The sequence below is a fragment of the Macrotis lagotis genome, chromosome 2 (genome assembly GCF_037893015.1).
Source record: "Macrotis lagotis isolate mMagLag1 chromosome 2, bilby.v1.9.chrom.fasta, whole genome shotgun sequence".
Classification (NCBI taxonomy): Eukaryota; Metazoa; Chordata; class Mammalia; order Peramelemorphia; family Peramelidae; genus Macrotis; species Macrotis lagotis.
The window spans coordinates 220,770,639-220,831,586 of record NC_133659.1 but is presented as its reverse complement, the minus strand read 5'-3'; the positions used below and the strand labels follow the sequence as shown (position 1 = coordinate 220,831,586).

At 43.9% G+C, this 60,948-nt stretch overlaps 3 protein-coding genes across 10 annotated transcripts; all 3 read right to left on the bottom strand.

The window, feature by feature from the left end:
* Nucleotides 1-5,152: 5,152 nt before the first annotated feature.
* PCYT2 (phosphate cytidylyltransferase 2, ethanolamine) lies at nucleotides 5,153-17,188 on the bottom strand. 3 transcript variants are annotated; one of them, XM_074224871.1, is made up of 14 exons: nucleotides 16,974-17,188; nucleotides 14,012-14,100; nucleotides 13,366-13,527; nucleotides 13,004-13,070; nucleotides 10,746-10,830; nucleotides 10,324-10,368; nucleotides 9,761-9,814; nucleotides 8,935-9,073; nucleotides 8,484-8,566; nucleotides 8,130-8,207; nucleotides 7,191-7,256; nucleotides 6,859-6,924; nucleotides 6,399-6,487; nucleotides 5,153-6,204 (listed from the first exon to the last, which is right to left on the bottom strand). In XM_074224871.1, exons 1-14 carry the CDS (start codon nucleotides 17,060-17,062, stop codon nucleotides 6,117-6,119), a joined length of 1,200 nt encoding a protein of 399 aa, XP_074080972.1. In that variant the 5' UTR covers nucleotides 17,063-17,188; the 3' UTR covers nucleotides 5,153-6,116. The 3 variants fall into 3 exon arrangements, with proteins under 3 accessions (XP_074080972.1, XP_074080973.1, XP_074080974.1); XM_074224872.1 differs by lacking the exon at nucleotides 9,761-9,814 and having other exon boundaries at nucleotides 16,974-17,187; XM_074224873.1 differs by lacking the exon at nucleotides 14,012-14,100 and having other exon boundaries at nucleotides 16,974-17,047.
* Nucleotides 17,189-17,583: 395 nt separating this feature from the next.
* SIRT7 (sirtuin 7) lies at nucleotides 17,584-27,597 on the bottom strand. 2 transcript variants are annotated; one of them, XM_074224865.1, is made up of 11 exons: nucleotides 27,479-27,597; nucleotides 27,257-27,394; nucleotides 26,354-26,458; nucleotides 24,038-24,108; nucleotides 23,806-23,878; nucleotides 22,754-22,852; nucleotides 22,435-22,671; nucleotides 22,232-22,312; nucleotides 21,451-21,557; nucleotides 21,087-21,139; nucleotides 18,462-18,548 (listed from the first exon to the last, which is right to left on the bottom strand). In XM_074224865.1, exons 1-10 carry the CDS (start codon nucleotides 27,569-27,571, stop codon nucleotides 21,106-21,108), a joined length of 1,038 nt encoding a protein of 345 aa, XP_074080966.1. In that variant the 5' UTR covers nucleotides 27,572-27,597; the 3' UTR covers nucleotides 18,462-18,548; nucleotides 21,087-21,105. The 2 variants fall into 2 exon arrangements, with proteins under 2 accessions (XP_074080965.1, XP_074080966.1); XM_074224864.1 differs by lacking the exon at nucleotides 21,087-21,139 and having other exon boundaries at nucleotides 17,584-18,548.
* Nucleotides 27,598-28,549: 952 nt separating this feature from the next.
* On the bottom strand, nucleotides 28,550-39,144 carry MAFG (MAF bZIP transcription factor G). Of its 5 annotated transcripts, none has more exons than XM_074224869.1 (3): nucleotides 39,057-39,144; nucleotides 33,366-33,427; nucleotides 28,550-33,245 (listed from the first exon to the last, which is right to left on the bottom strand). In XM_074224869.1, the coding sequence occupies exons 2-3, from the start codon at nucleotides 33,399-33,401 to the stop codon at nucleotides 32,793-32,795; spliced, it is 489 nt and encodes a 162-aa protein (XP_074080970.1). In that variant the 5' UTR covers nucleotides 33,402-33,427; nucleotides 39,057-39,144; the 3' UTR covers nucleotides 28,550-32,792. The 5 variants fall into 5 exon arrangements, with proteins under 5 accessions (XP_074080970.1, XP_074080967.1, XP_074080971.1 ...); XM_074224866.1 differs by lacking the exon at nucleotides 39,057-39,144 and adding an exon at nucleotides 37,940-38,573; XM_074224870.1 differs by lacking the exon at nucleotides 39,057-39,144 and adding an exon at nucleotides 37,980-38,049.
* Between the last annotated feature and the right edge of the window lie 21,804 nt (nucleotides 39,145-60,948).

Here is a 60,948-nt window from a genome sequence, read left to right as displayed (position 1 = left end):
TCCCCATCATCTTCAGGATTAAAGAGAAAATCCTTTGTTTCACATTCAAAGACCTTTCAAGTCTTCTTACAAATCTTTCCCCTTTCTCCAACCTTCACAAATAGTGACACTGGTTTTTTTACAGTTCTTCAAATAAGAGTCCATCTTCCAACTCTTATAATTTCTTTTTTTAATATGGTATTTTATTTTTCCCAATAACAAATCATGAAAATTTTAGCATTCATTTTTATAAGATTTTGAGTTCCAAATTTTCTCCCTTATTCCTCCCTCTCTCCTTTTCTGAAATTGGTAGATAAGTTTGATATAGATTACATATGTACTATCATGTAAAACATTTCTACATTATCTCAGTTATGGAAGGAGAAACAGATTAAAAGATAAAAAACAATCACAAGAAAGAATAAATTTTAAATTCTTAAATAATTCAATTGAATAATTCAATTGAATTGAAATAATTCAGTAATTGAATAATTGAAAAAAATATGCATCGATATGCCATTCAGAGACCATCAATTCTTTATGGATTGATTTTTCCTTTGTGAGTACTTTGTAAGTAATTGTCTTGGATCATTGTGTTACTGGATAATTCACAGCTGATCATCACACATTGTTGCTGTTACTGTTACTGTGTATATTGTTTTTCTGGTTCTGCTCATTTCATTTTTCATAAGTTCATACAAGTCTTTCTAAGTTTTTCTGAAATCTACTGGTTCATTAATTCTTATTGTAAAATAGTATTCCATCACGTTCTTATACTACACGTTCAGCTATTTCCCAATTGATGGGCATTCCCTCAGTTTCCAATATTTTGCCACCATGAAAAGGGCTGCTATAAATATTTTTTGTACATTGGGTCTTTTCTCTCTCTTTTTTTTAATGGTCTCTGGTATACAGACCTAAGTAGTGGAATTGCTGGGACAGTTTAGTTCCCTTTGGGCATAGTTCCAAAATTGCTCTCCAGAATGGTTGGATCAATTCACAACTCCCCCAATAGTACATTAGTGTTCCAATTTTCCCACATCCCTTTCAACAATTATCATTTTGGGGGGCGGCTAGGTGGTGCAGTGGATAAAGCACAGCCCTTGGAGTCAGGAGTACCTGGGTTCAAATCTGGTCTCAGACACTTAAAAATTACCTAGCTGTGTGGCCTTGGGCAAAGCAACTTAACCCCATTTGCCTTGCAAAAAAAAAGCAAACTAAAAACAAACAAAAAAAATTTATCATTTTCCTCTTTTGTAATATCGATCAATCTGATAGGTGTGAGATGATATCACAAAATTATTTTAATTTATATTTCTCTGATCAAAAGTGATTTGGTGGGGTGCAGCTAGTTGGTACAATGGATAGAGCACTGGCCCTGGAGTTAGGAGTACTTGAGTTCAAATGTGATCTCAGATACAATAATTACCTAGCTGTGTGACCTTGGATAAGTCACTTAGCCCCATTGTCTTGCAAAAAATGTGATTGTTGAACACTTCTTCTTATGACAAGTTTTGATTTCTTCATCTGAAAATTCATATCCTTTGACTCCTGCCAAGAAAATGGGAATGGCTCCATACCATTGGACCTGGAATTTTTCCCTCCTCTACCCTATCTCTTGACCTCCCTGGGATTTCTTCAAGTCCCAGCTGTACTAGACAGAGTGGTGAAGTCAGGAAGACCTGAGTTCAAGCAATGCCTATGATACCCACTTCCTGTGTGACTCAGTTCTTCCATAAACCAGGACTGGCTCAGGTGTAATCTTGTACTTGTGGACCCGCCCTAACAAGGAGAAATGATCTCACCCTCCTTAAATACCTCCTAACTCTTTGATAGGATTCTGCCCTGTGTCACAGGATGGACATAAATTGTTCTTGAGAGGCAACAAGGCATTGCAGTCTGAAAGACCCAGATTCAAGTTCCTCTTTTGACACATGAATTATTTAACCCTGGGCAAGTCATTTATTCCCCTAGGCAGTTCTCTAAGATTACAAATTTCAGAGTACTTATATAATGCTTCAAGATCAGCAAATTTTTTTCACATATTATTTCATCTTCTTGATGGAGGGAATGTCCTCACTGGGAATAGTTTTTACTAGTATTAATTGATAGATTTCGTGTATAGGTAGTTCATATATTTTCTTTAATAGTCTGCAAATTCTTTGAGGACTGTCTTATTCATCCTTTTAATCCAGGAGCAGGGAATTTCCAGCCCACAGGTCATATAAGCCCTGAGAAATCATTTGATCTGGCACTTTTTGCCATGGCAACTGCAGGTGAGACTCAAAATTCAATAAATCTAGGAACTTTGTAGGCTTTTTTAGGCTTTTTAAGTTGATAATTTTGTATGACCTGCAAACGATTGTTATAAATATCCAAATTGCCTCTGGCAGAAAAAAGGTTTTCCACCCTTATTATAATTTCTCCTAGTGCCTACTAGTTTCTTATCTACAAGATGATACTGTTTGTTGAATAAATGGATGTAAATCTGGTACACTTTAGGTGTTAGGAGTCCAGCATCCATGCCTCAAACCCAGCTCTAGATCTATATTCAAGAGTTTTGCCGTAACAAAAGGTTTTTTTCCCCCATTCGTGAATATTCTTGGTTGAAAAGGCATATAAATATTAACCAGGAAGAAAGTGGTGAGTAAACTGGTCTTGCTCTAGGCTCAAGGATAATAATGATCATGTTTGTTCTTCATTCTCAAAGTCCATGACATCGGGAAGGTGATGCCAAGACAAGCGGGTGAATCAGATTTGAGTGAAGGGATGCTAGCCTAAGTCACCAGCCTCACTTTCTCCTCCAGAGCCATCAGGATGACTGGAGATGACCCTGGATGTAAAGCCATCAGGATTAAATGACTTGTGCAAGGTCACACAGCTAGCGTCAAGTATCTAAGGTCAAATTTGAACTCAGGTCCTCCTGACTCCAGGGCTGGCACTCTGTCCACTACTACAAGGATAGCCTCATCTTTAACTCCTAGCTTAGCCAACTCAGTTATTGCAGGTGACTGAAATAGGTTTGCTTCCCTTGAATCCACTGCACTGGACTCTGGATTTAAGATCCCTTCCCCAGGTTTACTGGGGGCGGCTTCATATACTCTTCCAATTCCTTCAATAAGCCCAGATCAAGTTCTGTCTGTGACTTCTGGACAACTGGTTCTTCAATTCAGGCTCTTCTGCTCTGAGTCTCTCCACTATCCATTGAGGCAAAGGGATATATACAGCCGATCCTACAGGACTCCTGCTAGACCCCAGGTTAAGGATTTTTTGGGGGGGAGGTGGGAAGTTGACCCACAGAGATTGGCAACAGGATCAGAATTGAGCCTTATCTAGGAAATTGAAAGACCTGGATTCTGGTGTCAACTATGCATATTGTACTTTGAACTTATTGCCCTGTCTGATAAGGTCCAATAAATAACCCTTGTACCCACTAAAATCCCCTGACTAGATCTTGGAGTTGGAATTTCATCATATCAAGAGATAATTGATCGGGGGGGAAAGCCTGTAGGCATGTTGTGAGGTGGTATGATATTAGTTTTTTATATGGGGGAGTGCTGAGAACACTTTGCCTGCAGCAGAAGCTGTTAATTCATTTAGCTTGTTTGATTTATGAACAGAAATTTCCATCTTTACCAGTTTACACAGCTCTGGAAGTCTCCTACCCTCATCTTTGTTTTATTGCCTCTTTACCTTGGGGCACGAGGGCACAGGATGTCCCTGGTTTACCTAATGAATTGGTTTTGGCTCTATTCCATGGGGAGAGAAAGAAGACTTTTAATTCTAAGCTTATCACTTTCTGGGGAAGTGCAATCTGGAGCCCCTTCACCTTTCATTTGATAAACAAATCCACCATATAGATGCACACATACACTGAAGTAGCTCCTTCTCATCCTTTCTTTCATCCAGTGTACCTTCTCCATACCATGCCAATGACAGTAAATAGAATAGGATTTTCTTAAGTTTTTTGGTGAGCTGGGCCCCTTTGGCAACAGTCTGGTGCAGTCTATGGACCCCACTGTGTCTCTGATTGAGCCCTTCTGATTCACCAATCCAAAGGTTACCCACACTGCTAAAATTGCTTAGAGGTCCTGCCTGGAGATCTCTGCTCCTAGGGACATATATTTTTATATTTATATTATTTAGTCAACGGCTAAGTAGGCACAGAATTGTTTGAACAATGCTGAGCCCTTGTCCAGAAACTGGTCAGCCCCTGGAGGCTAGGATGAATATCCTGGTTGGAATCACAAACAAGTGAAGATAGCCACTTTTGAACCAACCATGCCGGTTTCTTTGGCCATAGCCACTAAAGCTTAGCTCTAGTGTTTGTCCAATACCATCTCCTTGTTCCAGTTCCTTCCTCACCAGGACAGTTCACTGCACAAGACCATAGATTTGGATGAATATTCCACACCCTTGACTCTCACTGTAAGGGGCTAGTTGGCCTATGACACCAGAAGACCCTATGAAAGCTAAGGTAGTTTACTAAGGTGGTTTACTATGGCACCTGCTGGAATTACTATACTGAAAGAGATATGGAAATGCCTGAGACTTCAGAGGGAGTCATAGAAAATCATGGGTTGGCTACAGTAGATAAAAAGGAATAGTTCAGTGCTAAAATACTTGGAACTAATTTCTTGCCAAGAAAACCAAAATCAGATCTCAGGCCCACCAGCCCTAGAGCTTTCTTTCAGGAAGGGGGCTAGAGAGTTGGGAACAGTTGAGCACAAGGAGGGATGTCTCAGGAAGACAAACAGGACTCTAAACTCCGACCCTGGAACTCTGCATTACTCATCTGTATAGAATGACATTTTAATCTTCCACTTATCAGACAACTGGTGAGCTAAGAGGAGTCAGTTTTTTGATTCCCCTGGTTCCCTGAAGGGGAGGTGGGAAATTCAGGTGGGCTTAATCAGGTTTGGTGTCTGGAGAGCACAAGCTCACTTGTACTCTCTGCTCCTGTGTATTAATCAGACACTGTTGGGGGAGTGACACAAAGGCTGGGGGAGACTGGTATTTTGGTGTGGTTAACTAGGAAGTTGTCATCAAGGGTGTATATGCAGCAACCCAGGACAGAGAGCTCTTTCCTCTAAGCTGGCAGATAAAGAGGCACATCTCCAGAACCATATCCTTTCCTAGTTTCTCTTCAAGGCTTGAAGAGGGACTAATAACTGAGAGAGAAAGTTGGGTGGATTATATATATCCTCACTATATTTTATTAAGTTCCACTGACAAAGAAATTTACAACAGTCAGTATGATACAAAAATCAGAATACAAAGTCTGTACAGGGAGCAGCAGGAAGGATTTGGGGAGGACTCTGGGGCCCCAGGCAGCAAAGCTGCAGGTGAAAGTCAAAGGTCCTGGAGCTCGGGCTGCCCAGGAAGCCAGGGAATAAAATGTACTACCCTAAGGAGAATGAAGGGATGAATGGGGAGGTGTGAGCCCCCTCCTGAGGGGTTAAGGGAGGTCACCATTTGGATCATTCCCCTCCTGGAACGGCTGAGTCTCCTTCCCCCAGCAGCAGCAAGGCTAAATGGGGGGCTAGGCAGAGGCAGCCCAATCTCTCAGGGGACAGTGGCAGACAGTGCTTCATGAACCCATCAGGACTGTGCTTAAAAGGTCATGAGAGCCACAAAGCAGCTGGGACCCATCTTCTCCTCTCATCCCACAAGTGTGTCATCTAGCTTCGCTAGAATTGGGCAGTGCCAACAAAGGGGAAGCTAGGACTAAGAACAGCCAGAGCCTGCTCATGGCTCGGCCAGGCAACTGACGATCCCAGACACAACATGGGTCTTCCTGTTGTCCTATAAAGTCAGATCTGTAGAGCCAAGGCAGAAAAGGGTTCCTAAGGAATACAAAACACCAAGATTTCTTCCTGCCAGCACTGGTCAACTCCATGCTGGTCTAGCTCTGCATGTTCTAACAGTTAAGCCTAAGTTAAAAAGGAGCTTCAGCTTCATTAAAATGGTAGTTATGACAAATTCTAAAATCAGAAGGGCAAGAGAAGAGGAGAGCAAAAGAGAGGGCAGGCGCTTGGGCAGTCAGTCCCCTGGCTGAGGACGAAGGCAGGGGGGGACCTGGGGAAGGAGGGGACGGGCATGCTGCTCGAGCCGGTACAGGTTTGTGATGAAGTCTCCTAGGAACTCGCTTCCCGTTTTTTTATGGCCTCCAGCACAGCAAGTTCTCGAGCTTCTTTCTTTTGATTTCTTGCTTCATACTCTAATCTGTTAAGAAAAATCCAGCAGTATTGAGGCCTGAGATCACAAAGTCCACTCCTACAATTGGATTTCCTGGGACAGATGGGCCTTACAAAGCTCTCCTTTTGCTAATTTTCACTGCACCCCTGAGGCCTAAAGCAACTAAGCAGAAAGATTCCTGTGAACCACTTCCTGGAGCATGGTAAATAGAGGAAACTCACCTGTTTTTAATAATTCTCTGTACAATGAGGTCTGTGGTGAGGTCATTGCCACTATTGATCTGACGAAAGATACCCCGTTTCTTGGGTTCCTGTGGATAGAGAGGGAAGCCACCAGTGGGTTATAGGCTGCTGATGGCTAGGCTCCTCTCCCCTCTCTTCTTGCAGTAAGGGAATGTTCAAAAAGAGTAAAGAGGTGGGGGGCGGGTAGGAAGGGGAGAGAGAGAGAGAGAGAGAGAGGAAAGGAAATCCATTACTCCCCCTGAGGAAGGAGATTAAGTTTTTTGCTACCCCAATAAGGGACAGAAATGTGTGCCCATGAAGCCCTACCCATCCATGCACTAGGAAAGTGATTCATAGGAGTGGTCAGAGGACAAGGAGAAGAACAGAGGAGGAAACTTATCTGGGAGGTGGAGGTTGGTGTGGGGAAAAAGACAAAGGTGGAGAACTAGCAAACGCTCACCTTATATGGATCTGAACCGTCCTTATCAGGCATCACTTCAGTCTTCCCATGACACACTAGGTCTACCTGAGAAGAGGAGCTGTGGGGGTCAGAAACTGCCTAGAAACGGCAGGGGTTCTTAGAGCAACCCTAACTGGTTTGATTGGCCAGTATGTTGTGCTGCCCCTGCTCTGCTGAGGATGGGCTGCCATTGGGCAGGCAGAGAAGGGGATGATGTGACAGACACTCAGAGTGAACTCAGTCACCCTTGGATGCTTTTTCTCCTCCAACTCAAATGAAGGCTCCCCAAGCCTCCCTTTGGACCCAGGGCTTGAGTGGCCAGGATGACTCACCTTGAAGTGATCAAGGAGTTCAGCTGTGACAGCGTATGGAGCTCCAATCACCACCTCAGCTACGTACTGGGGAGACAAGAGAGAGCAATGACCTAGCTTTCCCCTTCCTCGTCCTAGTCCCAAGCTAAGTTGCCAGGGTGGAAACTCAGAAATTTGGTTCTGAAGACCAGAAAGTCCCACATTAGCCACTTTACAGAGCAGGAAAGGAGCTGGGATATTTACAGACTTTTCCACAGATACCTCCTCTCTTCAAGTTAGGAGTCCTTTTTGCAACTTTCAAGTGACAAAGCTGGGCCTTGAACCAAGATCCTCCAAATCCAAGTCTAAAGTTCACAGATAGTTTAGAAAGAGCCACTGATAAACCTGATAAGGATTTTAGCTGAGAAAGCCATTCTAAACTTCCTCTCCAATCACTCAGAAAAGAATGGAGCTTTATTTAGGGGCTAGGACAGGAAAAAAAAGAAATGGTTCATAGGAGACACTGTTGGAGAGATACGGAGAAGTTTTGGGACAGCCAAATGAACTGAAGATTTTCTGAAGGCAGAGAATGTCTACTAGTTCTGAATTCTTCCTATCACAGCCCCTAAAATGGACTCTGTAAAACATCTCTGTGTTACCAAACATGGAGAACCAGCAAGCTAGACTACTGGAATTAGAAGTTGGGAAGTCACTGTAGAAATAGTTTAACATGGCTAACATAATAATTAACATCTGCACTAACAGATGAGAAAACAGAGGTTGGTGAAGTGAAAAGAAGCTTTCCTGGCTAGGGAGCTAGTGCCACAACTGACCCCCGATTTGTTCTAGGGAGTAGGGATGACCCTCAGAGATTGTGTTTCTCTCTGCCCCACCTCTCGGTGGGCCTAAGTGATTCAAAGGGCAAGGGAGAGACAGCCCTTCTGATACAATCCCCCGAAGCCTGACGTAGTCCTGACTCACCCTGCAGGCCAGCACACTTAGTGTTCTCTCATGCACATTCATGATGGGGTAGTTCTTTCCCTTGTAGTGATTCACTTCCTAGAAGGAGAACATGATGTAGTCATTCAGAGCCACACTGACCCATAGAGGGTGTAGTTTAAGTCATCTGGCCACTCATAGTCACTTACTGAGGGAAGGCCCACCCCCGCCCAACTCTTGATGCTTAGCTGAAAAAGGCCATTTTTTGAAACAGTTATCCTCCTAGAAGAGGGAAGAAGACCACAGCATGCATTGAGATGCAGCTAAAGAGGAGCTAAGGGGGTAGGGGCGGAGGTTCTTGTTACTTTTCATATTGGATCACTCAGTGGTTCATACCTGGTCAAAATGTAAGCCTACAATGATGTAGGGTCGCTCTGCAAGCTGGTAAACCTTCTCCAAAAAAGCCACATGCCCAATATCTGTGTCCAGGTTAAGAGAATAACAGGGAAAGAATAGGGTATCTGTCTCTATTGGGCAAGGCCTCAAGCATTCTTAGTGGAAGATGGGTAAGAGAGCAGTGATAAATAAACCCAAGACTTGCAGCAGAAAGGGGTCCCTTTACTTCCTTTTCCAAGGTCCATTCTAACCATTCATTCTAGCCTACTCTTGATACAAACTTCCCCCCACTTTTTCCCACAGTTCGATAAAACCTTGCTGAGAGTGACAACCTAGTCCCTTGGGCCCTAAGGTTTCCTGCAATCTTTCCAAAGAGGATTGTGAATAGAGAAACTGCTTCTAGGACAGATCCTTCACTCTTCCCTGGGAAGGCAAAAAAGCAGAAAGATACGGAACAGATCAAAGGCCCCAGCTACATAGATGATGGTATCTCCTGGCTCTGGTTCCTTCCCAGAAGCAAACTGGATGATCTTTTGGGATGTCTGCAAAAACTGTGACACTCCAGTCCAGGGGCTGTGGCTTCGTGGGCACTGGGGACCAAGCAGGAAGAACTGGTTAGAAGCTTCCAATATTAGACACTCAGTGAGCTCACCCTTCTAGCCACCACCAGGATCCCCAGGGGCAGGAGATTTTGCTTGTCCTTTCCTCCCAGTCTTTCTGAGCTGCTGGCTCCCTACAAACTCCCATCTCCACCTCCCTCATTGTGAGCGAGTTCTGGCTTCTTTTGGCCCGGGAAGTCTACACGCCACTGCAGGGAAGGTTCTGTGGTCTGGGCAAGGGTGAAGAAGAGGCTGCCAAATTTACAGCACTGGTGGGCACTTATCCTGAGGCTTGTTTTCTCAGCCCTTGAAGGCAGGGAAAAGAAATGGGTTGGGGCAGGGGCAAGTGGGAGAAACCAATGAAGAGTGAAAACTCTTTCTTTGCTGTAACTAGGCAGGCTGGGGGGGTGTTTGGGGAGAAGAGGGAATGGGGGACAGTGACACCTGATGGAGGGAAACTATGTGTGAGGAATGAAAACTAGCTTTAGCTCAGGAAAGCTTTAATTTGGTAAGAAAGGAAGAGCAGATAACAAAAGTCAGAAGTGTTTTCAACATGGCCACTGAGTAAATGAAACACCAGCATCTTGGCTTCCACCAAAGAGCCCCAGATGGACAGAGAAGAAGCAGACAGCAAAGCCCGACATATTCAATAGGATCCAGAGGCCACTGTCTTGTCACCTGGGTGAAGCCTTCTGGGCAAATACCTGCTCCAGCAGGTACTAGGTGAAGGGGCTACAAAGGGAGAGAGGGGCCAAACTACTGTTAGAAACTTCAAAGACTGATGGTCTTACACGGCAGTGTCTACTAACACCCAAGGACTGGCATGGTTAGGCTCAATCAGGGAGTGTCTGGGGGGTTATGGTACCCGTCTGGTCCTCTCAGCCCTAAAATGAATCTGAGAATCACTGGGGAAAGTTCTAGAAACTTTGCCTAATACTACTGTGTTCCTGTGAGGGAAGGTATTTTCTTTAGCTCGCCCAGATGAGGGCCTGGGAAATGCAAGGAAGCCCACAACAAGCTGGTTGAGTGAAGTCAAATCAGGATTAAATCCTGGGGTGGGAGGGAAGTCTGCAGAGGAGCAGAAAACAAAAGGATGGAGGTAAGGGCCAGCAACTGAGCTTTTCCCTAACCTCACTCCATTTAAGGGAGAAATATCAGCTCCCTCACTTGGTTGCTAGTTCCTAGACATGCTCCAGCCTGTGCACTTGGGGCTAGCCACAGAGGCTTTCCCAAACACTCACCTTGCCAAAGCTGTCAGTGTACTCCCGGTATTCTGAGGACAATTCCTGCACAGAAAAGTGGAGTCAGGCCCCCAGGGTCAGCATGGCACCAGAATTCCAGAAGCATTCCTTTCCATGGCCCACTGAGGGGGCTTTCCTCACTGATCTGGAGATGTCCCTGTTGAGAAGCAGGAACCCTGCTGCTCCCTACATGCTGACCAGTCTCAGAAAAGGTGAGTGAAAGACTTATTTCTCATGGCCAACAAACATTCCAACAGTAATAATTGGAAAGAAATATTCACTCCCTCCCAACCAGGTCCTGGCTTTCAGGAGGCAGCTATCTCCTGAACCCTGGTCCCAGGGGCAAGGAAGAAAAAAAGCCAGGACAGTTAATTCATCACATTCCCAGAAGACCCCTGCCCTCCAGGTCACTGTGAATTTACCCGGTTGCTGTGATGAGCCTTGGTCATGAGCAGCATTCGACCAACAAGGTCCGTGGTAGAAACTCCCTGGGTGCGTTTGCATTCTCTGTGGGATCAGAGAAGAAATGGTTCAGCTCTTCTGGTGAGCAGTACCACTGCTGAAGACCTATGACACCAGGGTGGGGGTTTTCCTGGGGGGAAGGTCTAGGTATCCAGCCTCCTCTAGGGAGAAGGAAAGACAAAGAGCAGTTTGTTCTGCAGCAGACTTTTCTGATTTCCACTGTAAGATGGGTGCAGCGAGGTGCCACTCATTTTGGGGTAAGAAAGGACACCTAGCTTTATGTTCTCTAAAGAAGAATTATCCAAACAGGAGATTTCCAAGAGCGTGACAATCCCAGGGACGGAGTGGCCTCATCCACATCTATTAATGCTCAGATCTTCGGTTTGTCCCCTCCACTCAATACCATTTAAGGTAAGAACAATCAGCTCCCATTGGTGGCTGAAAAGTCCACAATTTCAATATCCAACCAGAGAGACAGACCTGACAAACATTAGCTAACAAGGGTCCTGATTTAGATCTTATCTTGTGGAGTGACCAATAGATGTCTGCTTCCTGCTCTATATCTCAACTGAACACTACTTCCTAAGAAAGACAGAGAAGTTACACATTGTAAGTGATGATTTCTGATCTCTGGGAATTGTTGTGTATCCATATGGGCCAACAGGTATTTTGGTTCTGATTGTTATTTTATGTCACTGTTTTTCCAATGCATGTAGATACTGATGTGATTAATAAAGTAAAAATATATTCTTTTAAATTTTTTTTATTTAAGGTAATGGACTTAAGTGACTTGCCCAAGGTCACACAGCTACGCCATTATTAAGTGTCTAAGGTCATATTTGAACTCAGGTCCTCCTGAGTCCAAGGCCAGTGCTCTATCCACTGCGCCACCTAGCTGCCTCTAAAAATGTATTCTAAAGTACTACTGGAATCCCAGTAACTTTTTATCTCTGCGTTTTCTTAGTCAATAACAACTTCCATTTATACAGCATTTTAAATTTTACAAAGAGATTCACAACTCCATTTTATAGAGGAATAACTATTATACCAAAAGTACAGTACTAAGGCTATTACTATACTAATAATAAAAATATTGTTGTGGGGGCAGCTAGGTGGCGCAGTGGGTAAAGCACCGGCCCTGGAGTCAGGAGGACCTAGGTTCAAATCTGGGCTCAGACACTTGATAATTACCTAGCTGTGTGGCCTTGGGCAAGCCACTTAACTCCATTTGCCTTGCAAAATCCTAAAAAAAAAAAGTATTGTTGTGTAGAGTCTGCTAAATTTTTGACAATGAAAAGAAGTCCTTCCCAAGATCAACCTTGGAGAAGAGTTGAGAAAATACCTTTCTCTCTCATCTTTTTTGCTGGTAGGAGGTTTACGGGAGGGAATACTGCATATGCTGCCAGACACATGCTGACTAGGTTTTAATTTTTGTCCCCCTATATTTTTTAACTTTTGTTACAAGGAATGGTACAACAGGAAGAGAGGAGAGGGGCCAGGGAAATACCTGGAAATGAGGGTTATATAAGAACAAAAACATCAATAAAAATAAGATTGTTAAAACAGATGTTCACTAGTAGAGTGGATGAGACAGCATGGGTGCTATGCTAGCTTTGTGTGTCTTTGGGCAAGTCACTTGACCTCTGAGAACCCTCTAAAACTAGAGACTTGGACTAAATGGTTCTTAAGCTGATCGTGCAGTGGTACAATGGGATAGGCACTGAACCTGCAGTCAGAAGATCACCTGCTGCCCAGGTCTCTGGGCCTTGATTTTCACCTATATAAAATGAAGAGGTCAGATAACATAACCCATAAAGCCCTTTCCATTTATGTGGTCCTCTTCCACCAAAATATTCCACAAATCTATGAAATGTTTTTCTAAGTGTGAAGCCTGCAGCACGACCTAGTGGTCACAACCCAGAAAAATCTTTCTCCAGCTTATCCTACTTGGTGGCTGGGGCAAATTCTAGCCACTAAAAGGAAAAGGAATGTAGAGCCATGCCCTTAGAAGCCTAATTTGAGAATTCTCTCTCAGTGGCTACCAGAAATCAGAGTATAAAGTACTATATACACAGGATTTTTTTTGAAAATGTCAAGAACAATTATTTCTCCTCTCTTGATTCAATTCAACAAACAGGTATTAAAGTACTCACTGGGCAAAGCATTTCTCCTTACAATGGCCTCCCCCCATCCCCTTGGCTGGGCAGAGGGGCCTCACCTGTATCTCCCGGCCTTCTTCACTTCTTCATAGGTGTCCCGACCATCCACAGTTAAGGTGATATCATCTAGGAAGCACACACACACACACACACACACATTAGAGAGTAAGTCCTGCTGAGACACTGCAGGACAGCCTTGGCCAAGAGCCTGAATCTCAGTCTTCATATCCTAAAACTCCAGGGTCAAGGAAAATGCTTCCAGAGTCTCTTAAGACTTCTTGGGTCTGTCTGACACACAATTTTTCTACAATTTAAAAACTGTCATCTCTGTAGAGTCATGTGAGGACTGCCCCCCCTCCCTCTAGTTGCCTCATTGCCACCTTAGGACTTCCAGGATAGGGTGTGCAGCCAGGCCACTTACTGCCATGAACACAGAAATCACAGTTGTATTTGTCCAGGGTCTCCAGGGCAGTGACGTAAGGAGCGCCAGCCACAATCTCATCCACCCACTTGATGGCCTGGACCATTTTGTATCTCTCCTCCTGAGTGAAGACAGGAGGGCCCTTGTGCTTGGCAATCTCCTCTAGGGCAAGGCAAAGAGGAAGAAAGAGTAATGACAACCACTACTGATGATCTCCTGAAGCATCCACAGCAAAGACTCTCATTCAACAACCCAATTTGCTAAGATACTCCAATATCAAACATCTCAGTTCTCTGAGATCTTGGTTTCACTCCTAGACAATGACAAATCTTGAAATGGATCTGGTAGGTCTTCGGGAAGCAGAGTAGTCACTGAGTAAATACTATTATCCTGTCCCACATTTCTTTAGTTTTTCCACCCATCTAGGCCATGAGATTCAAGCAGGGAAAGAGTCTGGGATACAACCTCCTCAATCCTAGTCATCAGATTTTGCTTTCCACATCTCCACTGCCTGCCAAGGACTGTAACTTGTGGGAGAAGGTACCTCCTTAATCCCCTAACTGGCTGAAAACAGCCACCACTGAGTCTTGTGCAATGGGGATGGGGAGGCAAGATCTAGGAGAGGGTCTGGGGCACAGCCTCTTACCATCATTGTGGACCCCTACGACAAGGTAATCTCCCATGGCCCGTGCCTGACGCAGCTGGTTTGAATGCCCATAATGTACCATGTCATAGCTGTGGAAATAAATGGAGGTATCAAGTCTTGAACCTAGTTGACAGGGAGGGATGGGTTTGAGTTAGGGAAGCAGAGTTCTCCTTTTGTAGGTTCTTTCAGTGAACCCCCTATGGAATCTGGAGCCATTACAAATAAATGAAGATAAGTAGTGAGGGTAGCTCAGGGTGTGATGAAGGTTCAGGAAACAAAAGCCAGAAGGCTCCACAGCACAGACACAGGTTTTAGGAGTCATGACAAAGTCACGTGTAGCTAAAGAAACAAGTGTAACAAAGGGCAGGATCCTTATTGTCCAACCTAATACCAATGTGGGAATCCATTACTAGGGTTTGGCCTTGTGACCAAGGAGTGGTGAATAGCACTGTGACTCCTAATCTTTTCTTAGTTGTTAAGACTTCCAAGAAGAACTACATAGTACAGTGATTTCTAAAATTTAAATCTAAATTAATCTTGCAATATTGCATGAGGTTTAGTTTCTTGGGGGTGCTATTATTTTGGAGTCTGGGCTTGGCATAACTCATGCTTACCATGCCCTTCCTTTCTTCACCTAGAACTATCAGACCTCTGCTAAGTTCACAGTCAAAGACCTAGTTCCAGGGAAAGCAGAGTCAAAACCCAAAGAAAACCAATTAAAATGTCCCCATGAAAAGCAAAGAGGACTAAACTGGAGAAGCAGGGGTAAGGAGAAATAGGGTAGAAAGGTAAGGGAAGCTTGGGGAGTATTAAATATACCCAGAGGGGCAAAATCCTCAGTTCCACTGCAAACCTGGGGATTTTGATCAAACAGAGGTCTTTTTTTAAGTAAAGTCAATAGGTTTGTTCCAGAGTCCATGTTACAACAGAAGCAGAATGATAACCTATGTGAAGACTCACTTCTCACTTTCCCTAGCTCAATACGAGTTAATGGTGACACTGGTTTTGCTTAAAGAACTCTGGATTCACAGTGTGGGAGGGCATAGTATAGGAATGTGAAGTATTGATTTGGTTTTATTCTCAGAGTCTCTAAATTTTTATTAGATTTTTTTTTCCATTTTTTTATTACTGCCATTCACTATCCAGAAATTCCAAACACTCCATTTACTAAAACACTAGAAGGGTAACTGTGGAAAGGAAAAAAGAAAATCACCTTCCCTTTAGGACAGAGCACCTATTATTTGGATGGTTTTAATACAGCCTAGTTCAGGGCCCTGGCAGTGTTCCCAGAGTATACTGGGAAGAACAGTATTAGGATTTAAATCTGGGTCTGATAATTCAGCATTTTGGTGCACGAAACTAATGCTCACTGACTACCTCAGAGAGGCAGAATACTTGGATTATAACCCTAGCTATCCTGTTGTCAGTGGTATCTTGTTTCAGCATTTCTTTCTCTACTGAGATATGTGAGTGTACTGAATTATAAAAAGGAAAAAATACAATGTGGGTAACATCTAACTACGAGCAAACCTAATACATGCTAATTGAAATTTTGAGTCTTACAATTTATGACATATTCCACATAATCTCATTTGATCCTCACTGAACCTGTTTGAGACTGGTGGTAGTACAAGGGTTATCTCCATTTTACAGATAAGAAAACTGAGGAGAGATGAAATGAGTTTTCCAGAGTCACAGAGTTGGTCATTATTCCATGTCTAGGCCTCTTTTCACTACTCTAAAGCTTCCTTGGCCTATAAAAACCGAGGTGTGTAAAACTGATGGGGATGAGATTAGCTCCTTTACTGGAGTATGTGATTTCACAGACTCTACATATTGGAGCATAGGGTCTGTATAGCATGTTAGTTTTTTTTTTTTTTTAGGTTTTTGCAAGGCAATGGGTTAAGTGGTTTTGCCCAAGGCCACAAAGTTAGGTAATTATTAAGTGAGGCTGTATTTGAACTCAGGTAGTCCTGACTCCAGGGCCCGTGCTCTATCCACTGCGCCACCTAGCTGCCCCCTGTATAGCATTTTAAATGGGTAAAAGGACACAAATTGGATTCACAAATATATTTTCAGAAACATATACAATTGTACAATATTAAGCATACAAGGAAATACATAATTTTAGCTATTATGTTATCTGAGTCACATGTTGTTTTATATTAGAAGAAAAGCAAATAGAGTTTGTCTGGGCCTTACTGGGGGAAAAAAACCCCACAAAAACCTCTATGTCTAAAGGAAACTATGCGGAGCCGTGAAAAAGCTCCCCCCACAATTTGAACTATTCTTTATCTTTTAATAAATACTGGAATGCTGCTTTTTCCTTACAGTCATCTGATAACAGAGCGCTTAGTGTGCTCATGAAAGAGTCCCGGGACTGGGGCTAAAAGCCAAGAATTCTCAGCTTCTCGCTTTGGGAGGGCAGAAGGCAGTGTCCCGGCCCGGAATGCTTTTCTGTCACCACCAGAATCTGAGCAATAGCCCTTAGGGCGGAGCAGCAACACCTGGCGGCCCCTCGGGTACCGCTCCGGGGCCAGTAAAGCCCCCCGTGCCTCCGGGCCACTGGAGGTCTGCGCAGCCCCGGCCAGACTCCGGAGGCCCCTTCCACCGCCCCGCCAGCCCGGCTCCTCCCCCACAGGACTGGCCCGCAGCGGAACCATCTTTCTCCTCGCCGGAACATTGCTACAAGCCCCAGTTTTTCTGATTTTAAGTAAAGAAAGTTGTTCGTGCAGCGGCTCCGGGCGGAGGCGGCAGGGCCGGCGCTGAGCCTGCCCGCGGAGCTCCGCTGCTCTGCGGGCCCCCGCCCGCCCGCTCCCGCCCGCTCCCCCGCGCTCTGCGGCCCGGCCGGGCCTGGCCCCGGCGGTCTGCGGCTCCCTCGGCTGCGGGGCGGACCGCGGCGTTTAAAGGCCGGAGGCCGGGGAGACGGGCTGGCGGGCAGCCCCCCGGCCCGCGCACTCACCAGCCGTCGCACCAGACCCTCACGGTCCGCTTGGTCCCCGGGCCCGGCTGCTTGGAGGCATGGGCGCTGTCGTGCCCGTTTCGGATCATGTCCGGAGGCGGCTCGGGCTCCGGGCCTCCCGTGTGCGGCGCCGCCAGCGTCCCAAGGTCCGATGGCCGAGGCGGAGCGGCCGCTGCCGGGGTGCCGCGGCTCCGGAGCCGCTGCCCCGCCCCGCGCACGTCACGTGGGGCTCACCCGCCGCGCCGGGCCAATCAGGAAGCGCAGGGCCCCGGCCCCGCCCCCGCCGCGCCGTCACTCCATTCCAGCTCTGCGGCACGGGTTGGCGGGCGCCCCTCGCCCAGCCCCGCCGCCTACCTGCGGCCCGGGAGCTCCCCTCCTCCTAGCGCCCGGGGAGCCGAAGCGGCCCGGCGCCGGGCCCAGGCCCGCCCTGCCCTCGGCCCTCTCGGCCGGGGGAGCCTGGAGGGCGCCACCGGCTCGGGACGCTCCCGGCGCGAGAGCCCACCCAGCCGGGCTGACCCCGGGGGTCAGCACGCCGGGCTGTCTGCGCGTGTGAACCTGGCCCCTGCGCGGCTGACCCCCGCCCCGGCTCGCACCTTCTCACCCGGGGTCCCCCATCTCACGAACACTACTCGAAAGTATTGTGCCATTTCTAAGACGTTTACGTTCCTAGTCCCAAGATTTCTTACTCCATCTATTGCTTTTGTTTTCTATATTATGCTTAACAAGAGGCCAGGGTATATAGGAAGGGACACAACATGTGCGTTAAGGCAGTGGCTCTCTACCTAGTTAAAAGAGAGTAAGACACACAGACATCAAAATAATCAAGGTATTGCAGAGGCATTTAATCCAAAAAATGAAAGGATCTGCTTAGAGCTTTTAGAGAGGTCAAAACCACTCTAATACTGTATACCCAAATATTTAAAAAGATACCTATAGTTAGTAGCAAGTGGTAGAAATACAGTTCAGGGCCCTAAGAGCAGTCTGGTGAACTAAGGTAAAGGCAGCTGTGTATTTCCTCATGGCCAGCCAGATATGAAATATCACCAAGTCCTTTATCTTGCAGAAAATTGTTAGTCTGCTACTTCCTCACTCAGGGACTAGATGAGCCAAAGATGCCATCGGTAGACCCTAATTCATGATTCGGTGCAGTTTGTGGTACAAAGAGCTAGGAGATAGGCTTTCAAGGGGAAAGAAAACCCCAGATAAATTGCTAAAAAATCCCAGTAGAAAAATTTCATCCATTATTCCCCATTATCAGTCAACATGGAGGTTAAATTCATCCTTCATGGTGACTTTTGACCCCTGAATAAAGTTTCCTGAAGTTTTTTAAAAGTGCCAACTGTCTATTCCCTATAGGCATCGGGTTACACCTTTTTTCTCTTTGTGCCCTTGGTGCAACCCCTGCCAAACCAGCCACCTGAGAATGGCACTGAGCTGAGTGGAGCCCCTTGCTCCTTATGATCCCTGGGCTGAGCTGCTTCTGCACTCTGTGGGGGCACCAATGGCTTCCGGCTGTGGGTGCCTTCTTCATCAGCACGGAGAGGAGTTGCCAGAGAGAAGATGGGGTCTTGCCACCTATAAAAAGGAAAAAAGATCCATTAGGTACCACTCAAGGGAGCACTTGAATCAAAATCAGAAACACTCTATTAAACTGTGTGGTTGAAATGGGTTCTCCTGTTACTAAATAATAAACCAGTATCAGAAACAGTAACCTTTCCTCTCACTTTTTTTGTCCACCTTCTCTTACCCCCCAAGCCAAATCTCATTAATTTACCATAATGGAAAGACAAAGCTGTAAATAAAGTTTAATCAATGAAATCTATATTAAAGAAATTAACTCAAACATTAAGCACCTGATCCCAGGTGTTGAAGGAATCACTAAGTTTAAATGAAATATAGCCCCATGCCTTCATAGTTTACAATCTAAGAAAGGTATATTATACAATGCACAAAATTGTATTAGAGTTGCAAAACAGAATGTCATGTGAAGTTCAAGGGTGGAAAGGGCTTCATAGAGTAAATTACATTTGAGGTGGGCTTTAAAGGATGGTCCCACATTATGTTTCCACCGTAAATTAAGATCACATAGAATATGTGTATGGCATGGTGCTGATTGCAACAAGTTCCAGGACATCATAAGGCATCCATTGGATAAGAGCTATAATAACCAAAAGGGCTTCAGCCTAATTATGCACAAAGGAAGAAAACAAGAAGTTGAAGGATGGTAGTTGATGAATGTCTATAGTTAAGGGTAATATATATATATATATATACACACACACACACACACACACACACACACACACACACACACACACACACATATATATGTAGTTGGATGAATAGCTTATAAAAGCTCATCTGTACATACTGAGTATTTACTGAATGATACACATTATAAAATGTACTTATCAGTATGAATGATATATATATATATATATATATTACATATTCTGTACATGCAGATTAGTGCATTCTATAATAACTACCAATCAGTAATGGATTAAATGTATGGTACTATATACCATATATATATCAGTTTAATGACTAATCATACTGATGATTAAATTGCCAATTGGTATGCATTGCTAATACATGAATTCTAATGTCTGGTTGCTTGCATTTAAATGCATATCATAAGTCATATCATAATAGGCATTATTCATCCATTTGCTTTTTCCTTTGTGGATAGTTAGATTGAACTCTTGAGTGGTTATAGCTCTTATTTGGGAGACTCCCTTGTATCATGGGAATAGATACAATACTTCTCTGCTTGTGCTCACTGCAGGAGAGCTAGAGTATCTTAGTTTAGTTAATATTTGTTACAAAATATAATTTATAGCTCATTTACAGACTGGTCTTCTCTCCCATTGTTGTATATTAATAAGGTTTTGCTGTATTCAGTAGTTCTACTTGGTGAGGATATTTATGAGGAAAACGTCAGAAAAGTCATAACTGCCATACACTGATACAGTGGTTTATTACTTCTACTTCTCTGGTAGCAGTTTAGTTTGTTTTGGACGTATACTGGAAGATAAACCTACCATGAATTTGGCTCAGAAATGATAAAAAGAAGGGGGGTAGACTGCTTATGGGAACAATAGTTTTGTTTTTTTTGTTTTTTTAGTGATCTTCACACTTTTCCTTTGATAAAAAAAAATCCCACTATTTCTCTAAATACTGTCTTGAATTATGGGATATCAGTCTCCAAGTATTAAAGTTACAGATTACTCAAAAGGCACTGGTGGATATGAGCAGGTTGCAGTATATTAAAGAAAGAAAGAACTGCATAATAATGAAGATATTGTCACAGAATGTACTACTGGGAAAAAAAGGGGGCTGGATTCCAGAAAGCAGGATAACTAATGAATAGCTTATGTCCTCCACTGGTGCCCAAACAATGTGAAGGATTCAGAGGAAGGCTCTTGGCATATGCTAGGCAGACCAAAAAAAAGCGAGTATAGAGAAAAATATCAAATGTTGAGTATGTGATCCGCACAAATGGAGTCATATACATCAAAGAACTAAAGTTTATAAACTAAGATCTGAATAATTTTAATAAAATGTATTTTTTTTTTTTAGGTTTTTGCAAGGCAATGGGGTTAAGTGGCTTGCCCAAGGCCACACAGCTAGGTAATTAAGTGTCTGAGACCAGATTTGAACCCAGGTACTCCTGACTCCAGGGCCGCTGCTTTATCCACTGCGCCACCTAGCCGCCCCTAAAATGTATTTTTAAAGTAAATTTCACATTACATAATACCTAGCATTACATAACACCATTAACAAATTTTTTACTTAAAAAAACTACTGATTTTGGAATTTCCTTTTCTTGATCAAAAGAAAGAAATTACTAACTACCTAACTAATGTTTTTATAGTAAAACTGGGCTATTTAATTAAGTTGTGCAGAACTATAAGCACATAGTCCTTCCAAAACATTTTTTATTTTTACTTCCCTGAAATAAGTCTTATTTCTATTAGCAGAAGCCATGGAAATATCAGCACATAAAAATTAACAAGAGAATATGTTATCCAAAATTTATCTAAAACTTCAAAGTAGATTTCAATCAAGTACAAATACCCTTTGAAGCAATTCCGTCAGATGCCCTCATACCTTAGCCACTCCTTTAGATTTAAACCAGCTTTACAACTTCATTAATAGCCAGGCTGCAAGGAGAGAACCGGGAGGAGTTTTATAGGGGGTATGTAAACAAGAACAGTTTCGAAACTAACATGATGAATTTAACATATACATGTATTTTATATAGGCAAGTTATTCATAGTATGTATTTAGCTTCTTATATGAGCTATCCCCTTTCTGTTCTCTGTATGAGAAGTGTTCAAGTTAATTGATATTTTAAGTATAGAACAAAAAAATTCAGTCTGCAAGGAAAGGCATCTGCACACAGTAAACAGTCAAAGGAACTGAAGGCTGCCTAGCCTAGGTTAGAGACCTAGATCCAGATTACACCACTCACCTATTGTACTGGGGGATCTCAAGACCTAGTTCATCCATTAGTAGCTGCATGACATCATCACATTTCCCATGAAGTTTCAAGGCAGCCAGGTCATCTTTTGGTGTCCACTGAGAATAAAGGGAAAGAAATATGAACGCATTAAAAATGCTTTTCTAAAAGTATCAAAATATTTGCTTAGCTCAGAACTGATGAGTGATATTTGTTGATTTCTCACAGTGTGCTAAGTCTAGTATTTTGTGGGGAACATGAGGTAGAGCTGGAAGGAATTACTAAAATCAAATCCATCAGTGCTGGGTTAGGGTCACACGCTTTCAATGTCTAGAATGCTGGAATCCTCTCTCCTCCTATACCTCACTCCCCAATATCTGGGTTTTGACAGTTTACTGAGCATTTGAAGCCCAACTCAAAAGCAACTTCCTTCATGAAGCCTGATCCCAACCCCAATCACTAAACTAGAAATGATTTCTCTATCATCTGATCTTTTATATTCTAATTTGTGTATTTATGAACATTTATCTTCCATACCAACATGTGAAACTCTAAGCAGAAGCTATGATATTTGTATGTCTCCTGATGTCTGATACACACTCATAGTGCATTAAATATATTAGGCACTTAATAAGTGGGTTTTTTTTTTTAGTAAATGAAAGGCTATAGTTCTCTTGCTCCCGTACCTATCACTTACTCCCTCCAAATTCCTATTTTATTCAGTATTTCCATTTCCCTAAATATGATACACTAGGTAGGTACTTCAAGACACATTTCAATTTTCTCTAATTACCTGTAAGTTTACTATGTAGAGTTTAGGCCGACGGCTAGGGGGTTTAGTCATACACCAGAGACGTGGATACTTCTTCAGTACCTGTCAGGGTCCAAAGAAACAAAACTATAGAAAGTTGAGATTTGATTGAGCCTAAATGTTGAAGGGAAAGGAGTAATCAAATACCAAAATCGAATCTGCTCATTACTTTTCTCATGTAGTACCTTTAAGCTGGATCCCAAACACAGAATTGTGTCTGCTTTGCTTGCTGCTTCAGTTGCTGCTTCCCAGTTCAGAGGCTGCCCCAAAATCCCCCTCTCACCAAAGTGCACAATGGTGTCTCTTAATTGTGCCCCACACTTATGACAGGTCCGGCCTGTCTGGTGTCTGTGCAGGGCTGTGCGCTCTGTCACATCAAATACCCTCACGTATTCTCGGTTGGGAGTGCAGGAGGTGCAGACCTGAGGAGAGAGGGGACCCGGTGAGCCCAAGTTCAGTGTGTTCTCTCTCAAGACTCCCATGCACCAACTTACAGCTGCTCACCTCAATGTACATGTTTCCATGAAGTTCTGAAATTGCTGAGCGGGGCAATCCACTCCGTAAATGAAGTCCATCACAGTTCTGGGACACTACATGCTGTACCTTTAAGGGAAGAACATGGATGGGAAGACAGCAGGATGTGCTGAGGAATCTTCCCACTTCAGCTCAAGATCGGCATAGCAAAGAGCTCACCACACCAGGACATAAGGCAATATCAATCTTGCAGAAAGTCTCCCGATGTGAAAGGAAGTGTGGCCAAACTACAAGACAGCTAGATGGTCCTAAAGAAGCAGGATTGAGTCCAAGCAGGAATTGGATAAGATACCTAGGCTTGGAGGAATTCTTTGAGTAACACAGTCAGGTCTTTGGGAGGTGACTGCCATATCTCATCTGCGAGTTGAACCAAAACAACTTGCTGCCGTTGTGGTTGTGTGTCTGTGTGTGTGTGTGTGTGTGTGTGTGTTTGTGTGTGTAACCATTAGAGGTATCATTGTATCATGTATTTTCCCCTCATAACCACTGAAGATTCTCAAGCTTTTAGGTTAAGAGTTAGGAGCTACCATACTGTCTTGGGGGGAAGCTATTTTGAATCATTACATCTAATTTCCCTAAATAACCAAATGGACTCACTCCTGTCTTTTTGAAACTGAAGTTGTTGAACAACTCACTTGAGCAAAGTCAAAGAAGCCTCTTCTAGAATTACTGTGGCTCCTGAAATCCACAGGAGAAAAATAAAGAAAAGCTAAAAGCCAAAGGAGGTGCTGTAAGTGCTTAAAATCTTAGTCCTAAGGCTGGCCATCTGAAAGATGTTTCAGAGACTGTAGCAGTAGAAAGGTGGTCTCTAAATTAGCCATTCAGGTCAGGCAACAGAGAGGATTAATTCAGGATGACTGAATCAGCACAAACCTGTAAACTAAACCCATCTAGGAGGGCTTCCTCCAAGGGTGGGGGGGGGGGGCTTCAAGATATTTGGAACAATGGAGGAGAAACAAAAAGGTTAGATCCTCTCCTTTAGGCCCTGGAAAGTAGGCGTGCTAGAGACCCTGGACTCTTACCAGCTTCTGCTCATGTAAGCGGGCGATGCTCATGTGGGTGAGGGTGGGCTCCGCCTCACTCAGATCGGCAGCACTGCCAGATGGAAGGGAAAAAGGGAAAGGTGAGGAGGAGCTGCCAAGTTTAGGTTCACACTACATCTGACATCCCTCCATTTCACAGGGAAGGCCTCTGTAGCCTGCCTAGGAGGTAGAACAGGGGCAAAGAATTAACTTCTAAGTTAAGTTGACTTACCTAATGCTCCTCCCTTTCTGAAGCAGTGTCCACACTCCATTTGGACCCCGGTAATCTGGGATGGAAGCTGCCTGCATGGCCAGGAATCACAGGAAAATACATGAAAAGAAAAGACAAGCATGAGGAAGGGCGTCAACTGTAGCAACTGGCAGAACTCCAAGAAGAGGCAGCAAAAATGATACTGCTGCTACCATAAAGTCATTATACAATTCTATTCACCCACCAGCACTGAGATTAAGGATTATTTTATGCTTTGTATTTTTATCCCCAGTACCTAACACATAGCTGGGACTTGATAAATGCTTGTTGACCGGATGTCTTCAGCTACTAAATGAGAACTTGTGCCTTTTGAATCCCTAAGAGGGGGAAGACTGTCCTGTCCGCATTCTTACAGCCAGATATATGTTCCATGAAGCAGTTTCTATTCCCAGGATTGTTGTAAGAATGAAATGAGATAATATTTGTAAAGCATTTGACAACAATATTTAAAGCATTATATAAACATTAGCAATTATTATTATTATTGTATCTAAACAGATACTTTAGACCCTGTCAAGATGGAATGAAAATTAACTAAAATTTCTGAGTTTCTAATCTAAACAAAACTGTGTATTTTTATCTTAAGGTATGAGATATTGGAAAGTAAACCAGGAAAAGGTAAATCATCTGGCTCTTTAGCTTGATTTCATTTGATCTTTGAGGAAACTACTCATTTGCACAGTGCTGCTATGGCCTGGGGCAGCTGGGTGGCCCAGAATCTGGGTGGGCACAGAGTCATAAAGACCTGAGTTCAAATAGTTATGTGACCATGGCCAAGTCATTTACTCTGTTTATCTCAGTTTCCTCATCTGAAAAATGAACTGGAAAAGGAAATGACAAACCACACTAGTATCTTTGCCAAGAAAATCCCAAATGGGGTCATTAAGAGTCACACACAACTGAAAAACAACAAAGCTATAGCCTAAATAACTTCTGATAGGCTGGGCAGTTCTGGTTCTCTCAGAGTGGAATTTCTAAAGCACCAATACTCCCAAATGCATTCAGCCCTCTCATGTGCCACTTAACAATGCTTCAAAGCCTCTTATTACTGTATTAAATATTAATCTGACTACAGGAAACAACAGTCAGATAATTTTGGTTATCTGTGATAAAAATTGTTTGATTCACAGAATCTTCAGTACTAAGAGCAGCTGGAGAGATGTAAGTTAATAAACATTTCATTATATTTTTTTCCAGTTTTAAAAACAGCAATAATGAAAAATCCAAGATTCATTCTCCATACTTGTGGACAGAATGTGTCAGAGTAACACATATTCTTTCTATTGTATCATACTTGAACAATTCTAGTGATTGGGGATTTGAAAAACTGGGTTCTAGTACTATCAGTATAATCCAGAGTATAATCCTGGTCAAGTCATTTTTGCTTCCCTGAGCCTGCTTCCCCATGAGAAACTGAACTAGATAATGACGTTCTCAATAGTCTATATTGTCACTTTCCTTTTCCCTCCCTTACCCCCAAATTCAATTAACCTTTATTATAGGATTCTAGACTTGTGAACTCCCTTAAAACAAGGAGCTTTGTTTTAACCTTTCTTTGTATTCCCAGAATTTAGCACAGTTCTTGATACCTAGTAGGTGCTTAAGAAATGCAAGTTGGGCAGCTAGGTGGTGCAGTGGATCAAGCACCAGCCCTGGAGTCAGGAGTACCTGAGTTCAAATCCAACCTCAGACACATAATTACCTAGCTATTGTGGCCTTGGGCAAGCTACTTAACCCCATTGCCTTACAAAAAAAACAAAACTAAACTAAAAAAAAGAAATGCAAGTTATCTGATATTTTATATTATTTCATAGTTTAATTTACTAAATCCAATCCATTATATGCAAAGTACTATGCGAAAATGCAAAATTTTCACATTCAATTAAGAGATGAATTCAATATTCTACATTGTTCTATAGCAATACCAAGTTGCTTTTTGACTATGATCTTTAGCTGATTTCCTGAATGTTTAGCTGATTTTACAGTTAAGTTCAATATTCTATATTGTTCTAAAACAATATAACAAGTTGCTTTTTGACTATGATCTTCAGCTGATTTTATGGATAAATGGAGTTTATGGGATCCCCTTAGTTAGAAAAAGTTCCTCCATCTAGGGTAGACCAATGGTCCCCAGGGGGCACCATACACAAATCTAACCATCCCGTTCTAGTGACCCCAAGGAGGTTTCCAGGGCCAATACTATCAGAGCAGCTCTTCCAGAAGGGATTTCTGAGTCAAGCTAAGCCCCAGGAACAACTATGTCATTGCTTTCCCTACCGTGCTAATCCCAGCTCCCGTGTAGATGACCAAGTGTTTGGCATTTTGGACAGCTACAGCCAGCTCCCTGACTTTCCTCCTTAGTTCCCCCGGGTCATCACATACCTGAGGAGACACAAGAAAGGTGGTCAAAACCCCCCCACCCCTCCCAGAAAAAGACACTGAGGGCCAAGGAGCCACGGACGATTTGCAGGCCCCGGGCCCCTTCCGTCCTTTCCGGAGCCACAAGTTTTTCTTTCTCCCTTCCTTTCAGGGCTGGGGACCGTCTTCTCCCCTCTCCCGCCCAGCTCCCGCCTGGCCCGGCCCGCCCGCGGGGCTCCGTTCTGCGCTCCGGGGGCGGCGGGCTCTGGGGCCGGCTCGGAGGGGGCTGAGGGGCCCTGGCCCGGCGGGCTCTGGAGCCGGCTCGGAAGGGGCTGGGGGGCCCTGGCCCGGCGGGCTCTGGAGCCGGCTCGGAAGGGGCTGGGGGGCCCTGGCCCGGCTCGGAAGGGGCTTGGGGGCCCTGGCCCGGCGGGCTCTGGAGGCCGGCTCGGAAGGGGCTGGGGGGCCCTGGCCCGGCTCCGGGGGCGGCGGGCTCTGGGGCCGGCTCGGAGGGGGCTGGGGGGCCCTGGCCCGGCTCCGGGGGCGGCGGGCTCTGGGGCCGGCTCGGAAGGGGGCTGGGGGGCCCTGGCCCGGCTCCGGGGGCGGCGGGCTCTGGGGCCGGCTCGGAGGGGGCTGGGGGGCCCTGGCCCGGCTCGGAAGGGGCTTGGGGGCCCTGGCCCGGCGGGCTCTGGGGCCGGCTCGGAAGGGGCTGGGGGGGCCCTGGCCCGGCTCCGGGGGCGGCGGGCTCTGGGGCCGGCTCGGAGGGGGCTGGGGGGCCCCCGGGCCGCGGCCGCGGCCGCTGCCGGAAGCGGGGCGCGCACTCGCCTCCTGCTGCCGCCTCTTCAGGCCCTCCCGGCGGCGGCTCCGGCCCTGCAGCTCCTGCACCAGCTCCTCGCTCTCGGCCAGCAGCCGGCACTCCTCGGCGCTCCGCTCCGCCGCCGCCTTCTTCAGGATCCGGGACACCTGCGGGGCAGAGGGCGCCGGCGGCCGTGAGCGGGAGCGGGGCCGGGCCGCGCGCCCCCCCGGGCCGCCCCGGGCCCGGCCTACCTGGCGGAGCCGGTCGCGCTGCTGCTCCTCCCGCAGGATCTTGTCTCTCTCGGCCGCTTTCCGCTCGGAGCGGCTCAGGCCGCCGGCGGCCATCGCTCCCCTAGGCAACCGGCCGCGGCCGCTTCCGCCCCAGAAGTGAGCGGCGCGCCTGCGCGGCGGAGCTGCCGCCCCGCCCCCGGCTCCTCCCCGGCCCCCGGCGCTGCCCGCCCGCACCCCAGGAAGGAGGAGGCGGGGGGCTCTTTAAAAGGCTTTTATTGATCATATACAAAATAAAGAAAACCTTATATATCACAAACATACAATATGTACAGCAATAAATACCCGGGGGGCCCGGCCCCGCGCCGCCCCGCCTGGACAATAATTTAGCAATAAATACTGAGCCGGGCTGGGGAGGGAGGCACCCCGGGGGCGACCCCGGCTGCCCCGGGCTCCCCACCCGCACCCAGGACTCAGTCTTGCTCGCTTCCAATCTGTTAAAAACCCCCAAGCGCACCCCGGGTGGCCCGGCCGGCTCCAGGCCCCGGGAGCGGCCTTTGTCCCGCCGGGCGGAGCGCTCCGGAGGCTGCTCGGCCCCCACTCCCACTCGGGAAAGGCTTGAGAGGGCACGGAGGGGGGCGCCCACCGGGGGCAAGGCTTCCCCGGGCACTCCCACCGTCCCCGGCCGCCCCGACCCGGTCTCCCCGGGGCTGGGCTGGCCGCGGCTGCTGCGCAGATGGAGCGGGGATCCAGGGACGGGCACACACGGACGAGCAGGCCCCGGGCGCCGCGCGAGGGAAGGGCAGCTGGAAGGCTTCTCGGGGCCACGAGCCGCCCCCTCCCCACTCGGGCTCTCCTCTGGGCCCCTCTGCGCCGGGTCTCGGCTGTGGCCTCCAGCCCCGGCTCCCAACCCGCTGGAAACTGCCAGGAAGGGAAGGAGAAGCCATAAACCATCATTCGGCGGCTTCTGCGGAGGAAAGTCGTTAATGTGTCAGTTCCCTCCTGCAAACCACAGTCTAAAAGTAACTGCACAAGTCCCGGGGCGGAAGCCGGGCTGGGCCGAGCCCCGGCCCGGCCGCCCCGGGGAGCCCCCGGCCCCCGGCCCCCGGCCCCCCGGGGCCAGCAAACTACACGGCGCAGCATGGGGAAACTTAAGCAAACTACTGACAGACATCCCCGACTCGTGAATGAGGAGTAATGAGAGCTAAACTGAAAACTAACGGTCATGACAATACATTTGGAGGTGAGGGAATGGGAAGAATCTAAGACTCCAGGAAGCACCACACGTCACACGTACAGGTCACATTTCTACACAAATGACAACACATCCCCTGGAATAGCAGCAGCCGGAGGCCCTTGGAGTGTATCTGTTCTGGAGCCAGGGCCCTTCATTCAAGAGTGAACCTATTCTTCATCTCACAGATTAATTCAGAGGCTTGCTTTGAATCCCCTAAAGTGGGCTGAGAAGGGTTTAGAGCAGGGTTAGGACTATTAGAGAAATATACATCATGGCATTAACTTTGCAAGTTTGAGTCTGGAAGAATTGGCCCCAGCAGAAGCCCTTGATTCCTTGTCAAGAAAATTCAAATTAGAAAGAAAAGGAACACAACACTCTCACAGCAAGAAACTTGAACAAATGAAGACCAGGAAAACACAAAACACCTACACATGGACACAATATCTATTCTAGAGAAACCAAGGTAAAGGACGAGGCGCACCCATGAAAACAGGGTGGTGACCCCTCAGGCCTGGTTGGGATGGGAGTAGACAAACTCCCCTCAATCTGGGGAAAAGGTTTCCCCAAATGTGTCAAAAGAAAGGAAGCCTGGATATCTTGATATGTCACAACTTCAGAAACAGCAGCACTAGACAGGAGACAAGGATTCTGGTTTGGGCTTGAACATGCAGAAGAAACCTCTTCTTCCCTCAATGGGGATTAAAAATCCAGTCTTACAGAGCTCAGTTCCTGGTTCTGCACATATCTTTCTCCCTGCCCCATCAGGTCCTTCCTCAGTGCCCAAGCTGAGAGGTCCAGAGAATATTCAGGTACAGCCCTACAGCTGAGGATAAAACTGGCAATGGCAATAAAAAAGGGGTGGGGTGGGGAGTCAATCCCTGCCCTGACCTGGCATAATGTAATGGAAGGAATGCTAGACTTAGAATCAGGAAGACTTGGGTTTAAATCCTGCCCCAGGCACTTACTAGCTGTGTGACCATGGGCAAGTTATTTAACCTCTCTGGAACTCAGTTTCCTCATTTGCAAAATGAGGGAGATTGGATCTGATGACCCCTGAGGTCCTACCCACCTCTAAATCTGGGAGTCTATGCGATTTTCTGCCCTTGTCCCTCTGAGTCAGGTCTACGCCTTGAGTCATTCTTTGACCCTGCTGACAGCAAATGTGAGCTGTTCAATAAGTGTGGAAGAAAGTAGACCATCACAGGTACACTTAGAAGTTACATGGATCAAAGCTGGTGAGTTTTTCCCTAGCCCAGCTAATAATGTGCAAGTTTCTGAGTAAACTTAGCCAAGAGGGCTAATTCAACCCTTCTTTCCCTGCAAGGGGCCCTACCTCCATCTCAAAGAAGTCTAGCCACAACTTTATATAGATATAAAATGCCCTCCCAAGAACCACCTTTCACCCTAAATCTAGTTTAAGTGGCCAATAAAGGCTAGAGGTTTTGCTTTGCACTTTATTTTACTGGTTCTTCCTTTACCTCATTCATTCAAGAGGAACCTAAGGATCTAGCTTAATACTCAGTACTAAGTACTTAGTACTCAAACAACCCAATGGAAAAAGATGCCAGTATTGCCAGAGTTAGAACTAACTGCCCTGAGCAATCCATAGTTACTGCTTAGATACCCTACCCATACTTGGCTATTTTGAGCATATCACTAACAAGAGCTTGCTGAGCCAAGATAGTGGGACAGTTACCTCTGTTGGTGAGGCCAAGATAGGGTATTTGGCTCAATTCCAAGAGGGAGAATTCTCTGAAGAGCTAAACGGCCAATTTCTGGAAGACACATAGATCAAAGAAGGGAAGGGGAAGGATTCAGGTCAAAAAACTGCCAAGATGTTTGAGCACAGTGGCACAGCTTGAGGCTAGTGGATGGAAGGAAGAACTAGACAGAGCACGAAAGATTGTTTGGCATCAGGTGAGACTTCTCACTGGGCCACCTAAAGAAGGCAGAGATCAGGAAAATATATTTTTTCACACACCTCCATACCACAAAATTGGAGGAAATATATACAAATACAACTGATGGTATTTCACCATCACTGATCTTGTTCTGGGATAAATATGGGATAACTTCTTGCCCCAGATTCAAGTTCTGACAGATGTCTGGCCAGAGGGTTTCAGCCTAAAGCTTCATGTTTAGCCCCTTTATCTGAAGTCTAGGAATAAAGTAATGGCCAGATTGGATACCAATTACAATTCTCATCATGTCAGAGAAATAATGAGGAAGACAGCCAGGACAGACAGTTAACCTATACCCCAAACTTATACCTATGGCAACTCCTTGGTCCCTGAAAGTCTACCCCTGCCCCAAAATACAGGGAGGAGAATGTGGAAGCTGAAAGAATGACTGTCTATGCAGACAGCCCCTAAAGTTACCTCTTCTGCCATGGGCCTTCATAGGACCAAGGCATAAAGGAAAAAAGCCAAGGTGTCTATTCATGAGTGATGAGAATGGTCCAGCCCTACATCTCATCAACATGACACATCTCATCCAAAGTCAAAGCCAAATACTTTCCAGCCCTAGAGAGTGTTTATTCTGGCCTTTGGTGTTTTGCCACAGGGGACTCAGGATGGATTGGGAAGGGCAGGAGGCAGAAAGAGGGAAGACTGGGTAAGCACAGATCCTGCATCCTCCATATAAGTGCTGCATTAGAAGCTCTGGACAGCCTGTGCTAGGAATCCAGAAAAAAGCAAAAGCAGAAACAAATCCAAAAAACAAACACGGGAAGAACAGACACAAGAGTGACATCCACATGTCAAAGGTCACCAGAAGCACCAGCACGCTACCGCCGCACAAGACCTCACCAGGCACGGACGACACCACGGCCACCGGCAAAGAGACGGAAGCAGAAAGGGCAAAAGAGTAAGTCACTTTTGGTACAATTGCAAAAGAGATATCAAAGAACGTTAGGACTCGCCTTCTGGTCGGTTTTGTGGTTAGGCTTTTTTTTTCTTTTTTTTTTTAAACTAAGTTTTATAAATAATGTCTGATAACTCTGTGTTTATAAAAACTAAACTTCAACAGCCACAGAGAATTATTCAAAGAAAGGATTTACAACAAAGGATTTTTTCCCCCAAGTTCCTCTCTCTTTTTTAAATTAACAAAGTTTCTAGGATACTTTTTTTTTAAACCTTTTCCATTTCTATGGTCAAATATGCCTCCTATTCTGTTTTTTAAAAAGACAGTTTTATAAATACTCTGCAGCTTTTTCTTCTTTAGTCTTTAAACTTATATAATTTAATAGCTTCTTCAAAGGAACTTTTCTCTTTTTTTTAAATAAAGGACCATTTAACCACACAAATAGGTTGTGTAAACAGTGACACAGGACCCATTGCTAAGACACACTGTACACACCCTTCAAATACGCTCACAACTAGTGATTTTGGTCTTGTTCAGTGCAACGTGTCAGGCACAAAAGCCGTGGCTATTGGCTCCCAGCCACCACATGACACTCCGTCCTCCCCCCCCAGGACCTCCCATCACCTCCCCCACAACCAGGGAAGCACCACTTTACTCTCCCAGTCTCACTAGGACATTCTGCACCTTCCCCTTCAGAACAAGGCCTGTCTGTCCCCACAATGCTGAGCTATTCAACTTGAGTTTGTGTATAACAAACCACTGCAGAGTGAACAGTTCCCAAGGTGGATCCTAGTTCCTGACACTAGGGGTAGTGAGGACAGCATTCTGAGGTCTGGGAGGCAACCTGGGGCTCAAGAAGGGACAGGTCCCATCCTCTCAAACCGGAACCTCCCCTCCCCAGAGACAAAGGCATCCTAGCACACTCTCTCTATGCCAACAGGGGCACAGTGGGACTCCATGTCCACATGGCCTTGGTACCCAGAGGAAGGAAGGGGGCCACCCCATGTCACCGCCGCACCGACCAATCCCAACGCACAAGACACATGACGATAATGATGAAATCAAAGGGGTCTCAGCCCGGCACCCCCGGGGTGGGAGGTTGTGCTTTGCAGGGAAGAGGTGGGAGAAGAGAAGAAGGAAGAGAGGTGGGGACAGGGCTGTTGAAATTGCCTTGTGCCTAACCACCCCACATATACCCGCCGCCACCGGGGGAGCACACACACACACACACACGTGTCACTACGACCGGGCGTCCGTTTTCGACTTCACTATTGTGATGACACTGGTGGCAGCCACTTTGCCAGGGACGAGGGGCCCCATGCTGGCAGTGATGGGGCCCCGGGCTGGGGTCACGGGGCTTCGAGCCACCGTCCTCGCAAAGTTCTGCAGTGCCTCGTACTTGGAGCGGAGGGCGTCCAGCTCCAGCTTCATGCTGGCATTCTCAGAGGCTAGCTTCTCCACCTCTTGCTGCAGCTCTGCCTTTTGCTTCTCCAGCTCTTCCTTCTGGGTTACCCTCTTCACTCGGCAGCTAGCAGCGTAACCTCGGTTTTTAAGTGTGCGCCGACGCTGCTTCAGCTGAATGATCTCCTCCTTTGATAGGCCCCGAAGGTGCTGGTTCAGCTCTCGTACAGACATTGTCACCAGCTCCTCATCTGTCAGGCTGGTGCCATTCTCACCTGGCTCCCTCTTCACCTAGGGGGATAATAAAAAAAAAGTAAAGTCATCATCTTCAGGTACTCTTTCCCCCACCATAAGATATGAAGCACATGCTGTACTCCCTCACATTCTGTTCCTTACCCTTCTACCACTCACCTTCAAGGCCTTATTTCCTTTACTGGGGGTCGTCATAACCTGGGAGCCACAACAGTTGCTCTCTGAAAGGAAGAATAGTTGCAGAGTTAAAGCATAATTCTATGACCCTTCCTTCTACTCAAAAAAGAATAACTGAACTCTCAGTTGAACCCATCAAACCACAGTTGTTCCCCCTTTCCCTGATCCATTTTAGATTTATATAACCATGATTTCTAAGATCTGCTCCATATTTAAAAATTCTTATGCCTACCCCAAAGTTTTCTTTACCTCTAACTGGCTGGGGGTTACTTTCTTTCTACTACTACTCCTACTCCTACTCCTACTCCTACTCCTACTACTTACTCTTACTCCTACTCCTACTACTACTACTCCTACGTCCAGTTTTAAATACACCTGAGCAGGAGATAGTCCCCACACCAGAGCAGACCTGTTTGACTCCTCTAAAATTGTGCTGGTCTCCTACTCCTCCCCTTTGGGAATCAGGGCTGGGGCCAGAAAGGGTTGAAGGTATAGGAGTGAGAAGAGACGGATCAAAAGGAAAACAAGAGAAGTGGAGGTAGAGATTAGAAGGAAAGAGATGGGGAGGGGCCAGCCCAGAAGGAAGCCAGGAGCTTTAAAAATAACTTGGCAGCATCAGAGAACGGCTGTTCCTAGCGAGTCATGCTGACTCAGCACATCACTTTGCTCTCCCTCACCCACTTTGGCAATCCCAAAGCCCAATCAGCCAGCAAGGCCTGAGGCACCCAGTCCATAAGCCTAGGTCCATATGTAAGGAAACAGAACATCAGTCAACAAAAGACATCCTGCCTGACAGCAGAATGAAGGAGTGCACACCTGAATTCTCACCCTAAACACCTTTTCTAATCCATGGAAGGTGAGAAGAAAGGCCTGCCTTTTGAGGCCATGTCAACGGCCCAGAAAAAATTCTGTTAGACTTTCAGGGAAGTAGAAATTGAAAGTTTTATATTTTGGCCTTTGAAGAAGTAAGCTTTGGACAATGTTTGGCTTAAGGATGGCCCCTGACTCCACTGGCATTTGTACAGAAGGTGGACCTCACAAGATCATAGATTCAGAGCTTGCAGGGAACCCAGAGGTCATCTAGTACTTACTCATACATGAGGAAATTGGGACCCAGAGAATTAAAAAGTTGCTTTTGCCTAAGGAGCTGTAGATAGTATATAATTCTGTTCTGTGTCACACTGCCTGCCAGTCTCAGGATACCTTCAAGCAGATCCCTCTTGGCCCATCTGCCAGGCCCTATTTGTTCATGGGGTAATAGGCCCAGCTCCTGTGGCTTTGGATTGCAGAATCTTATAGCTCCCACTTCCCACACACAGTTTCACTGCAACCAGGGTATTTCACAAGGCCCACCTAGCACTAACCACTCAGGGGCCCTGCTTGGACATAAGCTAGCCAAAGACTGAGGTGAGATGGTGCCATTTGGGTCACTATTTACTCTCTGGCATAGTATCTGCTGCACATTTATGCCTGACTTGTGCTGGGAATAAACTTTCTACATGCCAAAGAACACAGCAAATGGATCCCAGGCAGCAGAAGCTTACACCAAAGAGTGCCTGTCGTCTGACAGCCTTTTTCAACATTTTTTCCTCCTAAGAGAGAATCTAGACACTTTTATTTTTACTACCATGCCCCAGCATGCCTTGAGTCTTAACAAACACCTTGCACCTACATCAAGATTTATCCTTTTTAAAGCATTTTCACATTTGTTATATCCCTCTACATTTCTCAGAACATCTCGGACTCCTTTGCAAGTCCTTAGTTCCTTCAAAGTTAAAAGTCTTTACCTACCCTCCTCTTCCCAGCCTTTACATCAATCCCAGCTCTTCTCAGACTTAGCAGAGGAAAGAGGATAAAATAGATAGTCATTTTCATGTGTTTCTTAATTCTAAATTTTAAGGCATAACAGATCAGGCAGGGGAAGCCCTTAAGTCTAAAGAAGGAGTTTTGATTGTAAAGGACTGGGTTATGTGTGCATAGAGAAACAAAAAGAAACTTTAGGAAGAGACTGGAAGCAGGCATTTCTTCTACAATGAAACACTTTGGGGGTCAGAAGAGAACCACTTAACTAGGTCAGGGAGAAAAGCTCTTTGGAGAAAGACACCTGGTTAAGGGCACATTTTTGTCAACCTGACAAAAGCTCCTGGAGTTATACACAGGAAGCCTGCCTCAGGACTGATAGGAGTTGCATAACAAGGTCAAAGGACAGAGAGATGTGGAATCAGGACTCCTAGGCCTATATTGGTGAATTGGTTCTTTAACAGAGACATGAAATATCTTAGGCTCCAAGGAACTTTGGTCCTATAATCAGCACTGGTCTTTTGTGGAAATGCTGGCCCCATGATTGATCCACATAAAGCCTCTGGTTTTTCCCTGCACACAATGAGATTACATTAGTAACTTTACCTGTGATTTGAAAGACAGAACAGAAAAAGAAAAAAAGACTAGTCTGGAAGCTATACCTAAGTGACTACCACAAAAAAGGCCAAAGACAGGTCTCCTCAGACAGCCTTAGCAGTAAAACCCTCTTTCTCTGACCTGCTGACTGCTCAGCACAATGATGACTCCTTGAAGAAAGATCACACTGAAAAATGCCGAGTGTGACGGCTGGAAAGTGCCTCCTCAACAGATTTCACCAGAGCACAGAAGGCCTGAACTCAGCACTAGTACAGCCAATCCTCTTCTAATCAAAGGGGTGTGTGTGTGTGTGTGTGTGTGTGTGTGTGTGTGTGTGTGTGTGTGTGTTGTGTGTCTATAGGAGTGCTGAAGAGTATGCTCAAATTGGAGTTTAATGTACTCAGGACAGAAAAAAAAGCTCCAACCTGCACCACACACACACAAACACACACACATTCATTCTCTCTCTCTCTCTCTCTCTCTCTCTCTCTCTCTCTCTCTCTCTTTCTCTCTCTCTCTCCCCTCTTTAAGAGGACACTGTGCAGGGGTGGGGAGAGAGGCAAAAAGAGAGATTCAGTCCCTTGAGAAGCTCTAAAAAGTCCCCCTGATATTTGTGCAAGGCAAATGATTTCATACATAATTGGGGAAGGTTTAAGGAAGGTTTAAATGATACAGAGCCCTAGTTCCTGGACTGGGAAGAACCCAGATGGTCAATAAATGAAACAGTCGGCATCAGGAAAGAAGCTGCACTATACCTAGTGTCTTCTCTGTCCTTCAAGCAAATCAAGCACCGATTCCCTCATCTTTTCTCCTTGCTGGACTCCTGACCAGAGCTACAAACAGGACCTGGTATACCCTCTTATACTCTAGCAAGAACAAAAACTTCCTTCCTGAAAGGTCAGGGAGGAATGTCATGGTTTCACCAAGATTTTATTTGAGGGTTCATTCTGGGGTTCTATTTTTCAATGTTAGATCGAAGTTTAACTGTTTGCTAAACAGGGTTCATTTCACAATTCCAAAGAGAGCCAACCCTCTAACTCTGGTTCTCCTGGCCTGCACTTGTTCAGCAAATTCAAGGAAAAAACCAACACCAATTTTGTCTGAGGTCCTGCTAAGAATAAAGGAAGAGGCCAAAAGCTAATCTAGAACCTATCAACAGTCCTTCCACCCAGCTGGACCTCAGCTGAAATTAGGTCAGGTAGATTATCAACTCTTTGTCACTCTTAAGGGTCAAAGCTTTGGTCAAGATCTAATTCTTCCTTATTTTCAAAACCATGGGAGCAATATAATCAAGAGAAGTTTGTGAAAACTTTAGTACTCCAGTTCTCTACTTAGGTTTACCTTCCCACACACACACACATACAATCCTACCATTGTCATCTCCTCTGTGCCATTCATTTACACTATATTGAGTTCCCAGAATCCACAAGGGCTTTCTTCCCTGATCAAAACCTAAGCCCAGGGAAGTATCTAAAAAGCTAAGTAGAAGTGGTTGATTAAATTTAAAGTGTTAAATCTCCCAAGTATATATGTATTTTAAAAGAAGGAGAATGCCTTGAGTTAAAATTCTCAATCTCTTGGTGACAGAATTTTACACATCAATGTCAGTGGGTTAGCAGTATTTCTTTGGGGTAGGGTTCGGTGGGAGAGGAGAAGAAAAAAACGGTCTTCCTGGTGACCTCTAGTCAGACACTTAAGTCAGAGTGTGTATTCCTGCTATCAATTCATTCGTGTCCAGGAAATACCCACAAATTAGTCTATGATAAACAATGGTCAATTTAAATGCTCAATCCCCCAAATCACTGAACACTTGGCTCTAAAGAAGTCAGCACCTATCTCTATTACAATTCTACAAATATTAGTCTCAAAAGCTCTAGTCAGGAAGTACTCCCTTACATAGGCTTAAGGTTCATGGTTCTCTCAAGTCTTCCTGTTGAGGACTACATAACCTTCTGCTCTAGCATAAGCCTCTGTGCTCCACATCACTAACTTTTTTCAATCCAGGTCTCAAGTAACAGACTACAGACTGAAAACTTGCCCACCCTGAGCATACCCTGTCTTCCCGACAAGACCTTCATTTGCCATTTCCCAGAACAGCTGAAAAGTCTCCTTGCAAGCTAGCTTTCTCATCTTCGCTCTGCATCAGAACCCAACCATACCACTTTTTGCCTCTTTGTTCTGCATATACTCTTCACATACTCTCCCCACAACTTCTTCCTTCACATAGACTGCTCTGCTGCACCAGTCATGTGGACAAGGTCCCCTGGCATCTTCTTCTGGACGTGTCCCTGAACTACTGGGTGGCATCTCTGAACTGGGACGAATTCTGTCAACTTTAAAAAAAAAGGATGGCAAAGTGCTGTCCCCCAGTAACCCGGGGGGGGGGGAAGAGCACAAACTCAAGGCTCTAGCATCTGGCCTGGGCTCTTTCAAAGTGCCGCACTCCAGTGGTCCTCGCTCTGCCCCAGAGATTGCCTCGATTTCCTCATCATCAAAATTTCGGGGCTGGATGAGATGGTCCCTAAGATTCCTTCCAGCTCCAACACCTCGGGTGCTTAAATAGCACAGTGGAGGACAACGACGACGCCCTGAAGCCGTCCTTGCGCTCGGTTCACTTTTTTCCCTCCAAATTTCCCCAGTCTGGGCTGTCATCCGCTCCTTCAAATCCCCGGGAGCGCGGGGCCGGGCCGCGGTGACCTCATGCTGATGAGTCAGCAAGTCTCGGTGGGGCTCCGGCCTCAGCTCCGGAGCGCGCGTGGCGGGCTCGGCCAGAGGGGGCTTCAGCCCGCGCCCCCCGCGCCCCAGCCTTCTCCGCAGGCCCCAGCACGCGGGGAGACGCCGCCACGGACACCTGATGAATCAGCAGCTTTGTTCGGTCAACGCTCTCGGCCGCAGCCGGGGCTCCGGCCTGGCCCGCCGAGGCGCGGGGCCCGGCCCCCCGGGCCCGTGCGGACGCGCCCCGGCCTCGGGAGGACGCCCCCCGGGGAGGGCTCGCGCGGGTCCGCCTGCCCCGGGCTCCTGCCGCCATCCCAACCCCCAGAACCACCGGGACCGGCGGCGCGGCTCCGAGGGCAGCCCGAGGCACCGGCTGGGGCCCCCCGCGGGCGCGGCGCGGCCGGCCCCGCCGGCCCAGATGGGGCTCCGCGCTCAGCCCCGGCCCCGAGGGCGGCGCCCGGGTCGCCGCGCCCGGCTCCACCCCGCCGCCCCGCCGGCCGGCCAGGGCTCCCCGGCCGCCCCCCGGGCCCGGGCCCGCCCCCCACCCCGCGCGGTACTCACCACACAGCGGGGCCGAGGCCCGGACCGGGCGGGGGGCAGGGGGGAGGGAGGGAGGGAGGACGGGCCCGGGCGGGCGGGCGGAGACTCAGGACCCGGGACAGGACAGCGGGCTGGGCGGCGGCGCCGGGCCGGGGCTGCGCGGAGGCCGGGCGGGGCGGGGCGGAGCCGCACGGTACCGCGCGGGTCCGGACCGCGGCGGGCCGGACCGGGGCGGACGAGGGCTGAGGCCGGGACGGGACCAGGCTCGCGGATCCACAGCCGCCACAGCCGCCGCCGTTCCACAGACGTCACATGATGTTTGGTCACGTGGGCTCCATTCATGAAGCGGCGACGCGATCGGCCCGGAGCTTAAAGGGGAAGGAGAGCGCGAGCTGGGGTGGGGGCGGGGCGGGCGGGGGAGGGGAGCGGCGGGGCTCGGGCGCCTGCACGCCCCGCGGGCCCCCCCCGCACCCCTGCTTTTCCTGCCTCCACCGGACGCTTCCTCTGCGCCTCCCCCCCCCCACTCCCGACCCCCAGGCCTTCCTGCCCCAGTGCCGGGCAAGGTGGTCTCCCCCGAGGTCTGAACCCTCCGGGCCTGGCAGGATGGGTGGTCTCACTTCTGGTTCTTGTTTTGTTCTGTTTTTGCCTTTCGTAGTACATGTGTCCCGCACTTAACCCGGCCCGGCGAAAATGAAGGGCTGAACGAATGCTGTGGACGGGCCTGGCCCCGGGCCTGGGGTTGCTGCCCAAAGAATATTGCCCACCCCAGGCAGCCACGGAGCCACTACCAGGCTTCCGGCCAAGTGAGTCCCCAGAGCTGTGCTGCCTCCAGTGTGGGGGCACCCTGGATATTCACATACAGGGCTAAGAGACGGAAGTTGGGTAGTTAGTTAATGATCTTATTCTCACCCCATATTCTAAGGCACTCAAGGGCTATGTTCTGGCATTGCCTCAACAATGAATAAAAACAATATTATCTCCATGCTCCCACTCGGTGGTGATGGCAGAGTCAGAATACTCCTGTCCCCATTGCTCCAAGCTCTCTCTCAACCACCATCACTCAGTGATCTCTCTTTTGTTAGGAGCCATTCAGGGCAGCTAGGTGGCACAGTGGGTAGGTGCACCAGCCCTGGAGTCAGGAGGCTCTGAGTTCAAATTTGATCTCAGACACTTAATAATTACCTAGCTGTGTGTCCTTGGTCAAGTCCCTTAACCCCATTTCCTTGTAAAAAAGAAAAAAAAAGCCATTCAATCCATATTTATTACCCAGTCAAGATTCTGGTAGCTATCACCATTATATTTGGCCTCCTTCTTCAGTGAATTCAGTACCTAGCTCATAGTTTTTCTCTCCCTTTTTTCTTCCTTTCTTCTCTCTTCTCCAGTGTTGATACCATCTCAGATAACCTAATTTCCCAGTTCTGCAAATTACTCATTTCCTATGACCCACTCTTCCTCTTGACCTGCTCCAAGTGAATAGCTTCACAATTTTTTTTTTAGGTTTTTGCAAGGCAATGGGGTGAAGTGACTTGCCCAAGGCCACACAGCTAGGTAATTATTAAATGTCTGAGGTCAGAATTTGAACTCAGGTACTCCTGACTCCAGGGCTGATTCTCTATCCACTGCACACCTAGCCGCCCCCAACAATTTTCTTTTTTTTTAATTTTTTAAAAATTTAATATTTATTGTCATTTTATACAAATAATGTTTTTATACATCAATAAAATATTCTTGTTTAAGAGTAAATAAAATACCCCCTCCCCCCAAAAAATAGACTCAGTTGAGCGATAAAGTAAAGGGGAGAGAAAAAATTAAAATTAAAATTTTAAAAATAATAGTAATAATTGTAGGTATGGCCAGGTGGCACAGTGGACAGACCACCAGCCCTGGAGCCAGGAGCACCAAAGCCCATATCTGTCCCCATACAACCAACAATCACCCAGCTGTGTGACATGCAAGCCACCCCAACCCCACTGCCCTGCAAAAACCAAAAAAAAAAGACCCAAAATAAAATAAAATAGTAATAATAGTAGGGGCAGTTGGGTGGCAGACACAGCACTGGCCCTTGAGCCAGGAGCACCCGGATCCAAATCCGGCCTCAGACACCCAACAATTACCCTGCTATGCAGACCCAGGCAGGCCACCCAGCCCCATTTGCCCTGCACCCCCCCCCAAAGAATAATAATAATAAAAAATGTGCTTGAGTCTTTGTTCCAACACCAACAACTCTGTCACGGGTGGATCACATTCTTTATGATAAGTCCATGGCAAAAGTTACTTCCATATTTTTCTATCATTGCCATTGCTGATTGCAACTCCCTCCTTTCATATTTCTCCACTACCACGTACTATATTTTCTCTCTCCTTTCACTCTGACTCTGCTATAGGGTATCTGAGTAGTGCAGCAGACAGATCCCTGGTCCTGGGGCCAAGAGGCCCTAAGCCCCCATACCACCCCTTAAGCCCAGCATGCACCCAGCCCTATGATCCTGGACAGGCCATCCAATCCCAGCCCCTTGCAGGAAGTTAAAAAGAAAATGTGTTATATCTGTCCACTCTCCCCCCATGGTCCATCCTCTCCATCACTCACATCCCCCTCTTCCCCCTGTCCCCACCTTCTTACTCCAGATGCCTATACCCCATTGAGTATATACGCTGTTTCCTCTCCTAGTCACCTCTGATGAGAGCAAAGATTCCCTCATTCCCCCTTGCCTTCCCCCCTTCCATATCATTGCAATAGCTCATTGTAATAAAGAAAAATCTTATTATATGAAATATCTTGGCCTAGTCCCCCCTCTACTTTTTCTTTCTCCCATTACATTTCCCTTTTTTCTATTGACTCCATTTTTACACCATATTTTATCTTCAAATTCAGCTTTCTCCTGTGCTTCAAATGTAAAAGCTCCCTCTACCTGCTCTATTAACTGAGAAGGTTCATATGAGTATTATCAGTGTCATTTTTCTATGCAGGAATACATGCAGTTCATCATCAAGTCCCTCATATTTCCCCCTCTCCTCCAATTTCCATGCTTCACCTGAGTCCTGTATCTGAAGATCAAACCTTCTGTTCAGCTCTGGCCATTCCAACAGGAACATTTGCAATTCCCCTGGTTCACTGAAAGTCCATCTTTTTCCCTGGGAGAGGATATTCAGCCTTGCTGGGTAGTTGATTCTTGGCTGTATTCTAAGCTCTTTTGCCTCCCGGTATATTATATTCCAAGCCCTAAGAGCTTCCAATGTAGTTGCTGCTAAGTCCTGTGTGATCCTGACTGCAGCTGCATGATATTTGAACTGTGTCCTTCTGGCTGCTTGTAATATTTTCTCTTTGACTTGGGAGTTCTGGAATTTGGCTGTAATATTCCTAGGGGTTGGTTTTTTGGGATCTCTTTCTCAGAGGGATCGGTGGATTCTCTCCAGTTCTATTTTGCCCTCTGCTTCTAGGATATCAGGGCAATTTTCCTGTAGTAATTCTTTGAAAATGATGTCAAGGCTCTTTTCCTGATCATGACTTTCAGGTATTCCAATAATTTTTAAATTATCTCTACTAAGTCTGTTTTCCATATCAGTTGTTTTTTTCAATGAGATGTTTCACATTTTCTTCTAATTTTTCATTTTTTGCTTTTGAAGTATTGAGTCCTGGTTTCTCGTAAATTCATCAATCTCCCTGAGTTCTATTCTTTGTCTGAAGGATTTGTTCTCCTCAGAGAGCTTTCTTATCTCTTTTTTCCATCTGGCCATTTTTGCTTTTTAAAGCATTCTTCTTCTCCTCAATAACTTTTTGAACTGTTTTATCCATTTGACCTAAGCTGGTTTTTAGCATGCTATTTTCTTCAGCATTTTTTTGGATTTCCTTGACTAGGCTGCTGACTTTATTTTCATGTTTTTCCTGCATCTCTCTCATTTCTTTTCCCAATCTTTCATTTTTCTCCCTCATTTGATTTTCAAAGTCTTTTTTGAGCTCTGTCATAGCCTGAGTCCAATTTCTGTTTTTCTTGGAGTCCTTAGATGCAGGAGCTTGTGCTTCCTCATCTTCAGACTGAGTATTTTGATCCTTCTTGGGCTCATAGGCAAAATATTTCTCAATGGTGCTCCTCTTTTTTCTCTGCTTGCTCATTTTCCCAGCCTGAGCCTGGTTTTGGGGGTGTTTCCTGAGCTTTTGGGACACTCCCACAAAGATCTCAGTGTATGAGGCTCTGTCCTCCCTCCTGGTCTGTGAATGACCATATGCACCTCCCTCTGCCACAGGGCTGGGATGGGGGGGCCCCTGCTGTTCTATAGGCCTAGAATGCAATCAGGATCTGAATGTGGTCAGAACCCCAGCATTCTGTTCCAGGGGCAGAGCTTGGCAGTCTCTGTCTCTTCACTTCCCTCCCTAGGTTCAATGGGCTCATTCCCTGGGGGCTCCTACTTACTGGCTCTGCCTGCTTCTGTTTCCTGGATCTGGACTGTGGTGGCCACGCTGCTTGCTGTGTGCCCTGAGGGCTGGGCTTCACGTGCTCCCTCTGGCAGAGGTCCCCCCCATCCCCCAAGCTGTGCCTGATGATCCCCGGGGCATAGCTCAGGAAACTCCCCCTGCTGCTGAGAGCTGAAGCTCCCAGAACCCTGGGGCTGCCTCCAGGAGGCTCAAGTTCTTCCACTCTGGCAGGCCACCCCTCCAACTCTGGGGAGCAGAGCCTTTCTGCTCTTTTCCAGGTTACCTTGAGTTGGAGAACTGCCTCAACTGGGTCCCTCTGTGGGTTCTGTCTCTCAAAAATTTAGAGTCCTTAGTTTGTAAGTTTTATGAGAGAGCACCTAAGACAAGATCCTCTCTTGTCACCATATTGGCTCTGCCCCCCCCCAACAATTTTCTAAAGATACAATTCTGCTAATAAAGGCTTCTTAAAAAAAAAACAATCCTTCACATACAATGATTATATACTTGATCTTGTCATTGCCCTCAATTGTTCTACTTCCCTGTTTATGAATTCTGAAATTCCTTTTTCTGATCATACTCTTGTCATTCTACTTTCCCCCAAACCCTATTCTCCCTTATTGTGACTTCCAGTTCCTTAACTGTCAGTTCTTTCCCAGACTGTAAGACCCACATTGGCCATCATCTCCTCCCTTCCTCATCCTTACTTCTTGGTTCAATTCTTTTGTTTTTTTGGCGAGGCAATAGAGTTAAGTGACTTGCCCAAGGTCACATGCTAGGTAATTATGACGAGTCTGAGGCCAAATTTGAACTCAGGTACTCCTGACACCAGGGCTGGTGCTCTGTCCACTGCACAACCTAATTGCCCTCATTGGTTCAATTCTAAACTTTCTTCTTGAAGATCTTGCTCTGCCAAACCCTGAATTATTCTTATTGTCTGCTGCCTTTGTTCCTACTCAAATGCTGATGAATTAAGCTGGAGAAAATGGTGAAACTATGCTGACTATAATATTTGTGATGTAATCTTAACCTCCCTAAACTGATTTACTCTCCCAGCCACCACAGTGACTTTTCTAAACCTTTTCATGACTCCTCAAACTTTCCATGATTCTCTCTAAATCCTAACAATCAACTGAGAACCTTGCCTGATATTTCACTGAAAAAAATTGAGACTATTTACTGAAAGCTCCCTCCTCCTCATATCACATCAATTACTCTACTGCTATCTGTTCTAGCCATCTCACATGAAGACTTTCCCCTTTTTCCTTGCCAAGGCCCTCCACATGTACAAGTGAACCCCCAAATCCATCCCATCTTCTTCAGTAGATTGCCCTCTCTATCTTCTCGATGATCTTCAATCTCTGTCTACTGATTGTTTCCTTACTGCCAACAAACAAGGGCAAATTTTTCTCCATCTTTGAAAAACCCTCATTGATCAGTCCATTCCCACTAGTTATCATATCTTTTTTTCCCCTTGTTGTGACTAAATTACTTGAGAAAGTCATTTATTTATAATTGGTATCTCTCCTCTCACTCTTTTTTTTAGGTGTTTTTTTTTTTTTTTTGCAAGGCAAATGGGGTTAAGTGGCTTGTCCAAGGCCACAGAGCTAGGTAATTATTAAGTGTCTGAGACCGGATTTGAACCCAGGTACTCCTGACTCCAAGGCCGGTGCTTTATCCACTACGCCACCTAGCCGCCCCTTCACTCTTTTCTTAACTCTCTGAAGTTTGGCTTCTGATCTCAAAGTTATCAATGACCACTTAATTGCAAATCTAATGCCCTGTTCTAAATTGTCATCCTTCTTGGCCTCTTTGCAGGCTTTGATAAAATTTATCACCCTCTTTTCCTAGAGACTCTCTTCTGTCTCGGTTTCTATGACACTATTTTTCTACCTGTCCATCATCTTAGTTCCTTTTGCAAGATCTTCATTCAAGTCACTGTTACTAACCTTGGGCATCTTCCAAGGATTTGCCCTGGGCCCTCTTCTCTTACTATTTCACTTGTTGATCTTACCAGTATTTGAGAATTGTATTAGATTATCATGTCTATGTAGATGTTTCTAAGATTTATCTGATCCTGATCTTTATCCAGATCTCCAGTATCACATATCCAATTGTCTGTTAGATATGTATAACCAGACATTCAATAGATGGTGAATTCAGTATGTCCAAAACTAAATTTATTATCTTTTCTGCCCTCAACCTTCCTTTTTCCTGACTTGATTATTCCTGTCAAAGGAACCACCATCTTCCTAGCAATCTAGGCTCAAATTATTTTCCTCTCTCTTACCCTTCCTTCTACAAAAATCCAATTTGTTGCCAAGGCCTGTTGATTTTTAATAATGCCTCCTTGTCCTCATTCCCTCATGCCTGGAATAGATTGCTTGTTGGTCTACCTGCTTCAAGTCTCTCCCCACTCTAGTCTGTGTTCCTCTTAGCTGCCAAAATTATCTTTATAAAGCATATGCCTAACCAGGCTACCTCCCTTCCAATAAACTCCTGGGATCAAATATAAAATACTCTGACTTTAAAAACCCTTCATAATTTGGTCCCTTCCTACCTTTCCAGTCTTGTTACACATTTCCCTCCATGATCCAGTGACCTCATCATTATTCTTTGCATAAGACATTCCATCTTCCAACTTTGTGGATTTTCCTCTGGCTGTTCCCCCATTCCTAGAACTCTCTCCTTTCTCATCTCAGCCTCCCGGCTGCCCTGGCTTCTTTCAAGTATCAGCTAAAAATAGAACTTTTCTTCAAGAAGTCTTTCCAGATCCCATTTGATGTTAGTGCCTTCCCTCTAAGATTCTCTCCAGTTTATTCTGGATGGATAAATTGACATTTATAGTTATATCTTAATATGGTTTATACATTATCGATTATATAATACATTTACATAGCATCATATATTACATGTAATAATATGGTGTTATACATAATATAATAAATTCATATTTTTATTATATTATAAATTGATATAGATATTCTTCATAGTTGTTTGCATAGACCATGAACTCCTTCAGACTGGGGACTGTTTTTTCTCTTTGTGTCCTCATTTTGGAACTCGGGGCCTGGATTTTATTAATTATTAATAAAGGCACTTAAAAATGTGCCTTTCCTTGACTTTGCACAAAGTCCCTAATCTCATAGACTTAAAGATGCTAACTAAAATCAGTATTACTATTGTACAATTATTAACAGTGTAGCAATAGGGCAGGCTCTCCTGGTTGATGACTGCTTTTCCTAGAGCTCTTTCTCTCTGGCCACTTCCTCTATAGTCTCCTCCCACCACTTTCTTGCTCTCCAAACCAGAAACCATGCCCTGGAGGAACTTCTGCCCACAAGCTTTGCTGGCCTAACTGATAACTGCTTCACCTGGACCTGGAAAGTCCCAGTCTTGATTCACTTTCTTCTTCTTTCTTCTCCAGGTATCTTCTCCACTTTCCCTTTACAATCAAGCTGTAGGCTTAGGTATCATTTCCTTCTTATCTCTTTTTTTTTTTACTTGTTTGTTTTTGCTAGGCAATGGGATTAAGTGACTTGCTCAAGGTCACACAGCTAGGTAATTATTAAGTATCTGAGGTCACATTTGAACTCAGGTCCTCCTGACTCCAGGGCAAGTGCTCTGTCTACTGCCCCACCTAGCTGCCCCTCCTCATCTCTTATTCTTCAATTCTGGAAACATGAAGTAAGATTAAATTGATTCTATCATTGTTCCTGGATAAGGTGTGTGTGTGTCTTTAGTATTTCATGGGGAATTTTCTGTTCCTGTAATTTTCCCTAATGAGTATCTTTCATTCTTCTGAGTGTTTTCAGCTAGGTGGCGCAGTGTATAGAGCACCGGCCCTGGAGTCAGTAGAACTTGAGTTCAAATGTGACCTCAGATACTTAATAATTGTCTAGCTGTGTGCCCTTGGGTAAGTCACTTAACCCCTTTGCCTTGCAAAAACAAAACAAAAATAAATTTGACTCATTCTTCTGTGTGTTTTGTCCTTCCCATGTAATGTCAATTCCTTAAAAATGACTGCCCTTGCAAAAGTATTTGTATCTCTAGCCCTTAGCACAATGTTTAATGTCTGGTATGCCTCTCCCGAGAGATTGTCTATTCAAAGTGAGCCTGAAAAGCTATAAAAACTTAATAGGTACTCCAGGGAGCTGAACATGTTATTCAGTGAGAGTAATTTTCTTTCACATGTTAATAAATCTCTTTGCTTTCTATTTGGCTGCATATCTTTGACCCATGGTCATTGGACCCCTTGTAGAAGAGTATGCATTTTCCATGATGTCCCATTCTCTGTTGAGAGAATTCCCTAATGTGAGTAGGCAGCAAGCATTTAATAAATGTTTTTATTCTTTTATTCATTCATTTAATCCATTAATATTGTAACAAGGAGAAAGATCACAGCCATAGTCACCTGTAATTATCAATTATAACTTCTGATTTAGTTCTAGAAATATTGACTTGCTATTTAGTTCTCCCAGTATGGCAATTAAAATCTCATTAATGAATTGCAAACGAAGAGGGTATCTTCCTATTGAGGAATGGTTAAACAAATTATGTTAGATGAATATATAGAATATTATAATGAGAAATGATAAATTGGGCAATTTTAGAGGAACTTTGGAAGACTATGAACTAATATAAAAATTGGAAGTGAGTAAAAATGAGAATAATTTATCCACTGGTAACATAGAGAAAAAATTTTTTTAAAGCTTTAGAACTCTGATCAGTGTATGGATCAATAACAAATCCAGGAACCTGTAGATGAAACATATCATTAACCTCCTGCCAGTGAGGAAATAAATTCAAAATACATTTTGGGGGCATTTCCAAAGGATGCCCATTTGTTTTATTAGACTAGGCATATTTTAGATAAGGGTTCTTATCTAAAAAGCAATGAGAGGAACAAGTTTAAAGATTTAAAAATGCTGTTTATTTTTTAAAATAAAAGTTATTTCAGGTTCTCAGAAAAGAAATTCTTAGTTCTTTCTTTACATTACAACATTTCTTTCAGGAAAAAAAGGTCTCTTAATCCTTTATTTCTATGCTCAGTCTGTCTTCAACCATGAGAATTAATAGTCTCTTCAGAGTGCCAGTTAAATTGCCACTTTCTTCATTCTATTCCCTTTTAAAAATAAAGTAACAGAGGCGACCTTTTTTTTAATTTTAGATTTTTGCAAGGTAAATGGGGTTAAGTGGCTTGGCCAAGGCCACACAGCTAGGTAATTATTAAGTGTCTGAGACTGGATTTGAACCCAGGTACTCCTGACTTCAGGGCCAGTGCTTTACCCACTACACCACCTAGCAGCTCCAAGAGCTGACCTTTCTAAGCCTTTGACCTTCTGCTGTTCTCCATTGCCTTCTTCCTAGCTTTCCTTGTGCGATCCTTCCTGACAGAAATCAGTCATGATGTATCACAAATTTATTAAAAGTGTTTAGACTCAGAGAGGCTACATGTCCCAGTGAAAAGAGCACTGGCCCTGGAGTCAGGAGGACCTGAGTTCAAAGGTGATCTTAGACACTTATTGATTGCCTAGTCATGTGACCTTGGGCAAATCACTTAACCCCATTGCCTTGCAAAAAACAACAAAAAAAATGTTTAGACTCCACCAAAACCTTACTATATCAAGGTTTACCAGAAGATCTGGATAAAATTGAATGTGATGCTGTACTTTTTTTATATATACCAAATAAGAAAGGCTAATTTAAAAAAAAAAGCAAAACTTTTAAAGGTTAAGATTTAGGTGCTCTGAGATATCATGCATTATATGCAATAACAAGCTGGTTGTAAATTGGGCACTTATCAAGAGAAGTATGCAAGAATTTCCCATATTGGTTTTTTAACATTTGTTCATAACATGAAATAAAACCATACATGTAAGGTGATTATTTGCTCCAATTCAACTGAAATATAGTCTCTTTTTTTGGTTTATCTGGTTCTCATCACTTGATCTATGTATATATTGCAAATTCAGCATTTTTTTAAATACATCTGGTAGATTAACTGTAATTATCTCTAAAATAAAATGATTTAAATTTTGGGGGAAAATTTCAGTGATAATATTCATTGCCTATGTGAATAGCTTATTGAAGATGGGGTTATATGTCTCCTCATGGCCAAAAATTTTTTAATCCCTGAAAAATTATTTGGTATATATCAAATCCAAGTAAATATATAAACATAAATACATGTATATATGTGCACATTAAATATATAATGGGCAACATCATATAGTGTCTGAAATATGTAGGACATATGTACATATTAATATGCCTATAAATGTATATAATGGTATATGCAAGGAGAAAGACAACAACAATAATATAATTACTAAATATAATAATACTATAGACATTATAAACATCAAAAAGTTCAAAGCAGAACCATATATAATTAATGCTGAATTACATCTAATTGTGTAAATGATAATTTTTACTTCCACTGAAATATTATAGGTTGACCTAGATTCTTTGACTTTTGTTCTTTTGTAACCCAATGATTTTTATGCATGTATATACATACATATAACGCATACATGTACACATATAAAAGAAAATATAATTATATATAATTCAACATTTATATGTGAAATTACTAATTATTTAGGCTGAATATTATTGCTAAACTTTATAACTATCTCTTTTCCTTGGGTGCTTCTATAAGTGAGGTTCTGGGTAGGAAAGATGCTGCCTCTGGGTTCAGATCTCCCTCCTTGTCTGAACTGGGGCTTCCCTCAGTGCTAGGCTAGGATGTGGCTTCTCCACTGAAAATATCACCATTTTAAGCAAATGTTTGGTTTAGATTGTCTAGTTGTCAGATTGTGTCTTCTCTTCAAAGAGCAATTAACTAATTGGACCTTTCCTCTTGCTCAACAGGGAATATAACTCTTATTGATAGAATTTCTATAAATTGTTTTATAGAGCCCTGACCACTCATTGGATTATTCTAAACACTGACCAATTGCTCAGTCTCTCAGAAACTTGCTAATGAGTAGATCTCTGTCTATCTGTTAATTTGTGGTTTCCTTGGATCCTAAGTTTCTAAGTATAATTCTATTACCTTGCAGAAGTTTTTAAATATGAATTCAAATTTAAAACTTTTTTCTTACTATCAGAATTCTCTTGAGCCGACATCTTAGCTAATTGGTTAAATGTTTTTTCTTTTAGTTTTTGTCAAAGTGATGAAATGTATTGATTGAGATTAAGTACATTTTTTTTCGCCCCTGAAGAGACTTAAAACATGTCAATAGAAAAAACATAGTTTTTATGGTTCTTGACCAATCATTAGTAAATATGGTTTAAAACCTGTGACATCATATCTTGATAATTGTACATACAAACTAAAAATACCACAGAAATTTTTGTTTAGCTTTTAATGTTTTCTGTATGTTTATCAAAGTTTAATTGAACTGCTCAGTCTGTAGGTCTCTTTGAAGGTCGTAATATGTTCTTGATTCCTTTAATATTTGCCAAAGCTAAAATTTCTTTAGCTGATCTGTTTTTAAAGACTCTTAAGTTGGCCAGAATAGATTCTAGCAGGGAATTCATACATGAAAAAATAATTCTACTGCACTCCACCGCAGCACTTAGTTTTCTTGTTCCTGACTGGATTTGTGAATATCTGGTGAAATCATACACTATAGTTAGGAAGTACAGTGAATAGGGTATCTGTCATGGAGTGAAAAGGACCTAAGTTCAAATTTGGCCTCAGACACTTCTAGTAGTGCGACCCTAGATATGTCACTTAGCCCTGTATGCCTAAAAACAAAAATATTGCCAAACATAGATTATAAATTTAAAGGACTTTAAAATCAGTGTGTGTCCAACCTGTGGTCCCCAGGGCCCATTCTCTGGTGGAAAATGGTCAAAGTAGGATTTGAATATGTCCTTTGACTCCAAAGCAGATTTCCCCCCCCCCTTCTTTGTATTCAGTGTCCAACCAATACTAAAATCTGGCTTATAATTTATAGTATTCTAACAGAGATTAAAAAAAATATCAATGTATACAAGTTCAAACAAAAGGTTTAAATGTTATTTTGTTGGGGTGGCTAGGTGGTGCAGTGGATAGAGCACCAACCCTGGAGTTAGGAGTACCTGAGTTCAAATGGGGCCTCAGACACTTAATAATTATCTAGTTGTGTGGCCTTGGGCAAGCCACTTAACCCCATTGCCTTGCAAAAAAAACAAAAACCTAAAAAAAAAAAGGCTCTAAATGTTATTTTGTTGTTCAGTCATGTCTGATTTTTTGTTACTCCATTTGTGTTTCTTGGCAAAGAGATGAGAGATTTGCCATTTTCTTCTCCAACTTTTTTTTTGATAGAGGAAGAAACTGAGGCAAATAGGATTAGGAACCTTTCGTCACATAACTAGTAGGTATTTGAGGTCAGATTTGAACTCAGGAAGATGAGTTTTCCTAACTTCAGGCTCAGTACTATCCACAAGCAAGTTCCCTAAGTAGTATACTAAATATAAAATATTTTCCAAAATAAAAAAAAATTTTAACAAGAATTTACTAACCACCTATTAGAAATCTGTTAAACATTTAAAAAATATTGTCTTATTTGATTCTCACAAAATTATCTTCTTTTAATAAATAAGGAAACTGAGGCAGATAGCTGTTTGACTTACTCAGAATGACAAAGCTAGTGTCTAAGACCATATCTGAGTTCAGGACTTTTGACTCCAAGACCAGTGGAGTTCACTTTGTCACCTAAATGACAAATATTCCCTGTTTGCATGAATTGATAACACTTTATGCATAACAGACTAGCTAAAGTGCAATTCTTAAACTGTATGTATGATACCTGCTGCCATTAGAAGCCGATAAAAGGAGCTATAATAACTCTGGGGTTGTCTCTTATTCTCTTTATAGAAAGTCATCACATGGTGCCTCCATGGTCATAGATGGACATGCACTGGCTAGCATTAATGGTTTTCTAGTACCTTGTGGAGGATCGTTTTCATAGTTCTAATTTCTGCAGTTGTTGTGACAATAAGGTGCTTTCCAGGGAATAACATTTGAGTGTTTGAGTTTCATTTCCTTGTTTCTTGATTTGTGATATTCTTGCCATCCTTTATCAGCTATCTAGGTCCAGTGGCAAGATAGTGACCAAGATAACTGAAGATGACCCTGGATGTAGTGGGAGACCTTGATCTTTTTAAGCAAAGGTCTTTAAAAGATCTCAATTTGACTAAGGCAACATTCAGAGATTAAGACTAGATAAGATTTAATGAGTTAGAAAAAATTGTAAGTAAATTCATATGGAGAAATAAAAAGTCAAGAATTGCCAGGAACTTAATGAAAAAAAAAGTGCAAAAGAAGGTGGCTTAGCCCTACCTGATCTAAAATTATATTATAAAGCATCAGTCATCAAAACTGTTTAGTATTGGCTAAGAAATAGAGTGGTGGGCCAGTGGAATAGACTAGGTGTAAAAGCAGGAGATGATTATAGTAATCTGCTGTTTGATAAACCCAAAGAATCCAGCCATTGGGATAAAAACTCCCTCTTTGATAAAAACTTCTGGGATAATTGTAAGTTAGTATGGAAGAAACTTAGATTAGACCAACACCTAATACCCTTTACCAAGATAAGATCCAAATGGTTACAGGACTTAGACTTAAAAAACAATACTATAAGCAAATTAGAAGATCAAGAACTAGTCTACCTGTCAGATCTATGGAAAGGGGAGCAGTTTATGACTAAGGACGAGTTGGAGAACATCACCAAAAACCAATCAGATGATTTTGATTACATTAAATTAAAAAGCTTTTGCACAGATAAAACCACAAAAGAAATGTAATAAATTGGGAAACAATCTTTACAACTAATGATTCTGACAAAGGACTCATTTCTAAAATATACAGAGAACTGAGTCATATTTTTAAAACAAAAAGCCATTCCCCAATTGACAAATGGTCAAAGGATATGCAAAGGCAATTTACAGATGAGGAGATCAAAGCAATTCATCGCCATATAAAAATTGCTCTAAATCATTAATTATTAGAGAAATACAAATTAAAGCTTCTCTGAGGTACCACCTCACACCTCTCAGATTGGCCAATATGATCAGAAAGGATAATAATCATTGTTGGAAGGGTTCTGGGAAATCTGGGACACTATTACACTGTTGGTGGAGCTGTGAACTCATCCAACCCTTCTGGAGAGCTATTTGGAACAATGCCCAAAGGGCAACAATAATATAAATTTATAAAATGTGCATACCCTTTGACCCAGCAATACCACTACTGGGTCTATATCCTGAAGAGATGATGAAAAAGGGAAAAAACATTACTTGTACAAAAATATTTATAGCAGCCCTGTTTGTGGTGGCAAAGAATTGGAAATCAAGTAAATGTCCTTCAATTGGGGAATGGCTTAGCAAACTGTGGTATATGTATTGTCATGGAACACTATTGTTCTATTAGAAACCAGGAAGGACAGGATTTCAGGGAAACCTGGAGGGATTTGCACGAACTGATGCTGAGTGAGATGAGCAGAACCAGAAAAACACTGTACACCCAAACAGCAACATGGGAGTGATGTTCAACTTTGAAGGACTTACTCATTCCATCAGTGCAACAATCAGGAGCAATTTTGGGCTGTCTGCAAAGGAGAGTGCCATCTGTATCCAGATAAGGAGCTGTGGAGTTTGAACAAAGTTCAAGGACTATCCCATGCAATTTAGAAAAACACAGATATCTTATTGTCTGATCTCTAAGAATATGATTTCTCTCTCATCACACCCAATTTGGATCAAGTGCAACATGGAAACAAAGACTGACAGACTGCTTTCCGTGGGGGAGTAGGGGGAGGGAAGTAAGATTGGGGGGGAAAATTGTAAAACTCAAATAATATCTTTAATAAAAATTAATTTAAAAAAAGATTAGATAAGAAATAAGGCAAAGAATGACCTCTGTTACCTAATAAAAAAAATTATTCTGGGATGAGTAGACTCTTAAGGCTTCTGTCCAATTGCTATTTACATTCACTCTGAGCCAATCAGGATCCAAACAGTGACCGGTGGCCCTTGATCTGGGCCAAAGTAATTTGGGTTTAAGGCATAACCCTTAAGAAAGATATTTCAAGAATAGAGGACAAACAATATCAACTATCTGTTCTCTTCTCCAGACAACGGAGGCAAAAAGGGTTGGTTTAATTAAACAAGGTTCATGTATGCTGCTAGAATGCTGACTGGTAGAAGTCTCAAACTCTTAGCATTTAATTTTGACTAGCTCTCTGGGTATCACCTTCCCTCCATCCTTTGATATCACTAGAGTTTTAGGGTCATATGGTTTTTGAGACAGAACATCTGCATCCACATTATTTTTTTTCTGACTGGTAGAATATTTTGAATTTAGTTAATGTTGCCACTCATCCCTAATAAGCCACAGCTAACTTGGCACTGCTCAAAATATAATCAGCAGATTGTTGTTATCATACTTGAAATTTAGCTTCATACTTCTGGTCTTTGAATTTTTTGGTGACATGTCACTTCAAGAGCTCCATTTTATATGTAGGATTGTGAGTTTCTTAGTCTTCTGTCCCTCAGCCTTCTACTGTCAAAAGCAACCAGTTTTTGATGGTCATCACTATTCAAGAGAAGAATCTTGGTTACAAGGCTTAGGACGCTAATCTTTTTAAGCCACCATCTGTATATATCTGTATATAAATCTTGTTTAAATTTATGTAGGTCAAAAATGTTTCATATGTGCGGCAATTTATAAAATCTTCACATTTATCTGTAATTTGTTAACCTGTGTGAGAAATATGACCTCAGATTCAATATTCCTCCCATGCAAAGTATAGGTATTATTATTGTTTCTTAATTCAAGGATCACCAAATCACAAGTTTAGGAATTTATGAGCCTTTAATGACTTCCTAAATTTGATTTGCTCTAATTTGTGGATATATCCACAAATAAGATCATTCAGTTTATCAATAGCAGCATAATTCTTTCCAAATTGGTGAGAATAATCCCCAGATCCTAGAAAGGTTCTTGAATTTTATAGATTCCTTGGACATAGCCGATAAAGGAGAGCTTCCATTTTCTCTGGATCAGTGTGTCCTCCTTGCTGAGATACTATATGATCTATATATTCAGCAAAGGTTTGACAAAATTGCCAATCATCAATAAATAGCTTGAAACCAACCTTCTCTAGTTCAGTGGTCTCCAAAGTAAAGTGCAGCACATAAGCCCAGAAAATCAATTATCTTACCCCAAAGGGTAGTATGATTAAATAAATGGAGTATAGAAATACAGGTCACATCCTGTCCTTTATGATAGCCAATTTGGAAATTTGTCTTCAATATCTACTTTTATCTCCCAATACTTTCTAACATGTTTTCATTATGCAAACTCTGATCTCCTTTCTCTGAGCCAGGTATTGACTCTTCAGGGCAGTTATAAATTAAACTAACAGTACCCAACAGCTGCTCATATGTCATTGAGAAAACTCTGCATCCTCCCCTTGCCCCATCTGGTAGTCAGGGCAGTCACCCCTCACAAAATCTCAAAGACAGGCTCTATGTTTATGAGACAGTGACCAATGAGTAAAAACCTCATCTTTCTCCCCCTTTTTTGGGGTGGGATAGTGAGTCACACAGGGTAAGCAGGTATGGATGATCTGGATCTCATTATATTATCTTTGCCCTCAAATCCACCCATCTTCCAAACTTCCTTCTAACTGTCAGGCTCATCCAGTTTGTCATCCAGGTTCCCTCAGCTTCAAGATAGAATAAGAAATATTAATAAAGTGCTTTACAAATCTTAAAGCTCCAAATAAATGGTGGCTAGCTAATAATCTTGGTCTCATCTTTGATTCCTCATTTCCCCTAAAATAACAATATCCATCTAAAAATAACAATAGCTATCATGTATTAATGTCTTTGTCACAACAATTCTATGGGCAGGTGTATTATTATCTTATTTTACAGATGAGGGAATTGAGACTGAGAGAGGCTAAATGTCACACATTTATTAAGTGCTTGAGGTAGGATTTGAACTCACTTTCCTGCTTCTAAGTGTAGTGCTCTATTCACTTGCCACTTAGCTTCCTTTACAATTCAAATAAATTACTAAATATTTTCCATTCTTTTTTCATATCTGGTCTCTTCACTCACACAGTCACCATTTAAGTTCAGGCTGTCATTAGTTCTTGCCTAAATTACTGCAATATCTCCCTAATTGTTTTCCCAGTTACAAATCTCTCTTCTAATTTATTCTTTATACAGCTTGCCAACATAATTTTTAATAAAGCCTAGGTTTTGCCACATCATTTCTCAATAAACTCTTCTGGCTCCCTATTGACCCTAGGATCAAAAATTATTTCATCTTTATGTCACCCTTTAAAAATTTCTATTTTTGTGTTTTGATTTACAATGTACATATTTATTAGTAAAGTTGTTCACTTAAATAATTTATAAATTAATAAATTTACACATTCAGAATGCTCAAATTTATTTTCTTTCTTTCTTTCTTTCTTACTGATAAAGACTGTGAACAAGTAAGTTTGGATCTGACCATTGTAATTGATCTAATACTTTTGTCAGTCTCTTCTCATGCTTCTTATTCTTTTTTTCTCATGATTTTCCAGTATTTTTCTAAAACATTGAGGAAGAGTCAGAGTCCAGATGGCAAAGTGAAATGGCATGTTTGACAAGCATACCTCAAAACTTCTATAAAATGATAACAGAATTCTGGTGGGAAATATAAAAAAAGTCACGGTGAATCATTTTCTAGCCTTGACATATTAGGGAGACAGAAAGAGAGGTCTGCAGACATTTGGACTTTCAGGCTGTCTGAGAGTATGGTAAGGTGGAAAGGAACCAGGTAATAGTTTCAGCAGACAGAGTAGTGGGGAGCAACAGTGGAGGTATCAGTGCCACCAAGGCCCAGGGATTATAAAGGAACTGAACAAGATCCTAGGTGACCCTTGTTCTGACACTGAGCACAAGATCAAGTACCATTTGGCAACTCTCTTTCACCCAGTTCTGAATCACAGCTCCAGGGAGGAGAGGAGCAGTTGCCATATAAAGGGATCAGAGACCCTCTAAGAGACTTTCTCAGAAGCAAAAATACAGAACAGGAGGTCAGTGACCAGACCTCTTTTAGGAGGCTCCCAGATTGAACTGTGAAAACAGAAGGACATGCTAGATAAAAACCCAGATCAGTTGCCCACCTCCTTCCCCAACAAGATGAGCAGAGTCTAAATTTGACATAAAGTGCAAACAAAAAGAGAACCTAACCATAAGAAGTTACTATGTAGGAAAGCTCAAGACACAAACACAGAAGATGACAATGACTTGAAAACAAGTCCAAACAAAGCCACAAAGAAAACTACACATTGGTCACAAGCCCAACAAGAATTTGTAGAAAAGCTAAATAAATAGATTAAAAAAAATAGAGCAAAAAGAAGCAGAGCCAAGATGGTGGAGTGGAGGCAGGTGTACTCACAAGCTCTCCCCCAAACCATTCCAAATATCTTTAAATGATGTCTATAGCCAAATTCAAGAGTGGCAAAACCCACAAAAAAGATTGAATGAAACAATTTTTCAGTCCAAGACAACTTGGAAGATCCATGGAAAAGGTTGAAGCAAACTGGCTCCAGTCTTCCAAGAAGAGCCTGCTGGGGGTCCCTGGAAGTGGTGGTGGTTTCCAGACATCTCTGTCTAGGTATTGTCAAGGACAATTGGGAAGCTCAGCAGGAAAATCAGAGTGAGAAGGGAGCCTAGTCCAGCAAAGGCCTCAGCACAGACCTGGCCCCAGGGGACAGGAGCAGGCCTGAGAAGCCACTTGGCAGGGAACCACTCAGCAGCTGCTCCCTGGGTGCTCATTCTATGGTTGAGAAGGGTCAGGAGAGATTGCAAAAGTCTTTTTGCTTTCTCTGAGGCAAGACTCTGTTGCTTTTCCCATACTCAGATCTAGGTCTCAGTCTGGGGCCCCAGTCTCAGGAAAAGGACCTTTACTGCCATAGTGGAGCAGGGACTTTCCTCTCAGCTCCAGGGCCAAGAAGAGTGCTTGTGGTCATCCACAGACTAGAGTACAGGCCAGGAAAGCAGTCAGAGCCACCCATAAGACCTTGGAGGAATTGAGGTCCCTGAGGGTGTCCCTGAAGACAACTGTAAAAATCCTTGGAAACTTTGAACAGTGTATCCTCCACCATGGGAGCAGAGCCAAGAAAAAAAGCTAATGTCTCTGCAAGACATCAAGAAACAATAAAACCAAGTAAAAAGATTGAAAAAAAATAAGAAAATGTTAAATATCTCATAGGCTAAACAACTGACCTGGAAATTAGAATGGGGAGAGATGATCTAAGATTTATTGAACAATCTGAAAATTATGATCAAAAGAAGAGAGCCTAGATATCTCATAATTTCAAGAAATTATAAAGAAAGGGTACTTAGGTGTTACAGTGGATAGAGGAACAGGCCCTGGAGTCAGGAGGACCTGAATTCAAATCTGCTCTCAGACACTTAATAATTACCTAGCTGTGTGACCTTGAGCAAATCACTTAATCCTATTGCCTTGCAAAAATAAAATAAAATTTAAAAAAAGAAATTATAGAGAAAAACTTGCCCAAATATCTTAGAACCCAAGGGCAAAGTAGGAATTGAAAGAATCCACTAGTTATCTACTGAAATAAATTCCAAAATGAAAACTCTTAGTAATATTTTAGCCAAAATCTATCATTTCCAGGTCAAGGAGAAAATATTGCAAATGACTAGTGGACTAAATGACTAAAATATGTGGAACTGGGGCAGCTAGATGGCACGGTAGATAGAGTACTAACCCTGGAGTCAGGAGGACCTGAGTTCAAATCCAGTCTCAGATACAACCATAATACTTAACTGTGTGACTGTAGGCAAATCACTTAACCCCATGCCTTACCAAAAAAAAAAAAAAATGTGGAGCCATAGTCAGAATTGTACAAAATTTAACAATATATAATATAAAAAAAATGCTTGGAATATAATTTTTTGAGAGGCAAAGTAACTAGGATTGTAGCCAATAATATAAACTGAGTATGATCCTATGGGGAAAAAAATGAAAATTTAATGAAATAGAGGAATAGATGAAAAGACAAGTATAGAAAATTGTCATTCAAAGATAAGATTCAAGGGGTGGCTAGGTGGCACAGTGGATAAAGCACCAGCCCTGGAGTCAGGAGTACCTGGGTTCAAATCTGGTCTCAGACACTTAATAATTACCTAGCTGTGTGGCCTTGGGCAAGCCACTTAACCCCATTTGCCTTGCAAAAACCTAATCCCCCCCCCAAAAAAAAAACAAAGATAAGATTCAAGAAAAAGATAAAAGTAAACATGAATGAGGGATCATTATAAGGTTAAATATTTACATTTCCATATGGGAAAATGATGTATGTAATCCCTAAGAACATTATCTTCATTAAGGCAGTTAGAAGGAGTCTATTTAGACAGAGAAGATGCTGTCCTTTGTTCTTGAAGAAAACCATATCAGGAAGGTGATACCATGCAAAGCAAGTGAATTGGATTTGAGTGAAGGGGTATTGTGCTAAGTCACTAGCCTCACTTTCTCCTCCAGAGTCTTCTGGTTCCAGTGGCAAGATATGAATCAGGATGACTGGAGATGACTCTGTATTTAGGCAGAGAACGTGACTGTGAGCCTATTATATAAGAATGATGTCAAAAGAAAGATGGAAGGGTGAGAAAGAGGGTTGCACTGGGAGAAGGGAAAAGAGAGAGGAAGAATAGGGGAAGTTATTTTGCATAAAAGAGGTATACAAGAAAGAACTTTTATAATGGAAGGGAAATTGGTGGAGTAAGGAAGCACTTGAACTTCACTCTTATCTGAAATGGTTCAAGGAGGGAAGAGTACATATATACACACAGAGTTGGGTTTAAAAATTAATCTTACCCAGACAAGAGCAGATCCTGTCTTAGGCGCTTTCTCATAAATCTTTGAAACCAAGGACTTTAACTAAATTTTCGAGAGACAGAACCCACAGAGGGACCCAGTGAGGCAGTTCTCCTACTCAAGGTAACCTGGAAAAGAGCAGAAAGACTCTGCTCCCCAGGGTCGGAGGGGCAGCCCACCAGAGGGGTGGCCTGCCAGAGTGAAAGAACTTTAGCCTCCCGGAGGCAGCCCCAGGTCTCTGGGAGCCAGGGCTCAGAGCAGCAGGGGAGTTTCCTGAGCTATGCCCTGGGGAGCACTAGGCACAAATTGGGGGAACAGCCAGGGGTCCTCTGCCAGAGCAAGCACTTGAAACCCAGCCCTCAGGGCACAGAGAGAAAAGTGGCCACTGCATTCCAGATCCAGGAAACATAAGCAGGTGGAGCCTGTAAGCAGGAGCCCCCAGGGCATGAGCCCATTGAGCTGAGGGAGGGGAGTGAAGAGAGACTGCAGAGCTCTGTCCTCTGCCCCTGGAACAGGACTCTGGGGCTCTGACCACATTCAGATCCTGGTCGCAGTCTACGCCCTCCCATAGAACAGCAGGCCCCCCTCCCCACCTCAGCCCTGTAGCAGAG

Bases quoted from the DNA above. Each gene is read 5' to 3' on its own strand.
- PCYT2 (XM_074224871.1), bottom strand. From the start codon at position 17,062: ATGATCCGAAACGGGCACGACAGCGCCCATGCCTCCAAGCAGCCGGGC. The intron at 9,074-9,760 runs GTGACAAGACAG...CTTGGTCCCCAG, and splicing joins GCCCAGAAGGCTTCACCCAG to TGCCCACGAAGCCACAGCCC. The intron at 6,925-7,190 runs GTGAGTCATCCT...TCCTCTTCTCAG, and splicing joins AACTCCTTGATCACTTCAAG to GTAGACCTAGTGTGTCATGG.
- SIRT7 (XM_074224864.1), bottom strand. From the start codon at position 27,571: ATGGCCGCCGGCGGCCTGAGCCGCTCCGAGCGGAAAGCGGCCGAGAGA. The intron at 27,395-27,478 runs GTAGGCCGGGCC...TCTGCCCCGCAG, and splicing joins AGCGCGACCGGCTCCGCCAG to GTGTCCCGGATCCTGAAGAA. The intron at 22,672-22,753 runs GTGAGCAGCTGT...CTCTCTCCTCAG, and splicing joins ATGGAAACATGTACATTGAG to GTCTGCACCTCCTGCACTCC.
- MAFG (XM_074224866.1), bottom strand. From the start codon at position 38,432: ATGACAGCCCAGACTGGGGAAATTTGGAGGGAAAAAAGTGAACCGAGC. The intron at 33,428-37,939 runs GTATGGTTGGGT...TCTTCCTTTCAG, and splicing joins GAACAAAGAGGCAAAAAGTG to AGAGCAACTGTTGTGGCTCC. The intron at 33,246-33,365 runs GTGAGTGGTAGA...TTATCCCCCTAG, and splicing joins AAGGAAATAAGGCCTTGAAG to GTGAAGAGGGAGCCAGGTGA.